The sequence below is a fragment of the Nannobrachium achirus genome (genome assembly GCF_963921795.1).
Source record: "Nannobrachium achirus genome assembly, chromosome: 21".
Classification (NCBI taxonomy): domain Eukaryota; kingdom Metazoa; phylum Chordata; class Actinopteri; order Myctophiformes; family Myctophidae; genus Nannobrachium; species Nannobrachium achirus.
Window position 1 is genome coordinate 39831370 of NC_137828.1, and position 71901 is coordinate 39903270.

At 40.5% G+C, this 71901-nt stretch overlaps 6 protein-coding genes across 6 annotated transcripts in view; 2 read left to right on the forward strand and 4 right to left on the reverse strand.

Moving 5' to 3' along the window:
- Window positions 1–14329: 14329 nt before the first annotated feature.
- On the reverse strand, window positions 14330–18137 carry LOC308306920 (leucine-rich repeat-containing protein 14). The gene is made up of 3 exons (XM_080751975.1): window positions 17637–18137; window positions 16275–17153; window positions 14330–16035 (listed from the first exon to the last, which is right to left on the reverse strand). Exons 1-3 carry the CDS (start codon window positions 17912–17914, stop codon window positions 15468–15470), a joined length of 1725 nt encoding a protein of 574 aa, XP_080608101.1. The 5' UTR covers window positions 17915–18137; the 3' UTR covers window positions 14330–15467.
- Window positions 18138–20853: 2716 nt separating this feature from the next.
- Window positions 20854–34674, reverse strand: maf1b (MAF1 homolog, negative regulator of RNA polymerase III b). The gene is made up of 8 exons (XM_080752030.1): window positions 34130–34674; window positions 33301–33388; window positions 23500–23640; window positions 23107–23269; window positions 22808–22929; window positions 22579–22698; window positions 22383–22475; window positions 20854–22187 (listed from the first exon to the last, which is right to left on the reverse strand). Exons 2-8 carry the CDS (start codon window positions 33381–33383, stop codon window positions 22163–22165), a joined length of 747 nt encoding a protein of 248 aa, XP_080608156.1. The 5' UTR covers window positions 33384–33388; window positions 34130–34674; the 3' UTR covers window positions 20854–22162.
- A 1736-nt stretch (window positions 34675–36410) lies between these two features.
- On the reverse strand, window positions 36411–40060 carry zfand1 (zinc finger, AN1-type domain 1). The gene is made up of 8 exons (XM_080752016.1): window positions 39979–40060; window positions 39223–39265; window positions 39095–39134; window positions 38620–38747; window positions 38062–38153; window positions 37747–37865; window positions 37142–37297; window positions 36411–36669 (listed from the first exon to the last, which is right to left on the reverse strand). Exons 1-8 carry the CDS (start codon window positions 40031–40033, stop codon window positions 36496–36498), a joined length of 807 nt encoding a protein of 268 aa, XP_080608142.1. The 5' UTR covers window positions 40034–40060; the 3' UTR covers window positions 36411–36495.
- A 1293-nt stretch (window positions 40061–41353) lies between these two features.
- On the forward strand, window positions 41354–46602 carry chmp4c (charged multivesicular body protein 4C; the record flags this gene model as incomplete). The annotated part of the gene is made up of 5 exons (XM_080751767.1): window positions 41354–41597; window positions 43681–43858; window positions 45620–45728; window positions 46150–46285; window positions 46541–46602. 5 exons carry the CDS (start codon window positions 41354–41356, stop codon window positions 46600–46602), a joined length of 729 nt encoding a protein of 242 aa, XP_080607893.1.
- Window positions 46603–48200: 1598 nt separating this feature from the next.
- On the forward strand, window positions 48201–52659 carry gimap4 (GTPase IMAP family member 4). Its single transcript, XM_080751530.1, has 3 exons — window positions 48201–48314; window positions 49298–50080; window positions 50619–52659. Exons 1-3 carry the CDS (start codon window positions 48284–48286, stop codon window positions 50621–50623), a joined length of 819 nt encoding a protein of 272 aa, XP_080607656.1. The 5' UTR covers window positions 48201–48283; the 3' UTR covers window positions 50624–52659.
- A 9061-nt stretch (window positions 52660–61720) lies between these two features.
- plxdc2b (plexin domain containing 2b) overlaps window positions 61721–71901 on the reverse strand; it is a gene marked incomplete at both ends in the record, with an annotated part of 184098 nt that continues 173917 nt past the window's right edge. Inside the window, 3 exons of the mRNA XM_080751768.1 lie at window positions 61721–61840; window positions 65073–65245; window positions 70944–70982. Of these exons, the coding sequence (XP_080607894.1) occupies window positions 61721–61840; window positions 65073–65245; window positions 70944–70982 (332 nt within the window). The remainder of the gene's footprint in view (window positions 61841–65072; window positions 65246–70943; window positions 70983–71901) is intronic.

The window sequence follows — 71901 nt, forward strand, 5'->3', positions numbered from 1 at the left end:
TGAAACTAGACGATGGGAGCTTGTTGCACAGGACACCTGCACACAATGGCCAGAGAGTCACTGGCATGCAGACTGACCCTGAGAAAAGACACCTGCTCACCATAGGTACACGCCAGCCTAGTTGATGGTTCTCATTGATTGATTGAAAACGTAATCAACTTTATGCAAATAGTACAGAGGTACGATTATGCATTGGTGCTAAAGGGGCTTGTTTCCATTGTCCTTTGTATTCAATTCATCAAGACATTTAAAGACATACAATAATATAAAAGACATCATCAACACTAGTAGCAATAAAAACGTATAGTAAACAGCAGTTGGGGGGGGGGGCATTTCTGGTGTTAAGCTTAGACTTTACTAGGAGGACCCTTTGCAAATTGCAGACAGGTGCTCTGTTATGGTGGTTTTGAAGGAGGGTAAGGAATCACACTTTCTGATGTCTGTTGATTCAACATTTTGGTGGCATAGCAGTAGAACGAATTCAACCCCATGTTTGTGAAATTTTACATTAAAATGTGTAAAAAATAAAAACAAATTAAGGCATAAAGTAAAAGACCTAGGGGGGAAAAAATACTAAGCAAAAGCGTTGTTGAAAAGGTATGTTTTGAGTCATGATTGAAACCCTCTTCTCCTTCTCTCCCTATCAGGTGAAGACAAAACAGTGTTGGTATGGACGGTGTGTCCTTACTCTGAGGAGTGCCTCAGTCTACATCTTAGCCTGGACTGTGGCCAGCCTCTACTCCACCTGGCAGCGCTGGGGCCCCGGCTGGCCCTTGCCTCCCAGGACCCCCACAGTGCCACCACATACAGCCTGATGCAATACAGCCTGCTCAGCCGGAGTCGTACTGACCACCCGCCAGGCGGAGGCCATTCGGGCCGCTTTATAGGTGACATAAACAGCAAGATTGAGCGTTTTGGTTTTGTCTTTCTCGTTTTTTATCACTTATCAGACGTAACAGATCAACAATAGACACAAGACATAACATAACAAGAAGACAAACAAGCACCAGGCTATAATGCATAATAAATATGGTTCAACATTAATGAATTAAACCTCATTATGATGATTAGTGGTATCACAATTCAAATGTTGGACACATGTTGGATGCAGAGCAGAGCAGTCATACAATACAGCAGAGTCAAGATACCCGTAAATTGGCCGTAATAGGAACCAGGATGTACTCCGCTTGTTAAACTGTCTTGTCTTTGTTATAACGCTGCCTCACCAGTATCAGTGATACAAACTAATCAAGCCATCTTGTGAAACAAGGAACGGTGGAAGTCTTCCACTCTGTAAAAGAATATTCTGTTTAAGAATCTGTTGAACAGAGTACAGTAAAGGGAGTGATGCCTCAGAGCAACCAAACAAGGCAGTTAGTGTGTCGGGTTCAGTCTGAAATAAGACAGATGATGGCAATTAAATTGACGCTAATGGGATGAGTACCTTTTGCAAATTGGGTGTCCGGTGTCTGCTGCGGTGTGTGTCATTGTTTATTTACATGTGTGCACGTGTGTGTGTGTGTGTGTGTGTGTGTGTGTGTGTGTGTGTGTGTGTGTGTGTGTGTGTGTGTGTGTGTGTGTGTGTGTGTGTGTGTGTGTGTGTGTGTGTGTGTGTGTGTGTGTGTGTGTGTGTGTGTGTGTGTGTGTGTGTGTGTGTTCCTTACGGAGGCCTGTGTGTGTGCCCTGAGTTTGGAGTGTTTGCGTCTGCCAGTGTGGACAGGACGGTGCGTATTTGGAGTCAGGAGATTCGCCTCATCAGGTTTGATTTGCGTTACAGTAGTGAAACTATTAACCTAAACGTTTTCAGTGTGCAGCATTTAGGTACTGTTAGGGCTGTCACGATTAGGACATTTTACATGACGATTAATTGTCACTCAAATAATTGCGATTAACGATTTAATTGTGTTTTTGTCGACAATCACATTTCTGTTTGGCTTTTAGGCTTTGAAGTTGCACATGGTAGATATGACACATAACCTAAATATACAAAGAAATTACTGACATATTTGAATTTGTACTTAAAAAAGAACATTGATAGTGGAAATAGCCGATCTACAAGCTCACAACGCGTCGCAATGCGACACGTTGTGAGCTTGTAGATCTGCTATTTCCACTATTTTTTTTTACTTTAAAAAAATATATGAACATTTTTCAACATGGAAACAATTATGACGATTATGAAAAAGAATCGCGATTATGTCAAATAATTGCGATTAGACGATTATGTAATAATTGTGACAGCTCTAGGTACTGTACTCTAGTAAAATTGTGTTTTTACTTTACTGGAGTATTTCAAATTTTCTGTTCTTTTACTTCTACTCCACTACATCTCAGTGGCAAATATTATACTTTTATTACAATTACAATTATTTGAACACTTTAGTTACTTAGTTACTTGGTACATTTTTATTATTATTACAAAACATGCATTACTCACTTCAGTCCTATACACTTTGGCCGATCTACAACTTGCTATTTTCAAAATATTTTTGATACGTTTTATACATTTGAAAACTTGTGAAATGGGATATTCTGCGTAATGACTACTTTTACTTTTGGTACATTAAGTATATTTTACTACTTTTGTACTTTTACTCAAATGTTTTGAATTATTTCTACGTTGCAGTATTGATACTTATACTTAAATGACAACTTTAGATTTTTTACAACAAGGGTTCATATTTTAAAATGTAATTATAGAAAAGAAAACATGAGATGTACCACAATCTTTCATGGGCAGATGTGACTTATGGGGACTAGTAGCATTACTATGAATAGTAATAAAGAAATCGTCGGCTTATTGTGTCTAAAAGGACATATTTAGCCACTTGTACGCTTGCCCCCACCCACTGAAATCAAAATCGCTAAAACGTTAGAAAGCAGTAAATGGAAACATTTTAACACTCATCTTTTTTTCTTTTCTCTAATTATAATCTAAAATAATAACCCTTGTTGGAAAAAAAATAAAAAGTTGTCCTTTAAGTTAAAAAAAATAATAATTGAGTACTTTTTTCACCACTGGTTATGTTATGTTATGTTCTCTAGGACCCTTCAGCTAAGTGCAGAGCCTGAGTGCATAGCTTACAGTGGTGACGGAGGAGACTTGCTCCTGGGCATCAGAGGGAACTTGTACAGGATCAGCTATGCCACATTCCTACCACATGACTACCATATAAAGGTAATACACACTGTGCTAGTTAGCTGAATGGATGACATATTGGTTTGCTAGCTGATGGATAGATGGATGGATGGATGGATGGATGGACGGATGGATGGATGGATGGATGGATGGAAGATGACGTGTGGGGCGCCAATGGCCTAGTACCACATGCAAGTTGCTGGTTTGATTCCCAAGCCCAGACTACCTTTGCTGTGTGTCATTCCCGTCTCTCTCTCTCTCTCTCTCTCTGTTTCCTGTCACACTCTACTATATACTTTGTATGCAGCATTTCTTCCTTGGCCTAGTGGGAATGTGCATGCAAAATTTCACGGAAATCGCACTCTGTGTTCATGATTTGAGGCATTGTATTCAAAAGGTAGCGCTCTTGCAAACTTTGGAAGCCAATCTTAGCCAATCAGGATGGAATATGAAAAATCTGAAAGACCTGTTTCGTTTAATGGCTATAGAGATACTGTGTGCGATTTGCGTGATTTTTGGACAAAATCTGTAGGAGTACTGTCTAAAATAAATTGTTTTGCACAAACCTGTCTCCTGGTGGTGCTGTAACAGGCCCATGCGAAAGATTGGGGGCAGAGGTTCTGCTCTGGCACCCAGGGAGTGTATGGTTTCACTACCATCGTGCCAAACTGCCAACGGTGCCGGAGATTACTGTAGCTGTCCACAAACAGTAGGACGGACGGACACGCGGGCAGGGGCGAAATCATAGTCTCGACCATGCCTTTCGGCCTGGCGGAGACAATAGTATAATAATAATATAATAAAATAAGATATGAAAAGAAAAATATAATGTTTGTGTATTTGAAAGGGAACGGATTACCCCATGTTTTCAGATATTGTCAGGGCAAGGCGGCACATTCCTCCACTGAATGAGCTTCCCACCCACGTTTTACTATGTTCACAGTATCTCTGCACGCTGGCATCAGAGCCTGTTCCTGACATCAGTCAGGATAAAGCCATGTCCAGAAAACACAGGTAATCCATTTGAACCACTTTAACCCTGGTGCCACCAATTACTTACTTACTTAATTACTTAACTACTTAACTACTTAATTACTTACTTACTTATTCATTGACATACTTATTTACTTATTCATTTGTTTGTTGGTGACATTGACACAGTGTGAGGTACATAGTTAGGTTATTGTCAGAACATTTTGAATAGGGCTTAAGTCAGAAAGATTACTATGTATAATGACTATATAGAATAATATGTGATAAAGACAAAACCATGAGCTGTGACCAGGGACGTGCAGAGAATGTTTGAGAGGCAGGGGCTGAAATTTCTAAAAGGGCCTTTTGGTGAAAATAGCAGACCTCGAAGCTCACAACGCGTCGGCGTTGTGAGCTTGGAGGTCTGCTATTTAGTAAAAACTGCATTCATGGTCAGGAGAGAGCACTTTTTACAGAGGGATAAAAGGCTCCTTTGATGTCTATGTGTGCACGTGCCTGGCTGTGACCATGATCTTTACAAAAACCGCTCTGCTAGCAGGGCCACGACAGAGGAAAATGGGAAGAACATCACAGGTGTGGCCAGGGATTCACTACAGGGCGTTGATCCACATGTATGGAGACAGGTACAGTGTGCCGATTGGACGAAATGGCCGAAATGTATAGGCTGAAGTGGTTAATGTATGTTTGTTTTGTTCTTATAATCAAAATTTACAAAGTAAAGTAAGTAAAGTTTTCAAATAATTATAGTGTAGTAAAAAGAGATGAGATGTAGTGGAGTAGAGATGTAGTGGAGTATAAGTAAAGGCCCTTTTCCACTGGCAGCGATAACGATGACGATAACGATTTAAAAAAGTGGGTTTTCAATTGAAGTGGATCGGCAGCATCCACTCAACACCGATACAGACAACGATAGCCGACAACTACATCGTTAGGATCAACAACGATGTGGTTAAGATCACAGTGATATGGAACTGGGTCTCTGACAAACAGCTCGAGGTGCGCTCTGCGCGAGCGGCTGTTAATTGGCGCCTCTTCACATTGATGTCCGATAACTTTATCGGACATCAATGTGAAGGCATAATTATCGCTGTGATATATTATGGCTATCATCATCGTTATCGCTGCCGGTGGAAAAGGGCCTTAAAAGTTGGAATAATTGAAAATCGGAAATACTCAAATAAAGTAAATAAATACCTCAAAATTGTACTTAAGAACATGTACTTTGTTACTTTACACCACTGGTGTGTCAGTCTGTCTTATATTTCCAGTATATTTGTACACTTATTAAACAGTACAGTGTGTCAGTCTGTCTTATATTTCCAGTATATTTGTACACTTATTAAACAGTACAGTGCAAGAGAAACAGACACATACAGTATATTTGTACACTTATTAAACAGTACAGTGCAAGAGAAACAGACACATACAGTATATTTGTACACTTATTAAACAGTACAGTGCAAGAGAAACAGTATATTTGTACACTTATTAAACAGTACAGTGCAAGAGAAACAGACACATACAGTATATTTGTACACTTATTAAACAGTACAGTGCAAGAGAAACAGACACATACAGTATATTTGTACACTTATTAAACAGTACAGTGCAAGAGAAACAGTATATTTGTACACTTATTAAACAGTACAGTGCAAGAGAAACAGACACATACAGTATATTTGTACACTTATTAAACAGTACAGTGCAAGAGAAACAGTATATTTGTACACTTATTAAACAGTACAGTGCAAGAGAAACAGACACATACAGTATATTTGTACACTTATTAAACAGTACAGTGCAAGAGAAACAGTATATTTGTACACTTATTAAACAGTACAGTGCAAGAGAAACAGACACATACAGTATATTTGTACACTTATTAAACAGTACAGTGCAAGAGAAACAGACACATACAGTATATTTGTACACTTATTAAACAGTACAGTGCAAGAGAAACAGACACATACAGTATATTTGTACACTTATTAAACAGTACAGTGCAAGAGAAACAGTATATTTGTACACTTATTAAACAGTACAGTGCAAGAGAAACAGACACATACAGTATATTTGTACACTTATTAAACAGTACAGTGCAAGAGAAACAGTATATTTGTACACTTATTAAACAGTACAGTGCAAGAGAAACAGTATATTTGTACACTTATTAAACAGTACAGTGCAAGAGAAACAGTATATTTGTACACTTATTAAACAGTACAGTGCAAGAGAAACAGTATATTTGTACACTTATTAAACAGTACAGTGCAAGAGAAACAGTATATTTGTACACTTATTAAACAGTACAGTGCAAGAGAAACAGTATATTTGTACACTTATTAAACAGTACAGTGCAAGAGAAACAGTATATTTGTACACTTATTAAACAGTACAGTGCAAGAGAAACAGACACATACAGTATATTTGTACACTTATTAAACAGTACAGTGCAAGAGAAACAGACACATACAGTATATTTGTACACTTATTAAACAGTACAGTGCAAGAGAAACAGTATATTTGTACACTTATTAAACAGTACAGTGCAAGAGAAACAGACACATACAGTATATTTGTACACTTATTAAACAGTACAGTGCAAGAGAAACAGTATATTTGTACACTTATTAAACAGTACAGTGCAAGAGAAACAGACACATACAGTATATTTGTACACTTATTAAACAGTACAGTGCAAGAGAAACAGTATATTTGTACACTTATTAAACAGTACAGTGCAAGAGAAACAGACACATACAGTATATTTGTACACTTATTAAACAGTACAGTGCAAGAGAAACAGACACATACAGTATATTTGTACACTTATTAAACAGTACAGTGCAAGAGAAACAGACACATACAGTATATTTGTACACTTATTAAACAGTACAGTGCAAGAGAAACAGTATATTTGTACACTTATTAAACAGTACAGTGCAAGAGAAACAGACACATACAGTATATTTGTACACTTATTAAACAGTACAGTGCAAGAGAAACAGTATATTTGTACACTTATTAAACAGTACAGTGCAAGAGAAACAGTATATTTGTACACTTATTAAACAGTACAGTGCAAGAGAAACAGTATATTTGTACACTTATTAAACAGTACAGTGCAAGAGAAACAGTATATTTGTACACTTATTAAACAGTACAGTGCAAGAGAAACAGTATATTTGTACACTTATTAAACAGTACAGTGCAAGAGAAACAGTATATTTGTACACTTATTAAACAGTACAGTGCAAGAGAAACAGTATATTTGTACACTTATTAAACAGTACAGTGCAAGAGAAACAGTATATTTGTACACTTATTAAACAGTACAGTGCAAGAGAAACAGACACATACAAAAGTGAATCTCCTCTCCACCTCCAAACCCAGGACTACGAGGCCCTGCTGGCACGGAACAAAGACCTGGCTTCCCTTCTGCAAGGAACGGTACAATGCAAGGGAAGAAAACCGGCCTCCACGCAGAAAACTCAGAAAGAGGCTTTCGATCGCTATATGAAAATGATTTATGGTACACCTCCAAAGATTACGGTAAGTTAAACCACACACACACACACACACACACACACACACACACACACACACACACACACACACACACACACACACACACACGCACGCACGCACGCACACACACACACACACACACACAAATACAGTATGATCACCAACAGACACACAACTGTTGCAGTTTGTTCCCATCTGCATGCAGTTTACAGGTAACCGGAAGGCTCACCCCAAAACACGCTCGCCCCCATTTTGTTCCCGCCGACCGCACACATGGGGTGGTTCTTGTTTTGTTTTACTGAGGATAAGGTTAGAAGAAGTAATACATTTATGGCTTGGCATAGATTTACTGAGGTTAAGGTTAGGAATAAGGTTAGGTTTTGGCACCGTTTTACTGAGGTTAAGGTTAGGAATAAGGTTAGGTAAACTTCAGGCATAGTTTTACAGAGGTTATGTTTAGGAATACCAGGTAGAGACCGTCCAGAAGTCGCCGGATTTGCGCCCGGGACGACTGTGTTTTGGGCCGAGCAATTCAATTTACATCTCACAGAAGTAGATCACTAATGAATTATATACTTTCATTTAAGATTGAAGACCAGAAAGCTGTCCCGTTTCGTCCTAAACAACCACGACAAGAACAACCCTGTTCCACTTCAATATTGGCACAAGGCTTCTTCTCTGATCCTAAACCGGCCAAGTGTGAGGATTCAGATACTAAGAACAGCCAGGTAAAGACTCACTGTATGCATTAGATTGTGAGATTGGGGTTGATTTTGGATTGCTGGAGTTCAGTGGTGTAAAGTAACTAAATATATGAACTCAAGTACTGTTAACAGAGAATCTAGTGTGATGGACACATCATCAGTGTTGTTTCCTGGAGTCACTGGGTGTTTTGGGTCTTGCAACAGACCCGACCGAGGCTGTCCAAGTAAGTGGCATGGGGGCTTAGGGTGGCAGGTGAGCTGTTAACAGCGGGGGGGCCTGGCTCCTCCTGCGTCTAACCAGAAGTGACTTCTGTGCGTTGTGCTATTTTTGCCTCTGGCCAGTCAAACATCTCATTCTGCCTTTTTAAACCCTTCTGATTCTTGATTTTGAGGTTGAGTCAGAAAATGTGAAATTGCTTCATATTGTCCTCAGCATAATACAGAACAATTTGTGCCTGTAAAAAGCTAAGCTCGCATTAAGCAAGTCCACTGTCTTGAAGGAATACTCCACCAATATGGAGGATAGGGCATATGGACAAGTACAGTAAAGCTACTATTGTGTGCTTGAACTTCATACAATAAATAGACGTGTAGATAAAGTTGAAAGATCACAGAATATCTTATAGTAAACTTTCTCTCTTGTTACAGAGAAACCAGCACAAGCCATCTCCAGCCCAGTGCAACACAAAAGGATGCAAACCCAACTCAGGAGTTGCAGCAGAGCTGTGGCCTGAAGATGCTGGGGCTGAACAAACCATCCCTAAGGAACCCTACAGACTGAAGGATCACAGGGGGTGGGATGCTGAGGAGGTGAGAATCTGTGTGCATGTATATATATTAGGGCTGGGATGCGATTAAAAAATTAATCGAATTAATTACAGGCTTTGTAATTAATTCATCGCAATTAATCACAATTAATCGCATATTAATATTTTACCTGAGAAGCATTTTTTTTTTTTTTTTTCAAGTAAAACACATTTTGTTGTACGAGTGAATCAACAAGTGAGTTTTTTAAATCTAAATTTCTCATCCACTGGGCCAAGCAAAGCGCTCTGATCGGCTACTTCTCCCTTTGCGTTTGTTGTCTCTTTTTGGTTGGTGCAACGCTATGATCGGTATGCCCGAAACTGAAGGAAGGTTCCGTGGTACAAAGACTAAGTGCGATTAAAATGCGTTATTCTTTTTAATCGCATCAATCTTCTGTAATTAATTAATCGCAATTAATCAGTTAAAAGTCCCAGCCCTAATATATATATATATATATATATATATATATTCATAGAAATGTATATTCATGAAGCCTTTCATTCGTTGAGACTTTTGTGTTTTTTGTCGCATTCCTAAGTCAATACTTTGATGACCGGCAGAGTCTCCTGTAGGAGACTGGAGGAGTCTCCCACCGGAGAAATTAGCATCGTTCCGCCAGTCATCAACTTATTGGATTAGGAATGCGACAATAACTAAAAAACTCCATGAATTCAAGGCTTCATGGGGTGTGTAATTGATAGGAAGTATTTTTGGGGAGATATTCTCTTTTAAAGTGGTTTTGATGTCCTATATATATACACAGAGCAAACAAGAGGAAAAGGAGGTTAAGGCTGTGAAATATCTGGATAATACAGAATCATTAGTGGCTCTCCTAGTAGAAGAAGACGAACTCCTTCCTCAGGTGAGACAGTGAACATAGAACATCTGCGCCATAATGAATAGTTGTGCTGTGGTGACAACACATCATTCGACATGACAGCTTTTATGTCTGAGTTACTTTTAGCTGTTGTCTCCTAGAACTCTTCTCCAAGAACGCCTCATAAGGCCCTTTCTCAAAGAACACCTCCTGAGACCCTTTCTCCAAGAACGCCTCATAAGGCCCTTTCTCAAAGAACACCTCCTGAGACCCTTTCTTCAAGAATGTCTCCTAAGACCCTTTCTCAGAGAATGCCGGCCAACCCCACAACCCCTACTACTCCATCTCTTTCTACATCAACACCCCTTCCGCCCCAGACATCTACGCCTGACATTCCGGGGTTCCTCGAGCAGTTTGCGGGGGAGCGCTGGTTCAAGGACATCTATCCAGATCATAGGGTACATAATGCAAGTTATTCTTCAAAGCTTCCCCCTGTGTACAAAGTGACATGCACCGCATTGTATATTCCCACTGAGCTCTGGTTCAAGGTTAGCCTCGTAAACCACCCCCCAATCAAATGCAAATGCAATTTCCAGTGGTTTACGAGGCTAGTTCAAGGTTCAAGGTGTGTGCGTACGTGCGTGCGTGCGTGCGTACGTGCGTCCGTGCGCGCACGCTTGTTTGTTTGTTTGTGTATATAATATAGTAAATTATCAGTGGTGTAAAGAAGTTTAAGGGCTTAAGAACACTTTTACTTTATTGGAGTATTTTCAATAATTCTACTTCACTACATCTCAGACGCAAATATTATACCTTTTACTCCACTATAATTATTTGACAACTTTAGTTACTTTGCAGATTTTAATTATTATTACAAACAATTGAACAAATTAACCACTTCAGCTCTAAACATTTCGGCCATTTGAAAATAGACGATCAACAAGCTCACAATGCGTCGCGATGCGACACATTGTAAGCTTGTAGAGCTGCTGTTTTCAAAAGACTTTTATATGTTTTATATTTATGGATCGGCACTTTTGACCCACAAGGTGGCAGCCTCAAGGAAGAAACCCACAATACAAAGGGAATACATAATTTCTCATAACAACCACACCAGGGGGTCTAATGAAATACTGTCAAACTCCAAGAAACATGAAAACCAGAAAAAATACAAAACTATGGCACCACCTCTTTAAGAAAAAGAAATGTAGTGCTTTTTTCACCACTGTATATTATGTATAATACATGCACCCATGTGTGCAGTGTTTTCCATGCATGCTATCTCCAGAGGACTTCTCCGTGCACCTGCTGGACTGCCTAAACAACTGCACCACTACTACGTCCAAGTTGAAGATCCTGGCGGCACTGCAGACACTGCACAAACAGGGACTTCTACAGAACACGGACCACGTGTTCAAAGGCCTCATCGACTCTGTGTCTAAATATGTGAGGCCTGACATGGTAATGATCCATGCCCAAGCTTTCCTCTTTGATATTTGATCTGCTTATTGTAAGTCGCTTTGGATTAAAAGCGTCTGCTAAATGCCTAAACTGTAAACTGTATTTCATCACTGTCGGGCAGAAACCTTGTATCTCCGAGTTTCAAATTTGTACGTTTTTTTTCGTAAAGTAAAGCCCTGCTTCATCATACAGACTGTCGCACAAGACTAGTGAAAATAGCCGATTTACAATCACACAACGCCTCGCGATGCGAGGCGTTGTGTGCTTGTTGATCGGCTGTTTTCACTAGTTTTAATAATTTTTAAAAGATAAATACAAAACAAACGTTTTTTTTGGACGTACAAGGTTTCCTCCCGACAACGATTTGAAGCATTAGATCCAGAAGTTGTGTCCAAATCTTCAGCTGATTGTGTGTGTGTGTGTGTGTGTGTGTGTGTGTGTGTGTGTGTGTGTGTGTGTGTGTGTGTGCGTGTGTGTGTGTGCGCGTGCGTGCGTGCATGCGTGTGTGTGCGCGTGTGAGTGCACGCCTGTGTGTGTTTCAGGAGCATGAGGAACGAATCCTGATAAGTGAAATGTTAAAATTCCTAGTATGTCTGAAATCTGACAGCCATGACCTGATGACGATGCTTCTCTCTCTACTGGCCTATAAAGATGTGTCTCTCCAGTAAGATGCAGTACTACACTACTGTAAATGGAAATGAATGGACCATAATTTACTATATTTCATTGTTGTCGGGTGTGGAAACCTTGTATGTCCAAAACCGTTTTGTAATAATCATTTTAAAAATCATTTAAAATAGTGAAAATAACTGATCTACTAGATCTGCTATTTTCACTACTTTTGTGCGACACTCTTGTATGATGAAGTAGGACTTTAATTTAGAAAGAATTAAGAGATACAAGGTTTCTGCCTGACAGTGATGTGGCCATTTTACTCTCATTGTTCACTCGGAAACTCCCACCTCACATTTGGCGAGAGAGTAACGTGGCCCCCAGGTGAAAATGTTCAAATACACATGGAGCAATATCAGGTTATGAATCCAAATATATTTATTTACAATACTGCCTTCCTGTGTGTGTGTGTGTGTGTGCGTGCGTGTGTGCGTGCGTGCGTGCGTGCGTGCGTGCGTGCGTGCGTGCACAGAAAAAATGCGCTGGGCTTGCTAAAGGAGATGGGAGTAGAGGAGGCCGAGGAGTGGCTGTGTCCAGAGCTGGAGAGCTGGGAATCTGAGACACGGGAGCACCCTGACACCTGGAAGAGTCTGCAGGACAGAGCTGGCAACTGGCTGGAGTGTTGGACCACAAAATATAACGTAAATGAAGTGTGTGGTGCAGGTCTGCAGATTGAGTTTCTTATGTTTTCTTTTTTTTTTCAAGAAAAAGAAAATGGTTTTAAATTCCCCTTTGCCATTAATTCAAAGTATATTTAAACATGACAAAAGTGCAGAGCAGGCGCTTGAAAAATGAGTGTCCGTCTTCATGAATCATCTCTCCACTGTGCATGTCCTTTTCTCTGACCCCAACACCTCTAAATATGAGTGGTGATGATTGGCGTGGCAATGTGTTGGGTCTCGCCTAAACCGTTTTCCTTCTCTCTCTCCTTTCACTTTTTATACCTCCAGAAACATAGCAGATGTCTTTTCCTCCAGAGCAGCGCAGAGAACCCTTTCACCGTCACGATGGTGGACAAATTGAATTACTTCTGCTCAGTCCAGAAAGAGAAACCTGTGAAGCCCCAGTATGTTATACCCGAAGGGCGCAAAGATGCAGTGCTTCTCCTCACGTCTTACTGGTACTTTGAAGTGTATACTCTGTTACAGTAAATACAATAATAGATCATATATAAGCTGTTATGATGGTAGTCATTGTCGAAATCCTACTTCATGTATTTATCTTGGACTGTGTGGTATAATGACACAATTCTTTCTTCAATGTTGGTAAAACTATATTCATGTTTTAAAACAAAACTAAGTTAGTAACTAGACCATTCTATGATCCAACATATAACTATTGGGGACATTTGGAGTTAGGGAGTTTAAGCAGAGAAAATAAAATGGTGTTGTTCAATACTTAGATCTGTAGGCTTTAATCTGTTCCTCTAATGCTTACTGGACATCTTTGTGTGCCATAGCTCTCAGCCAGTCCACCGTCTAGGAGAGAATTATTGCATGGCTCGGACACGAAAGCCAGGTAGTACATTTCATAATTCATCTGGATAGAAACAAGCCTACTTTGAGGAATAAATTCACGTTTTCTAACCCACAGTGGATTTTTGTCCCACAGGTATGATCCTGCCCCCTGTGTCACAGCGGCCATTCCTCATGGGCTCTACGCATGTCATCACCTTGCCATTACCTCGGATCAGTCTCAGCCCCTTCTCCATCCACCTACAATACCCAAAGGCCATAACACAACGACACTTCATTCTCAAAAGCTCTTATGTTGAGTACTACAGATGACTATGACAGATTCTTTTTTTTTTGTATGTGTACTTTGAAGGATGCAAACACATCTAGGGTGCAAAATGTGACAAAACCCAGAAGACACATTACCTATTTCTATTATTCCTTAAAAAGAAAGAAAGTTGGCTTTTAAAAGCCCATTTCTTGAGTTAGGCATTAAGCAGATGCTCCTATCCAGAACTTACAAAGTGCAAGGTCAGAGTGAACAGCATGAACCCTAACAACAGAATAATTAAATATAGAATAAAGAATACGTGCAATTAGCTTACGCAGTACAATACAAATCACAAGAACATGTCTCTTCATTGACTGACATCTGGTCTGGCAGTCTCATTTAACTCACAATTCACATGGCTGATCAATTTCAACGCACAAGCTACAAACACACAATAAAGCAAGTTTGACATGTTTGGATGTGTTTATTGGATGTATTCCTGCACACTTGTGGTGGAATGGTGGTTTGTACACTCAGTGATTCTTTGGAAGTCATATAGTCCAAAACACAAAATAAAAGTAATCATTAAATCAGGCATTTTTAAGCTATATACATTATATGCCTGCCTGTAGAAAAGGGATTCCTAAAGGCCATAAAAAGAAAGGTGGAAACTGGAAAGCCACTTGAATGCATGTTTAATTGCTTGGATAATGTACAATTAAGTAGAAATTTAGTGTGCTTCTAAAATGTGCACTATTTGAACAATTAAATATTGTAGTTGTGCACCTTCTCTTTAGACATACAGTATATGATAAAGATTAAAATTACAAATGGATAAAACAAAAAGAATAGCAGAATACCAAGGGTAGTGCTTTTTTAAACTACGAAGGGTAGTGCTTTTTTTTGTGACAACACAATGCAAAAGTGTTCTTGATTTAATTACCTGTAGGTGTACTTTTCATAACATTTTCCTTTTAAAGGAATAGTTGATTTAGCAAGAATAGTACTCTTAATAATGCTAACAGTCATAACATGAAGTTGCTTGTTGACATTATGCAATATTTCAACATGTTTTTCACAAGCATGATCTATGGCATGGTGGTGAGGCCAGACATACAGCAGATATCTGTGGAAGTGCCTTTCATTGACAACTACTGGTGACGGCTATGAAGGCACATGGGTGGACAGGCGGTAACTGTACACCTGGTGAGCTTGATGATGTGTGGCTATCCCAACTATGTTTCTACTCTGCTTACATAACAGGGAGCTAATTTGCCCCTAACTTATGGCACAAAATCAATGCCTGGTATGTTACAACTGCATTCATAGTTTACAGTTAAGAAATAGCAATGATAGTATTAAGGCTTTAAGCACGGTTTAAAGTAGCTACTGAATATTGTTTGCGGATTTACTCCCGATTACTCCAAGAAAAGAGACATGCAATTAACCCCCTAAAAATTATTAGAAAATAAGCTGATATTATACTTTAGTACTTTTAAAAGCCCTTAAATTCTCACAGGTTGATGTCTTATGTTGATATTTTGATTGTCAGATTGCTCATTGCTTCAGTATTTGATAGTGAGGTTTAGAGCTTATCAGAGCTTTCCCCCTGAACTCTGTACTAGTCCACCAAGTCTTTGTCATAGTTAAGCAGGTCGCAGGTCAAAAAGATGTCCGAGCGGCCGCTCTCTGTGAGCACCCTGTTTAGTTTGGCGCTGGTGTTGTTGACATCCATCAACTCATCCAGAGGCCAATCTAGCAGCTGTGAGCTGGAAGGCAAGTCTGGTAATCCTGGCTGGTAGTCTTCCAGGGGGTTGGGGTAGAGAAGCTGGCGGAGGGAAGGCATTCTTGAGGCCGTCCTCACCAGATCCAGGAGGCCGGCCAAAGAGAGTGGGTTGAGGGCCAAGCCCAGGCTCTTCAGAGACCGGCAGCAGCTTAGAGACGGCAGCAGGGTCCCCAGCAAACTGTCAGTGAGGCCACAGCCGCTCAGAGTGAGGTGCTGCAGGGTGCCAGAGGCCTGGGAGAGCAGGCGGCGCATCGAGGGCAGGGTGCTATCGTCCAGGTGGTTTTCACTGAGGTCCAGCTGCTGCAGCATGGAGGCGTGCTGGCTGCAGGACAGATAGGCCAGGTCAGCCGGCGTCAGTCTCAAATAGGGCAGCTCCAGTATCTCCAGAGGCTGAGACAGAGAGCTGGAACCAAACAGGAGAGAACATTGGTCTAGTATTGAACACATCCATAAGGCAAGTCCGATGATAAGTTCACTTTTGTAACTTATTTCAAGAGTTAGGAAACAAAAATCCATATCTTGATAAGAGGACATATTTACTGTACTTGATCAATCTATATCTAATTCTCTGGAAACAGTACACACTTTGGGTTTAGACCCTCTTTTCCAGATAATCTGACGATACAGAGGCTAGAGCCTTACCTGAGTAGCATGCGTAGGTGTCCAGGGAGGCGCAGTGCAGTGAGGCTAATGTGGCGCAGTTTCTGCAACTGTCCCAGACCCAGTGACATGTCTCTCAGCGCTTCTTCCTGACCAGGCTCGTCTCTACGGAAATCTAGATTACAGTAGTGCATGCGGAGGGAGCTCAGCACGGGGAAGGTGGAGAGCTGGGGCAGCAGCAGAGAGAGACCGGTCACACCCAGGCTGCTGTAGCGGATGTCCACTCCCAACAGGCTCTGGCGAGGCAGGAGATCCAGGAGAGTACTGATGCTAGAAACTGAGAGTTCCTCCACACGGAGGTATCTGCACTGGAGCTTTAGAGGCCCTGTTGTGCTCAGGGCCGCACGCACGCGCTCCCAAGAGCGAGCGTTGACGAACAGATCGGCTCTCACATGCACCAGCACCTCGCTGTCTGGATCTGCGTCTCCGGTCACCGCTCTGCTGCCCGCCGTGCCTTGTGCAGCAACCTGTCTAATCCTCTCCATCTTCCTCCTCACCCCCATTATCAACTCCTCTTCAACTGAAGGCCCTGGTGCTCCTATCTCCTCTCTAACAGCTCTCACGTGGTCCCTGCACTCTATGCTCCCCTCACAGGAACCCTGTCCTGAAAGTCCTCCCAAAACATTTGCCTCTGGCTTCCCATCTTGTCCCCTCTCTCTCTTGACATCTTTTTCTCTTTCCATGGTCAAGACTCTTTTTCTCTCCCGCTCCCCGTCTCTTCCGCGTGCCCTCTGGATTCCGGTTCTGGCCTGAACGACCATGGTGCACAGAGCTACAGTCAGAGACCAGCCGCCCATGGGGTCTCCCATTCCTCCTTCCTCGCCTTGCAGGTCACAGAGGTCCAGCAGCTGCAGAGCACACCTAGAACGTTCAATAGAAGATGTTAAAGTTTAGAGGCCTCAATACATACAGTATAGCACTGCAACATTAAATGATAATGAAGATCAATATCGAATAACGCTAGGCCACACAGTAAAATCCTCAGTGTAAGCATATCGATTTCCAACTATCCAACACTGAGAGTGTACCAGGGTAACCACAGGATAATTTGGTTACATTTGTACACTCAGTATTAAATTAAATCAAGACTTTTGTCACATGTGTTCATAATAAAGCAAATTGCCACAGGCATAGACATTGTGCCTAAAAAGACAAAGATCATACCTACATATAGCTCGGACCAGAGCTAACCTACATACACCATCATAAAATAGAAATATAAATATAAACACATGAAAAATAATAACATTTTTAAATACACAAGTGTTGAAAAATGGCCAATCATACTCGTAATTTGACATGCCCAGGTTGAAAGTAAGTTCAGCGTTGCATTGGTTGGTCTACCTTTTGTCCAACAAGCCTCTGACCACAGAGAGCAACAGAGCCTGGATGCAGAGCCGGTTCGGGGTCCTGTGGCCACGTCTCTTCTTGCCACCGACCCTCAGGGTGCGCTCAGGCCATCGCTGCACCAGCTCGCCCACGGCCAGCGGCCGACAGCTGCGGAAGGCGGCTTCCAGCAGGGCCGCGTACAGCTCCCTGGGCACGCAGTTCAGCCAGGTGGGCGACGAGCTGTGGTCGCTCACCACCTCCTTGGCACAGAGATTCACCAAGGAGAACACCATAGTTGTTTGTTCGCTGCAAAAAGACGTTTAACGGGAGCAAAACACTCTGATGTGACCGACTGGAGTTAAGCTGAATGAGCTTGTAGACAGCTAGTTTTATGAGAGTAATTCGATGACGTCCATTAAACTCCCCCCCAAAAAAGACTTTATAAGACTACCTGATAGCTTGCTATAATGCTGATATTAAGAAACGAATGCTCCCGTGACTGGAAGCATGCTGAATGTTAAATATAAAACGTTGTAGACGTGTCTGTCTGCTCACTGTTGCAGCTATTATTCTGCAGCTCCAGCTTTTCTCTGTTTACGTACATATATCCTACTGTATGTCGCAACCCGATGACGTTCATGAGTCGTCTCTTGTGAGATGGGTTTTATGACTCTTTTAAGTGAGCCGGATCTCAGGGATCAGTTCCTTTCAAAGAGCCGTTCAAAAGACTGACTCATTTTAGTTACTAGTACTTTTAATGTAGATTTTGATCATAATTACAAATCACTTCAACCCTATATAGCCTGCATTTCGGCCATATACATTTTGTCCATTTGAAAATAGCCGACGACGCACATACTGTGAGCTTGTAGATCTGCTATTTTCAAATGATTTTTCTACATTTGTGAAACAGGACATTCTGCATCATGAGTAGGCCTTTGATTGATTGATTGAAGACTTTATTAGAAGTTTGCATAGGAAAAGGTACAGTTTCATGACGGTTTCAATACTTTCTACTTTAAGTACATTTTGATTCCAACACTTTTTTTTGTTTTTTTACTTTTACTCAAGTACATTTAATTCCGAACTTCTACTTGTGGCAGAGTAACCTCGCGTCCTCGCCTACCAGGCTACCAGGCTTAGTGGCAGAGTATTTCTACATTGCAGGAACGGCTCCCATGACCCATCGTTCATTTCAAAGAGCTGTTCAAAAGACTCGATTCGTTCGCGAACGTCCCACCTCTAGAACGAATCGTCTCTTGTATTATTTTTACGTTTTCCTTGCGGTGATGTGCAATTTATTAACGTGGCGTAAAGTAGGCTTACTATTAAATCACAGCCAAGTTATTCATTGCGGATTTGCGGTCCTCAGTTGCTAAAGTGTTCATGCAACAATGCAATGTTCTTAAATGGCAGAAAACACGTTTTGCAAAAGAGCTGGTGGTGGAAACATGCAGTTCAACAGTTCATCTTCATCTGTCAAAATGCTGTCGACACTGCCGAGTTTAGTACCCAAATGAACGACACGCAACACTTGTTATTCCAGTTGCTGTCAGTCGGTAAACTCCAGGTAAACTCTGTCAGTAAACCCAAGGTCGTTTGTATAGTAGACTATAGGCCTAATTGACTGTCCCTGGCTGGCTCTCCATAACATTTAATGCAATCAGGACAGAGCCTAGCCTAGTGTGTGTGAGTGTCTCTCTGGATCCAGAGGATAAACAAATAAGAAGAACAAACACATTTGAATAAATTGAACTGGAACACTCAAATCCAAGCTGCATGATAAATAATCTCTTGTACACAAACCTGCAGGCCAAACTAGACTCAGTTATGTGAACATACAATAGATCTGATTTGATTAAGAAAAATACAAAAGGAAAGTCATTCAGCATTGTATTAGATTTCTCATTCTTTAAATGGGGCTCATGACTTTCCTTTTGTATTTTTCGTAATCAAATCAGATCTATTACATGTTCACATAACTGAGTTTATTATACCCTACATTTAAAAAAAGATTGCCCATGCAAATATTAACAACAGGACTAATGATCAAGTTTATTTCCCGCTCCAAATGTTTTCGGAAAAGGAAGGGTTTTTGAAGACTTTATTAGAAGTTTGCATAGGAAAAGGTACAGTTTCATGACGGTACAGTTCACTGGTACAAGGTCTACTAAAAGTAGATCCATGAAAAGACTAAGCTTATTTCCACAGGAAACCATTTAAGTATAGGTTTAACCTTCCTCCCTCGTCATTATACTGACATCTAGAGGCAATATTTTGCAACAAAATCACAAAGTTTGAATGAACATTAAATGGAGCTGAGCCGGGTCAGTATGATGAAGCTGTTATAACGTGTAATTCGTGAAATCAATAAACAAAAGCAGGATCAGCTTATTGACCAGATATGTTCACCTAAAGGAATTTTACTTGAATGCATTGCATCACATAGACAAAGAAGAAAGTGTAATCAAGTAGGCTGTAATGTGTAATGTATATGTACTACAGTAGTACTACTACAGTACATTTCGCATGACCCGTTTATATTTTTCTAACTTATGAGTTCAGTTGTACATAACCATAAGTCACACGATTGTGATATTCCTTTTTACATGGTTTATTATACCCTACAACTTAAAGGAGCAGTTCACCCCCAAAATTACCTTTTTTTCTATTGATTACTCACGCCATGTAGACTTGAGTTCAATATATTTTTTTTGTATGTCACATTCCTAAGACAAACAATTGATTATAGTAAATTCAACCCCATTGATTCCGGATGGGGACCCAACTGCATTTGGGTCCACATTCGGAATCAATGGGAGTGAACTTATTGTAATCGAATTGTCTTAGGAATTTAACATCAACCAAAAACTATTATTGAACTCATGTCTCCATGGCTTGAGTAATCAATAGAAGAAAAAAAACATTTTGGGGATGAACTACTCCTTTAATGACAAATATTATCCAAGCAAGCTTGTTCATTGTTTTCTTGGCACTATCTGGTCATCTTATTGTTCATAATAATACAGCAAAAGCTGTTGGGCAGTGTCTTCATACCATTATGAGCTTGTACCCAAGCTTAGATGTATTGTAATGTTCATTTGTACTTTTAAAGCCGTTATCTAATTTGGTATATGGTTAGTACAGCTAGCCTCGTAAACCAGCCTCCTCCTGAAAGGTTTAAGAGGCTATAGTACAGCTCAAATCAAACCACACGGTAATTTCATTCAAACAACTTTATTCACATATTCAACATACTGTATTACTCAAGAAAGTAATGGAATTCCAACCTATTTGTATGAAACATAAAAGAGGACTTTCTCAAGTTTCTAAAACTACAATAGCCCCCTATAGAACATCACCCTCCGCTGTATAACTGTTAGCTCTGAGATGAGCTAAAAACAGTTCTAAAGTGGAAGGTGAGGTTCTGTATGGGCTAAAACTACAATAGAATCATTTCAGGGGAAACTTCTGCAGCCACGGTCTTTAAGTTGTACTGTACATTCACTTGCACCTCTCAAAGCCTTTCAATGCAAAATGAAACAAACAGAAATAGACACATAGAATTGTGACAGAAGTTGGAGCTGTAGAGCAATATAGAAATATATGAACAGAATCAAAAGAAAGCACACTGTCTGGAACTGTATAATGTTGTTGGATAGCAAAACAAGGGGGGTATCTACCGTCCGGTATTAGAATGAAAATGATGTCTTAGCTGCAAACTGGGTGCCCATAGTACTTTCCTTGGCAGTGTTCTCCCTTCTGATATTGAGGAGCAATGTGCAGTAATAAGATTCAATAGTACAAGGTTCAGTTACAAATGCAGCATTTAAATTCAAACTCAGTGCTAAAGAGTATTTAGTTGTCACAGTAACATCAACATAAAAGCAACACCCAAAAACAAACAAAACACAAGAAGCAAAAATAATTATATATGAGTCACACTGTCAATCCCATCAACTCACATGACCAGCCCAGCTCCTTCTCGGGTAGGGACGCTACCATGTCGCTCTCCTTGAACTGCATCTCGTTAATGCTGGTGATGAGTAAACTCTTCTTCTTGTTTTCTGGATAATTATGACATCATTTGCAACCAAATCTTACGCTTGCAGTCTGTGTGATCACCTGTCCGTCACAGAACCCACCTCCATTCAACAGTCTCTGATGGAATCTCTTTGGAAGTGCCTCCACCGATTCAAGGCTGGTGCTGAGATGCCCCAATGTGTCACAGGAATGAGAGCAAAGGATCAGTAATCACATTGGCCAAAGGAGCTGGCTGGATCCTGCTTACAAAAAGTTACCCAGGGGTATTTCCAAATGTCCTTCACTTATGGTACTTTTCTATATTATGTCCAACTGAAAAACATGCATGTCTCTATAGGAAAAAATGTCTTTGTGAGACAATGGCTTTGGATCAGGCAGCAAAAAACTGAGAAAAAAAAAACTAAACAAAAACAGACATGAGTAGATCAAAGAACAGAAATTGGATATGTAGAGGCCTAGAAGACTATCTTTGGCCTTGGAGTTTCTTCTGGGGAGCTTCACACACAAAGAGCTCTGGGGAACCTGCACATGGGGAAGACAAGAACAAAATTATTTATTTTGAAGCAGTAACTACATCTTCCATACCAATATGAGTAAACTTGACTTGAGATTTCAGCTGTAGGGCCACATAATTGGGCCAATACGGCCATGATGGAGCACATCAGTGCATTTAAAAAGAGGTGTACGGTGAGCTGTGTGGGATGGCTCTATTCTTACCTGTCCTCTGTGAACCCATCCATCTCCTCTTCATCATCCAGCTCCATGTCCAGCTCATTGTCGAGGCAGCCGTGGCCGTACCCGCTCATGACACTGCAAGGAGACCTCATTTAAAACATATGCATAGAGTACACGCTGATAAGAACGTATTATTCAAATCCAAAGTAAGATAAAAGGCCGTAATGTGGCTGCTAACCTGACAGAGCGACATGTGAAGAACACAATCCTCTTCAGCTTCTTGTTGTAGAAGAAGTAGTTGAACGACCAAAGGCTGCCCTCTTCGCCGAAGGGGTCAGAGTCCAGGTCAGGGTTGTAGCTGTGGGCAGACATGGACACATCCGTATTTCAAACCAGTAACACAGCAGTATTAATGCAAAAATGAATAGCTACGACATTCCCCTTGTACAAACAGACGGCAGACACACCTATAAATGTCACAGCCCTGTAGGGCGATCTCCTGGTCGATTGCGTTCCACAGCTCCGGCCCCAGCGAGTTGAACTCCTCTCCGACAGCTGAAAATAAGCTGCTGTTCACTGCATTGGCCACCTGAGGGAGAGGTAGACAACACAACACAGTCACATGTGTGTCCAGTTTGGAGGAATGCCCTTGTCAGGGTAGTAACCCGAGTCAGTCCCCAAGTGAGAGTGCCTCACAAATACAACTTTCAGAAAATTCCAAGGGATCCCTCATTTGTCTTTTTATTTTTGTTAGGATAGCACTGACCCAGTTGATGCTTGGCTCCCGGCTGAACTCGTGGGCACGCGCCGCGCTGAAATCGTAGTCGGGCCTGAATGACTCGTTGAGCGTCGTGATGAGGTAGAATAAAGTCTTCCTGCAACACTTGTCACTCAAAGGGTTCTCCCCATCCTCACTGCTCTTCGCCAGCCTGGATAAATAGGAACAAGGAGTGTAATAAGAGATGGAGAGAGAATGAAAGGAAAACCTTTGTGACGTAACAGTCTCAATCTTTTTTCTTCTTATTTTTCAGTGTTTACATCACATAGAAGGATGCCATATACTATTTTCCTATTACCTACGGTGAGATTAATGACCGAGGTACAACTGCTACATGTCAAACAATATAGTACACGTACTGTGGGCTGCAGTACTACTCACTGTGAAGGGCTGGTGGCTGAGGGGCAACTGGCAGACTGAGGTGGAGATAGGGCCTCCAAGACATGGGGCTCCCCCTCCTGGCAGAACTGCTTAAACATGTGTTTGTCATCCCCTGCCATCTTACAAGAGTAGCTTTCAATCCTACAAAGACACATAGTGATGTTGTATTACTATATCATTATATCCATTATTCTACGTAGGGACACAATTCCTTTACACACAAATAACACTTGTTTATTTATTTCCAAAGTATATTACGTTTGACCGAACTTGATAAACTTGAGCAAATTTAAAAGTGACCTTGCGAAATGTTCAGTGTGCCTTATTTCTTTTGTCAATCAGGACAGCTGTAATCTACTTGACAAACAGAAGGCTGATGATGTAACATGCCAATGTTACAATGTTCCCCTAAGGTGCTGTAAAAGTGTTTCTGGGTCAGATTCCACTGTAGGCAGAGATAGGAACAGGGCTGACTGGTGTGTGTTTACTTTCCCCCCACCGTATCCAACACAGTTATGCAAGAGCAAAGTTTGTGAAACTTAAGAATGGCCTGTCTCAGAGCCTCAGATAGCCTGGCTAGTCTAATAATAGGGGCAATGGTTTGGCTGAGGGTATACAAAGCATTGTGAGTTTGTAGATAAGCAATGCATTGTGAGCGATGTACAGTGAATCTGCCATCGTCTGCAATGTATTTTCAATGTGTAACACGATGCACATCCAAGTAGAAATCAGGCTTTTAAGCTTGGGAACTGCTGCGGTCATGACGGCTGCTGTACTAATCCACTAAGCAGCCTAAACACCAGCAGCTTGGCAGCTACAGCAGCACTCAGCTGTGATATGGGGGTGTGTATACATGTGTGTGTGTGAGAGTGTCTACTCCTATAATGATCTCCATTACAGTCTTCAAATAGCCACAAAGACATGTTAGAGGACACCGTGTGGTGCGTCAGAGCAGGTCACAGCCAGTATAGAAGCATAATCGATGTCCTAAAACACTACACTGAGGCTAGGCTGCTACCAATTGCCGTTTATGCGAGTATTACCGATAAACCTGAAACACACCACGAATGGTGAAAACAGCAGGGGTTGTGTGTGGTGGGCCTGGTGGCAGTCTGTAACTTAGTGTGTATATATTTTTGGCTGTAGACAGCCTGATTTGTAGCCAGTCAAGTTCAAGTTAGTCAGCATATAGTTGAGTAGAATAAGGGATGTGAAATTGCTGCTGTGACCCCCACTGTTGTCAGCCGGTAGTCTATTTGGGTCCATTTTAGCCTTCCCTCCCCCAAATAACAGAACCTACATTTAAGGCCCGTGCAGACTGGGCAGATCCCGGGGGCGATCAGATTTCGGGATGAATTTTATGACCCCCCCCCGGGAAAATCGTTCGGTCGGCTCCGGACTCTGTCTTGGGTTTGAACGGAACCCCGACACGATTGGATTATGTTAATGGCCTTTTTATGACCTCGGGAGCTCTTCCGAGAATATCAAACTTGCTTGATATTCTCTGGCCATCGGGTAGAAATCCTTTACAATTATTGTCGTCTGAATGAGACCACGGGATTACTTCAGATTATATCAAGCCAGCTCCTCTCCTTTTTTTGCTGTGCAGAGTGTAGGCTATTCTATCACCTCACAAAAAAGCCTTTCCCCACGACAACACGGGTACCCCCATACGGCGGTTTCATTTTACGCCCTCAAGAAGATTAATAGGGTCCATTTGGTTACCATCTCCATCATTAAGCTGGGGATCACCTGGAACACCCTCATTGACCATTGGTGGTCCCCGGACCACTATTTGAAGCACCAGCTATGATCAGATCACCTCACGAAAAGCCTTTCCCCACGACAACACATGGGGATATATATTATATTTTTGCCAGACCCATGAAATGGGTAGGCCTACATAAGCAAATGTCGGTCCGGGTTTTCTATATAAAGGGTATATATGATGATGACATGATGATGACATGCCTACAAAAGGCATGATGTCATAAATGATGATGACAGACAGGGGGTCTGGCACAACCAGGTTGACCTGGTCTAGTTTTTTATACATTTATAAAAGATAATAATATATTGGGCTATCATCTGGCGTTCTTTTTTCTTTATTTTTTTTGCTGCGCAGATTTGGCTAGGGCAGCGTACGCCTATGCTATTCTATCACCTCACAAAAAAGCCTTTCCCCACGAAAACACGTGGGGATATAATATCTTTTATTATTTATATTATATTTATATAAGATAGGCTAATAATATATTTGGCTTGGAGTTGGCTGTCAAATCATCTTTTACGGCGTCACAACGGCAAGCTTTGGTTTGACAGTTGAGTTCGCCTTGGCAGTAGGCTATTATTCCATATGATATGGTCCATATGTTTCTTCCCTTTTTAATTAATTTTATTATGTTATAACGATGTAGCCTACGGCTGAAATAAACTGTGCGTCCGAGCGAGCGCACTGCCGCACTCCCTTGGTTTGTATTGTCCCGTTCAGTGCTGTGCGCGCATCGAGTGTGCATGTGCTTTCTTTCTCCTCAAATAAATGCTGGATCACAGAGGTAACATCCAGAGCTTATCCATCACAATGCTTTCGCATCAAACAAAGTAATCACTCAAACCTATCATGTGTGACCAAGTTTAACAACTTATTGACGAAGAAGGTAGACAACCTCTCTTGCGTTGTCGCGTGCACTCTCCCTCTCTTTTTTCTTTTTGAGAGAGCGACACACACACACACACACACACACACACACACACACACACACACACACACACACACACACACACACACACACACACACACACACACACACACACACACACACACACACACACACACACACACACACACACACACACACACACACACACACACGGCATCCAAGTGTCTCTCCGCTCTCAAAAGTGGTCATTAATAAGCTGCTAATCATTGTGAATGCTTGCATGTGTGCGCATCTGTTCAATATAGGAAATTGCCCATTACATCAAAGTGAGCCTTTCTCCGCACTCAATAAGCCAAAAAAAAAGAGGTTAAACTTGAACTCTGTCGGACTGTGACTGTCCCACCTTCAACCAACACTGTCAGAGTTGCACTTGTAGGCCTATAGGTCAATTTAGAACCCTTTTAATTAATTAATATATTAGGTTGAGTTGCGTTACATAACATGCAGAGGCTTGTTTGCTCTACTGCCCTTAGCTCTGGTCCATCGCTTTCACCTCCCGCATTGCTCCCGGTGAAGCTCTGACAGACCCGTCGGGAAACGCATGGACTCGAGATTGTCGGCCCCGCCGAGCGCTCAATACTAGTGAAAATAAACAAAACCGTTTCACTACTCACCAAACCAAAGGTCGTTTTGCGCTTTTGAAAGTCTATTCTCCGCGGTGGTGAACCCCTCAGCACCCCACCTACTCTGTAAAATACATTATTTTTGTCATGAAATAAAGTGCATCCAACTCGACCGCCGCTTATTTCCGGGTTGTGAACCATTGTATCTGCGGTGGCCGCTAGGTGGCCTGAGGGGTGTGCGTTTTATTTCATGACAAAAATAATGTATTTTACAGAGTAGGTGGGGTGCTGAGGGGTTCACCACCGCGGAGAATAGACTTTCAACAGCGCAAAACGACCTTTGGTTTGGTGAGTAGTGAAACGGTTTTGTTTATTTTCACTAGTATTGAGCGTTCGGCGGGGCCGACAATCTCGAGTCCATGCGTTTCCCGATGGGTCTGTCAGAGCTTCACCGGGAGCAATGCGGGAGGTGAAAGCGATGGACCAGAGCTATACTGCCCTTAGCCATCAACAGTGATCTCAAGAACAGATACAACTTATCAAGCAACCTCATATGCCCCATTTACCTACTTTTATGACATCAAACATGGAAAAGCCCCAGTGTATTTATTTAAGTAGTCATGTAGGGACTTGTCTGTCTTGTTTACACTGACTGCACTTGCACTACTTCCAATGCTGCTCCTTCCAACTACTTGGGCACAAGTGTTTGTCTGGCAGTGGCAGGACTGTTGATGATGAGCCCATTGAGCTGCTTTCCCAGTCTGGACTTCAAAAATAGAAACACTCAACTTAACTTTAAGCCAGTCACAAACACACTCAGCACTATAGGTGGGCGTGTTTGTGCAATGTGTGCGCACGCGCACACACACACACACACACACACACACACACACACACACACACACACACACACACACACACACACACACACACACACACACACACACACACACACACACACACACACACACACACACACACACACACACACACACACACAGGTAAGGCTTAAACTTGGCCTCTAGAAAAACAACACAGATCATCACCATAGCTTCAAGACCCATCTGTTCCATGTTGATTTAATTTTGGCAGACAGAGGAAGTAAATACCTGGCCCTGCAGATCGTGCAGAGGTCTGGACACTATTTATATAGTATACATCTTACATAATTGTGGGCTCGCCTGGAAGGCGAGCACACGTATGTTATCTTCATTATTGTGGGCTCGCCTATAAGGCGAGCACACTTTAGATATTGTCATTATTTATTTATCTATCAGGCAGGCATATCAAGTATCAAAAAACTTCGGTTCCTTTCTACTCCTACATACTTAGTGAGAAAATGAAAATAAAAACATCAATGTGTTCAGTTTACAGTGGCGAAGTGTGCTATTACTTTTTACAGCAATCGGCCAAATGGTGGCGCTGTAGGAAGCCTTCGAAAGTGCGAACTTTGAACAGGTATAGCTCATGCTGTGTTTGAGGTACAGGCATGAAACCTGTATACACGTATGCGTCTCCTCATGCCGAACAACTTTTAGCCTCTGACTTTTGACCTCTGACCTTTAGATCTCCCACAATTCGGAATTATATGAAAAACAGTAAAAATCTATCTCCTCCTGGGTTTTTTTCGATACGCGCACAAAACGCCGTTCACATGAACTTTGGACCAATACGGTCAAACTAGTCTCGGCGGATTTCTTTTAAAGTGAAATATAATTTTTTAATAATTCAATAAATATTGCAGTTTTATGCAAATTATTCTTCGGCCTCTAAATCATACATGCAAAGTTACACGTTCATGGCATTTGGCAAAGATGTAGAGGGTTAGTCAAGGTATCACTGAAACCAATTTTATTCCAATCGGCCAAAGGGGGGCGCTATACGAAGCGTCTGAAAATTCAAACTTCAAACGGGCATAAGTCATGACTCGTTTCGTTTGAAGACATGCAACTTGTTACACGCGTGCTTTGACTCAAGCGGAAGACATCTGTGTCGTTGTTAAGTAAGCTCCGCCCTTCGATTTTCCGCCACTTTGAGCAGTTTGTAAAACGCGTAAACCCGCTTTTATTCTGGAATTTTCGCGTCACGTGCACAAAACTTTTTTTACGTGAACTTTGGACCGATATCTAAAGATCTGTCAGATCGGATTTCTTTAACATTGAAACATGCTTTTTTAAATAATTCAAACAATATTGCATTTTTATGCAAATTATTCTTCTGCCTCTAAAACATACATGCAAAGTCACATTTTCATGACAAAATAGTGTAGAGGGTTAGTTCAAATATCACTGAAACCAATCTTACCCCAAATGGCCAAAGGGGGGCGCTATATAATTTTGAGCAGTTTGTAAAACGCTTAAACCCGTTTTTATTCTAGGATTTTTTTTGCAATTTGCATGAAACATTCTACACGCAATCTAAGGACCTTTATCTAACATGCCTATGAAGTGCACACAAAAAAATTATAAAATAATAATAATAAATATAGCTGCAAGCAGCGATAAAGTGGCCAAAGCCAAAAACACCTCAAATCATGAACACAGCCTGCAATGTGCGTGAAATCTTGCAAGCACATTCCCAATAGGTCAAGGAACAGATACCACCCTTCTTACATTGGCCTGTTATAGCGCCACCAGCGGGTCAACTTTTGCACAACACATTTTTGGAACAAAATGGACCAATCTTTGACGTCAGTAACGTCAAAGAGAGCACTGCCTGCGATCTTGACATTTTGTACTTTTATAGCCATTGTTTTCCGGCTTGAAGCGAGCCCACAATTGTTTCGAAGGAACAATATTTTTCTAGTGACAATATCTAACCGTCATATCAAGTTCTCCTCAAAACTTCGGTTCCTTTCTACTCCTACATACTTAGTGAGAAAATGAAAATAAAAACATCAATGTGTTCAGCTTACTGTGGCGACGTGTGCTATTACTTTTTACAGCAATCGGCCAAATGGTGGCGCTGTAGGAAGCCTTCGAAAGTGCGAACTTTGAACAGGTATAGCTCATGCTCTGTTATACGTACAGCCATGAAACCTGTATACACGTATGCGTCTCCTCATGCCGAACAATTTTTACGCTCTGACTTTTGACCTCTGATCTTTAGATCCCTCAGAATTTGGAATTATATGAAAAACAGTAAAAATCTATCTCCTCCTGGGATCTTTGCGATACGCGCATGAAACTTTTTTCACATGAACTTTGGACCAATACGGTCAAACTAGTCTCGGCGGATTTCTTTTAAAGTGAAATATATTTTATTAATAATTCAATCAATGTTGCGGTTTTATGCAAATTATTCTTCGGCCTCTAAATCATACATGCAAAGTTACACGTTCATGGCATTTGGCAAAGATGTGGAGGGTTAGTCAAAGTATCACTGAAACCAATTTTATTCCAATCGGCCAAAGGGGGGCGCTATACGAAGCGTTTGAAAATTCAAACTTCAAACGGGCATAAGTCATGACTCGTTTCGTTTGAAGACATGCAACTTGTTACACGCGTGCTTTGACTCGAGCGGAAGACATCTGTGTCGTTGTTAAGTAAGCTCCGCCCCCCGATTTTCCGCCATATTGAGCAGTTTGTAAAACGCGTAAACCCGCTTTTATTCTGGAATTTTCACTCCACGTGCACAAAACTTTTTTTACGTGAACTTTGGACCGATATCTAAAGATCTGTCAGATCGGATTTCTTTAAAATTGAAACATGCTTTTTAAAATAAATTCAATGAATATTGCAGTTTTATGCAAATTATTCTTCTGCCTCTAAATCATACATGCAAAGTAACATGTTCATGGCATTTGGCAAAGATGTAGAGTGTTAGTCCAAATATCACTAAAACCAATCTTACCCCAATTGGCCAAAGGGGGGCGCTATATCATTTTGAGCAGTTTGTGAAACGCTTAAAGTTGTACCATGTAACTTTTTTTATAAAACAAATCTTAAAATTGTCCTAACTGTTAAATCGCTAAAGTTTTAGAACACCCACTCCGTGAATTTCAGCCTGTAAAGCCTTCTCTATATATGTAAACTGCGATCCTTGCCGGGGACCGGATCTCGCGCCAAAATTGCGTCATCACACTACCGGCCAATCACAGCGAGGGTTATACAACTGCCGGCCAATCACAGCGCATCTTGAAGTGGGGTCGCTATGGCAGCCATATTTGTTGTCGCCCGTTTGTACCATCCCTTCTCTAGGTAATTTCGCCTACCAGGCAGGGTGAAGGAATCCGTATCTGGAATTACTGAACGCACAGGAACAAGGGACCCCTCAAAAGATAGATCTCAGCGAGGTGGAGGCAGACGCGGGGGTCTGAAGGTACGAAAAACGGCCGAAAGACGCGGACGCGACCGCGGTTTGCTATAGGGCTAATGACCACTAGTTGGGCATCTTACACAGTATAGCTTTAAACCCGTTAGGATTTATTTTTGCAATTTGCATGAAACATTCTACACACAATCTAAGGACCTTTATCTAAAGTGCACACACAAAAAAAAAAAATAATAATGAATATAGCTGCAAGCAGCGATAAAGTGGCCAAAGCCAAAAACACCTCAAATCATGAACACAGCCTGCAATGTGCGTGAAATCTTGCAAGCACATTCCCAATAGGTCAAGGAGCAGATACCACCCTTCTTACATTGGCCTGTTATAGCGCCACCAGCGGGTCAACTTTTGCACAACACATTTTTAGAACAAAATGGACCAATCTTTGACGTCAGTAACGTCAAAGAGAGCACTGCCTGCGATCTTGACATTTTGTACTTTTATAGCCATTGTTTTCTGGCTTGAAGCGAGCCCACAATTGTTTCGAAGGAACAATATTTTTCTAGTTTATATACTATACTATACTAGTCAGTATCTCCTCAATACTTTGGCGCGCTTCATCTCTTAAACGCTTACACCTTTCAACACCATTCAAATTTTTATGTGTTCAGCTTACTGAGGACAAGTGTGCTTGTATTTTTGGTTTTGAAATGTTTTGTAGTATAAATATAAAAAAATAAAAATGTTTAACTTTAAGCACCCAATGCATTTCCAATGGGTCCCCAGAGTGGAGAGAAGGATAATAGACCCATGTTTATGTTAAGGCGCTGTGGCTGCAGTGTTCACACTTCAGATATGCTATCTATATCATTGCGTTCACACAGGTCTGCTCTCTGATTTGATCCAAATGTCTAAGCTGTGTGATGTATAAAACTATAGTTATAGTTAAAACTATAAATAAATGTCCCTCTCCACTCTACTGATTACACAGCTGTGATCAAGAATCAAGTCCGGGCGATGGGATGTAAATCCCATAGCCATATATCCTAGAGCCCGCAGGGACAGTCAGCCATATTAGTGGTTGTTGTTGGTTGTCAGGGAGATATCAAAACCAATGCATTTCCAAGTCAGATCCACAAACACAATAAAAGCCATGCTCCACTCCTCAGTCTGGAGTGGCCACATAGAAGAACGCCTTGGTTATAGACATAGTGGAGGACATATGTGATCTGGGATTGTTAGCCTACAGTATATGCACTCAATATACTCCACTACAGTTGGAGTCCATTTGACAGTTGCTGGTTCCCAAACACAGAATCAAAAATGTAGATCTAGAACACATATAATATGTACAGTACAGTAAGGTTCAGTAGAGTACAGTAAAAGTACAGTAAGGTTCAGTAGAGTACAGTAAAGTACAGTAAGGTACAGAAAGGTACAGTACAGAAAGGTACAGTAGAGTACAGTACAGTAAGGTACAGTAAAGTACAATACAGTACAGTAAGGTACAGTAGAGTACAGTAAAGTACAATAAAGTACAGTAAAGTAGAATAAAGTACAGTAAGGTACAGTGGAGTACAGTAAAGTACAGTAGAGTACAGTAAAGTACAGTATAGTAAGGTACAGTAGAGTACAGTACAGTAAGGTACAGTACGGTACAGTAGAGTACAGTATAGTATAGTACAGTAAGGTACAGTACAGTAAGGTACAGTAGAGTACAGTACAGTAAGGTACAGTAGAGTACAGTAAAGTACAGTAAGTTACAGTAGAATACAGTAAAGTACAGTACAGTAGAGTACAGTAAAGTACAGTAAGTTACAGTACAGTACAGTACAGTACAGTACAGTACAGTAAGGTGCAGTACAGTATAGTAAGGTACAGTACAATACTGTAAGGTACTGTACCTTACAGTACCTTAAAGTATCCTATTTGTTGGGTTGGAACCGAGCCCACACTGTTTCGAAGGAACAGTATTTCTAGTTATAATTTGGTATTATTGCTTGCCATTATTGTAAAGACCAGTCCACCAATGCAACATGCAACTGCAACCTGCAACTATTAACCCCAATGGCAGTTGCAAGGAGTTGCATTGGAGTGGCCTGCCTTAAAACAGTTTTGTTGAAAGGACTGGGGTTGCAAATAGTTCCATTGGTGAGATCTGGCCTTTAACGATGAGGCACATTCATGGCGTGCAGAGACACCAGATAACATTGGGAAAACATCAAGGCAGATCAGATTCGACCCATTACCTGCCAATGATGCGAGACTCTCCCGTTTCAACACACAGCTGAGAGCTCATGGCCTCGAAGCTGGAGTTCTCCAACAGTTTCATGTTGTCTGGAAAGAAGTGAACAAAATACATGTTAAAACGTAAAACAAAGATTATTATCATGTAGGGAGAGTTAGCATTAATATTAAGGTTTGGTTACAGTTTTGTATAATGTATTTGGCCCAAGCAGCCACTGTGTCGCTGTGAAGTGTCAAATGACAAGATAATCCTGATGGAAACAAACTCAATACGTATCACTCTGACAAAACAACTACACAACATTGAACTTGTTGCTATTAAAGTTAACTGTAGATGTGGGTGCAAGACTATCATAGATGTTATTTTATAGAGTAACATTAAGCAAATGTCAGACTCCTACGATAGCCTTGGATCAAGACTATCATAGATGCATCTAATCAATTTTGACATTTGCATATCTATAATCATAGACACTAAAGTAAAAGTCAGACTCGATCATATACATCCAATAGTCTTGATCCAAGGCCATCTTAACTGTGTTGACACAGTCAGCAACTTACAAAGAGATAGAGAGGTTGCAGTTGCAGAGATAAAACATGGCTATTGGTGCCGCAAAATACTTTTATAAAATAACAATTCATATAATATTACTGGTTTTGTCGCGCGACAGTATAACAGCGCCCCCCTGAGACCAGTTACAGTAAATTTAAAATAAATAAAAATAATTTCCTCTTTCTGTTATCTCTACCGCCCCTCCCCCACACTAGTCGAAGTTGCTGTAATTTGTCTTCCTGGTTCCATTTTACGCCCATTTCACTTCCATAACTTACCAAATAGTAACAATGTCAGCACAAGCGGAAAGTTACGTGTTCTTGACACTCAAGTCGTAGATAACAGTGGATTTTCGACGTCCCCCGCTTTGTTGTTGATCTGCGTTCGTTCGCTGGCTCGCTCGGCTGGCTGCTTATTTATTTATTTATTTTATTTAATGGCTGAGTCCTCTTCTTAATTCCTGGCAGATATTAAGCATCTTTCCAAAGCACTCGGTCGAGAATGATGCGTTCTGGAGACGTTCGTCGTTATAGAAAAACTGCTCTTGCCGATTAAATGCGACGAAATTAAATCCAAAGATCGTTTGAGTCCGTCTGATTCGCTCTGCAGCGGCATCCCTTTTGACCTGGTTTCACAAAACGTCGAGCTGGATCAAGTCGCCTCCACAACGCGACTCGATCATAAAACAGCAGTGGGCAAAAAAATAGCTCGTCTTAATCGAAGCAGGAAAGGAATGGGACAGTTTTCTTTAAAATACTCAGTATTTTCCTGTTAAAATCGTCGGTCGGACCACAACAACTGACAACAATCCCTCCTCCGCTGTTTGTCTGTACAATGGTGAAGCCAAGCCCCCTTTTCAATAATAATTTATCCTTGACTCACAACACGCCTACTCTGCGTGTCACCGTGTGTGATTGGCTGTTAGACCTGTCAACATCGTTAAATCCGATGAAGCGATTGGCTAAAATGTTTATTTTAGCCAACAAAGACTCTTTTTTTATGTGTTTACATTTATTTAGTAATATAACGAAAACATTATCATATTACAGAATCATGTTCGCATGGGGATACAATTACCGGTATATGTATTTATAATACGAGAGCCCGAAGGACTGAAGTTGATTTAGGTTTGTTTTTGTTTTAATTGTTATTTGTATATCTGATTCTTGTGTATTTAATGATCAAATGCAGCTTGTAGTCGGTACACCAGTTCAACATTCTGCTTTATTTTAATGGCTTCATCATGAAGATACTGTTTCAGTCATTGAAAATATCAATTTCTTCATTTGACTCATTTTGTTTTTTTCCACATTTTTGTTGCATATTCATTCATAGTTGTCAGTTGTGCATTCTCCACACCGACGTGTAGACTTTATTGTCCCTACTCCCTAGCCTAGGGTAAATTTCATGCATGCCTGTGGATGGAATGGATATTATTACTGCTGATAAACGTACAATGAAAGCATGCTGCAGTAATGCGTATTTTGAGAAGAATGTGGGTCATATTTGGTCCAACTGGAAAAACTTGCAGTACTGTACTGGAAAAGGAATGGATACCAATACCAACCTTCAGAATTATCTCTGTTTGTATGCATTGCACAACATATCCATTATATAATGTAATTGTTTAATGTTATTCAAATACAGTATCTTTTATTTGTAATGATAGCGGCCCAGTGGCCTAATGGATAAGGCATCAGCCTCCGGAGCTGGGGATTGTGGGTTCAAGTCCCACCTGGGTCGATTCTGGCCAGATTTTGACCATCAACAGTCAGGCTAGCTATCTGCTACTCTTCCTGTACACAGTGTTATCTCACAGAACTGATTGCAAAAATACTGTGTCTGCTTTGACCTAATTCCCATATTGTAAGTGTTACTTTATGTTTACATATCTTAATCATGCTGTAAAGAACACATACACATTATGATATCTGCTAGTTGGTCTTATTTGTATAATACACAGATGAACACTTTATTACACCTTTTACTTTTTTATATTTGTTTGAATATTTTATAGATTTGCTCTTCTTATTTAAAATGTGAAAATTACACTGATTTATAATGGAAGTGATGACCTGGTTTGGAAAGCCCCAGCTGTACTCCTTCAATTTACCTTTTAATTTGCCCCTTGTGTGGAGATGATACCACTCTGAATAATTGACTGTGTATGGATAAGTATGGATAACTGTATGAATATTGTATTGTGCTATTCGCCCGCCCGTATTTTTGTTTGTATTTTTCTTTTTGTTATTGTTTCTGTTTATCTTTAATTTGTTTTATTGCAGTTTGTATATTATGTATATTATTACTTTTCTGTCACTCATTTTCTTGTGTAAACTCAATAAAAAATTTGATTATAAAAAAATAAAAATAAAAATTGAAATTTGATAGTGTAGTGTAGTGATAGTGTAGTGATAAATAAAACCTTCAGATTATTCAGATTCAATTAGTGGGAAGCTTGCAAAAAAAAAACAAAAAAACCTACACCTATAAACTTGTGATGTTATAACATTAGGTTGGAGTTGAAGGTAATTATTGGAAAATGTATCTTTGGCCAGTTGTTTTTAATAAGAAATGTATTAACACAAATATACAGTATAGCAAACAATAATGCCAATGGTCAAAAAAACATGCATGCAGTGAGTCACTCGGGCACATAGTCGAGCACATTCTCAAGGCATGTGGTTTCATTGTCCAGGTACTCCAAGATCACATTACCCCCAGTGTATAGGGGTGTCTCTGGGTGAGCCAGGAGGGATTGCAGTGTGTCATCCATCCGCAAAGCTTCACCTGTCTGGGGATGGCACAACCGCAGCTTCTAAATATCACCAAGACAACATCCGTAAGGAAGACAGAAGCATGTTGTTACTTGCTAGCTACATACGTGTGTAAGAGAGTACTTCACAAATGTCTTGTCCAATGAAAGGGTTAGAAGTAAAATGTTGCTGACATTTTTTTTGTTCTCTTCTTCTCCTTGATATGCATTATTGTTTTTTATAGCATGTGTTGATGAATTGAATACATAGGACCACAATGGAAACAAGTCCCCAGGTCTTCTGTGTGTTATCCTTTTAGCCTTATGACTGCACCACATGCTGTTTACATTTCTGACTAACAAAGTATTCAATCAATCCTCCCTGGGGACTCGTGGGGAGGAAAGGGAAATATGGTTTGGCCAGGGTAGAAGTGAGGAAACTGGATGCCTCCTTTCTGTACTTTGTAAATGCATAATATTAAAATTAACAAAAGAAAATGTTTTATTTGAATCAGGAATGGTATTGTGATATTACCTTAGCTGCCAGTACATTGTTGTTATTTTTTAGGCTGGCTAGAGTGGCAGCATAATCCACCACCTTTCCCACACTCCACTTGGAACAGAAGAACATGGGTTTGCTGGAGTCGTCAGATTCTTTGGGGAGATGCACCTGAAAATAGGTCCTCTCCGCCTGGAAATCCAAATATATATATATATAAAAAATACATACACAATTCACATAATCACTGATAATCATAAGAACATTCCAGGCACATACAGTATAACAACATTTTGATGCTCGATTAAACAAACACAATTAAAGCAGTACTACGTGCAAGTGCTGACATTTTTACCATTGAGCCAAGAGAGCCTGCCTGCTTTCTCAGGGGATAAATTGAATCTTGACCATCAGGCTAAAATTTGAGTAAGATACTGTCTATGTGAGACATGACCTTTGACAAAATCTAAATGTCTCAATAGAAGAGCAGGGAGACTAAATACAACCACCAATTAAATAAGTTATATTCTATTAACATACTTTACCATAAATATTGGAGAAAATAAAATGTATAAATTAAAAGAAGTTACATAGTAAGTGAGGCTTTAACAACCCAGCTCAATTTTTTTTTTTAAAGTTACCTGTGGCAGTCCCTTGTCTCCCACAGCATGCAGTTTCAATTTCATCAATGCCACCTTTGCTGCAGTTGCACTATTCTTTGCCCCCTTCCGTCCCTTTTTGGTGGGTGCCGTCTTTGACTCTTAAAAATAAGAGGGGGGGACAAAAATATATACATGTAATTGGACTAGTGATACAGACCACAGAGTAGTGATACAAAGCAGAGTGTATTATACTGCTCTCGTGTGATTAAAAAAAGAATGGCATAAGAAACATGTAGTGACATGATGTAGGCAATAGGCATGGCTCAGGCTGAGGTTGTCAAAATTGTCACAGACCCACTATCCTTTGCACTAGCTCTTTGGTGGCAGCCATTCGAGGCTTGGGTGTCTCCAGTTTCTCACACTTGTGATCATCTTGATGCCGATGGCTGTAAAGCAAAAACAAGCAGTGTCAATCACAGGGACAGTATTTTTTGCAGGTCGATCAGTCCGAGTGTATCAAAGGGTGCGTTCGGAAATGCGCGCCGGGTGTGTTAGATAATCACCCGCGTCACGGTTACTGAGGTTAGGGTTAGGTTTAGGCATAGTTTTACTGAGGTTAGGGTTAAGTTAGGTTTAGGGGTTAGGGTTAGGCATAGTTTTACTGAGGTTACTGCACTGACTACACTGAGCACACACCCGGTGCGCATTTCCGAACGCACCCTTTGATACACTCGGACTGAACGACCTGCAAAAAACACTCTCCCATCAATCACAGGGGAAATGGGTTCATTCAAATGGGTTTCACTACAGTTTGTCTCAAATGGTATTCTGTTTCTAGTTCATACAACAATATGTAGACTAGTGTACAAATAAGACTGGCTTAAAGAATAAGAGATGAAAGTGTGAACCTACGCCAAACAGAAATGCTTTTCACACTGTGGGCATATGACTGGTAACAGTTCTTTTCCCTTGCAGTCTTGAAATGAACATGGATAACTTGAACTGCCGCCCGAGGTCTGACACTCCCTTTGCTCCGACACCTGTAGAATTAATATACAATATTAACATTATGTGCAAAAACTATAAGCATAGCCAAAGGCTAATTCACAACGAATGCACTCATCACTGTCAAGTGGAAACCTCACCCATGTCCACAACCATTCCTTAATTTCCTTTGCATTATAGAATAAATAATACAAATCTCACATGTTACATTGCTGATTGCGTTGTGAGCTTATAGCTTGTTAGATCTACTATTTTCATGATTAAGTAGGGCATACACGTAATAACAAATACTAAAAAGCAAAGGTTTCTGCGACAAGAACCTGTACCATATTTGTTGGTTAGATTAAATCACATAGGTTACTGCACAATACAACCAGCCTACCTCTGGACATGAATGGGATGCTCTGCTTCTGTGCTCAAGACTGCAAAAGAGGGTAGTTTGGACATTTAATATACAGTAAAAGGAACACCCAAATATCAAAGTGGATTAATTGGATGCCTTAATCTTACCAGAAAATGCCACTACATGAAGCACATACAAAAGGCAGGAAATCTATCGGAAGAAGGAATATTAGGTCATCCGTCTGACACTAAACATTCAAGGGAAAGCTGAAAATATTTATGCCATTGACATCGATTCAAATGTCATTAAACATTAAACTGAACTTAATGTAATGCTATGCTATGAGAGCTTGTAGATATTTCACTACTAATTCATGGTATTTATTACAAATGTATTTGATTTAGGCTATTGATTTATTATTATATTTCTGCATGAAATTATTGTAAAAATCATTACATTTTGTTTTTAATTCATTAAAATGTCTTATTTTTTGAATGTTTTTATAATTAAAAACAAAATGTAGGAAACAAGAAATTAAGGGACCCATAAAAATGTGCACCGCACGTGACCCACAAATGGGTCCCGACCCACTGATTGGGAAACAGTGCTAGCATTAAAGCCTAGCATTAAGGTAACACACATAAACACTAGCTATAAACATAGCAAGTTCTAAGTGACACTTTTCATTCTAAGCCTCAACGAGCTACCACCCAACAGGAGAGAACATCTAACTACTACTAAGTTATAAGAGTTATAAATAACATAACTCTGTGCTTGGCCAAGGAACTTAGCGTTAGCTTAGCTAGCCAATATTGACAACTAAACGACTGATAAATAGGTGCATTGATCGATTGACTGGCAAACAAAGGCTACAAGTGGATATCCATCAAATTCCATACAACGTCGACACTTATGACACAAACCTTGTTGATAACACGTGTCGATTTGGCAATGACTGCCGATGTCTAATTCAGCCATGATGATTGACTGTGATTCTGGAAAATGTCAACATCAACTTTGACCCATAGAGTCATGTCATGTGACTTTGCCATTCCCCCCCCCCCTCCCCCAGCTCAAAAGAAAGCGTTTTGATTGAAGCATATTTGCGGAAAAGATATATATATATATATATATATATATATATATATATATATATATATATATATATATATATATATATATATATATATATATTAATACTTTTATAGTTTTCTTTTGTGTAACCTCGCCTACCAGGCTTTCAGTTTTGTGTAGCAGATGTAGCATTCTCGCCCCCTAGTGGCGAAAAAAAGAAGGACATCTGGGAACTCAGATTATGATATCAGAGGTTTGTTTGATTGATTGATTGAAGACTTTATTAGAAGTTTGCATAGGAAAAGGTACAGTTTCATGACGGTACAGTTCACTGGTACAAGGTCTACTAAAAGGAGATCCATGAAAAGACTAAGCTTATTTCCACTGGAAACCATTGAAGTATCTCATATAAAAGGTGTAAAGTAGTACACCTTTGAGTTATTTGTAGCCTACTTTACTTGAGTATTTCCAATACTTTTACTTCTACTCCACTACATCGGATCGAAATATTGTACTTTTACTCTCTATATTTCTCTGTATTTTTTTGAAAACTTCTTACTAGTTGGTTACTTTATTTTGAGTATTATTACAAAACATAATACCACTTCAGCCCTAAATACATTTCGACCATTTGAAAATATCCGATCTACAAGATCACAATGCATCGCGATACTACGCATTGTGAGCTTGTAGATCTGCTATTTTTCAACAGATTTTGAAAACTTCAAACAGGGCAATGAGGACATTGTGCATAAGGAGTACTTTCCACTTTTGGTGCTTTAAGTACATTTTGATACCAATACCTTTATATATTTTTACTCCTGTACATGTATTCCGGAATGCAGTAGCCTATTTCTACTTTGCAATAGGCTATTACTTCCCACAATGACATCATAACATTAGCAAATAAAATAGACGTTTTTATTAGTAGTACTTTTTCCTCCACTACAAGATAATGTATTATCATGGGCGTCGGTCTTCCAGGTACGTATAGCGTGACGTCATGCAGGTGGAGTGAACTTTCACTGGCTGCCGTTGCTGACTCTCTTTTGAATGCAAGTAGAAGTCGTTGGGCAGGAAGATCAACTTCATACCGAGTTTACCGGCCGAAGAAGTTTTGACGTGACGGTTAGATTTTAATCGTCTAAAAAGTAGTGTAGGCCTACGCTGTAGACCCGGGCAGTGTGTACCAAATACAATTTTAAAAAAAAGGTTAACATTACAATGTCGAGCAAAATTTCGAAACTTTTCAAGGGGAGCAGCTCCCACAGCTCCAGCTCACATTCACATTCATCCAGTTCTTCGAGGTCCAAACAGCATCGTTCGCGGACGGGACCGACCCCACAGGAGGCCATCCACAGGCTGCGAGAGACGGAGGAGATGCTCGCCAAAAAGCAGGACTTCTTGGAGAAGAAAATAGAACAGGAAATAATGGTGGCCAAGAAAAATGGCATGAAAAACAAACGGGGTAGGCTATTTTTGTCTTTTGCTGTGTGCTAAAGAGAAGTCGCATAATTAGCTATACATACATTTAGTAGTCTACTACGTCGTAGACCCTACTAACGGCGAGGACAATATATTGTCAGATTTATATAAGGCACCCTCATGAAGGAGCAAGGCTTTTTACAATTATTTGAAATCTTTAGTTGCTTTGAAGATTGATTGATTGTTTGAATTCTTTATTTGAAGTCTGCATAGTAAAAGGTACAAACAGGAGGTCACTACAGTTCACTGATACATCAACTAACTTAAAGGATTTACACCACAAGAAAGCTTTTGTTCTAGTTTAAATTGGGGTCCTTTTTACAACTCATTCTCATACAAATGTAATAAAATACATTACTAGATGTCGGTTGGTAATTAAAAAAGTTTAACGGTAAATGATTATTCTAGGTGGGAAGTAACGAAGTACAAATACTTCGTTACTGTAACGAAGTACATTTTTCAGTACTTTGTACTTTACTGAGTAATTATTTTTCTGGTTACTTTTTACTTTTATCCGTTACATTTTAACACAAGTATCTGTACTTTTACTCCGCTACATTTTCAAAACAGGCTCGCTACTTTGGTTTTGTGTTAATGTTGCGCCGATGCGTGGCAGATCAAACAAAATGATTACAGCGCTTGATCATCATTCATAGAGGCTGCGTTGACGCTCTGCTGCTGCCTGGCCAGAGTGAGAGTCATTGTGTCAAGTAGGAAAGCACCGGTCTATTTACTTCCTGCAACTAGACTACCAAATAAAACTAATCATATAGCCTACATAACATAATAGCCTAATACCCTATGCTCTTATTTTGAAATCCACGATTTTCATAGGAAGAGGAAGAAAGGTGGTTTAATTCTACCATCATGCTGTAAACCATTCATCTCGTCACAGCTTTCAAACATCAACAATTAATTCACGTGGATTATAACTAACTATGGATTATAAACACAAGACTTTGGCCATATGCTGCTCCTGTAATGCACACGCGTTGGAAATGCGTTCTTTTTTAACCTCCGAAGCTTAGGTGAGTCAGTGCAATTGCTTTTTATCTCATGCTGGATAAAGTTCTGTATGGAAAAAGTGAAACGTTCTGCAGACTCTGCACAACTGTAGCTTCGGTCATCTTTGCCTCGCAAAAGCCTTTAGCGTGTGTGTGTGTGTGTGTGTGTGTGTGTGTGTGTGTGAGAGAGAGCGCGCGCGCGTGCGTGCCCTCATGCGTGTGCATGCATGCATTTGTTTGAATTGATTGATTGAATACTTGATTAGCAGTTCGCATAGCAAACGCACTCCTGTATGATCCATACAGTCTGTATGGCTTGTTTACATTGGGGTCCTCTGACAGACATGCAAAACATCTTAAAGTATAACAGTCAGAAATCTGTCTGTCTGTCTGTCTGTCTGTCTGTCTGTGGATGTGAGATGTATTATAATTATAATTGAACAATGAAAACGACATTCTTATTAGGAAACCTTATCTGTATTTTAACATCAGTCATAATGGTGTAGGCCTACTTGGTGGTCAATTGGCACTTTAAAAAATGGGTTACAAAATCGTGGGATATACATATATTTTTTATAATAATAATGATTGTTCTTGGAGAGTCAAATATTATCTATAACTGGTACTCAGTCTAAAAAAACACTGCTGCATTTAGATTTCACATCATAGTAGGAAACCAATTCTGGGCCAGTTTTAAGACGTATGTTTGGTGGGGATCTTTTAATTTTAATATCCTTAAAATTCTAGAAATATACGGTAAAAATACTTTTACTTTTACTTTAAAAGTACTTTTCAAAGCACGTACTTTTTACTTTTTACTTGAGTAATTATTTGGAATGAGTACTTTTACTTTTACCAAAGTCGTTTTTTTCACAAGTACTTTTACTTTTACTTAAGTACAGAACGTGAGTACTTTTCCCATCTCTCTACCCAGCTGGCAGCATCACATTGAGTCCAAATTAAAATCAACGCCACCTTGTCATAATATCTGCCCTGTGCAATTTTTGTCTTCAAAGCCTAAAAAGGCAAACAATGTAGTGTAATGTTTGTGTGCCGTTTCAGCTGCCCTGCAGGCCCTGAAGAGGAAGAAGCGCTTTGAGCAGCAGCTCACCCAGATTGATGGGACCCTCTCCACCATTGAGTTCCAGAGAGAAGCGCTGGAGAATTCCAGCACCAACACTGAGGTTCTGAAGAACATGGGCTTCGCTGCCAAGGCTATCAAGGGAGTCCACCAAAATATGTAAGTATGCCAGTGGCAAGTAACCGGAAATATGTTGAAACCAATATTTAGAGCATATCAGACTTATTAACGAATAATTGTTTATTTTTATAATTTGTTATAAAAACTCTGTATTCTGCCACTATGTCTTTTAACCACATCTAGTGTCCCTTTTCTGGGCATGTCATGATAGGCAAAAATAGGCAACGTGTTGTGAGCTTGTGGATCAGCTTGATCAGACAACTGATTTCCTACAATGTTTTGAAAAAATGTTTTAGTCTACTACGTACTAACGGTGAGGACAATAATTCTGGCGCTGGTCCCAAGCTGCTGCCTTTACCTTCACTAGGCTACTACTATTTACAACAATGGAGTTAAAGTGGTACATTCTTTCATCTAGGAATGGTGGTGTAGTGTGTGCAGCATCCGTTTCTTTTCTGTAACTGTGGAGTCCATCCTGATTTATGTTTGTGACTGCTGGACACTGATCAAGTGTATCAGAGAAGATGGCAATCAGGAGAATGACTGTAACGCTCCGGCTTAGGGGAAACCAGAGCACCACATAATATGGTGTGGAACACCGACCTTCCCAGCTCCCAAGAACCGCCGTCCAGACAGTTTACTTTCGACTTTTCAAGTTTTTATTACATTTTCTCGGATTGACAGACCTCCGGGGTGGAGGACAGGGTACAACAAAACCAAAACTAGAACAGAAAATATCTTACCTATCAAGAATAAACAAAAGACAAACGCTTCCCCTCCTTAACTGAAAAACAACTATAAATCAAGAACCGATAAATCAAAAAGAAACCCCAGCCCTCTCCCCTTTAGCTGAGAACAAAAGAGATCGAGAGGTGTTTAACAGCGGCGATCGCTCAGGTGGACTCAAGTGTTGTTCAAGCTCACATACAACTACATATCTGTTCAAGGCTTCACATGCACAAATGGCTAATACAACAGCGAACAGGCAGACAGACGGGTTGGGAGTCAGGCAGGCACGGGTTCGCTGACGCCGGCTCACTGACAGCCTTTTAAAGATGGCGCTGTCCTCTGGGCACCAATCCGGACTGGCTGCGACTGGAACTCCCCTCCTATAATAATCCAATCAGGCTCCACACTCTCATATACGCACTCTAGCACACACAGACCCATGCAGCCACAGAGAGGAGAGAAACCTATCCACGAGCATAACGCACAATCCCACCTTCAATATCATAACAATGACACTAGCCAGTCACTGCCATTGACACTAGTAACTCCCTGCCAGCAAGCCCTTGTTGGGAACCAACATAAGGGCATCAATTAAAAGGACATCCCACACTTACTTACGTGGATGTGCTACAGAACGCACAAACGAGCTGGCCAGATGTTTGGAGAATCGAGATGATTGACATTTTTATTGACAAAACGCATACAGTATATATGGAACATGCTGTACTGCTTTTTCTCTACTAAAATGGAAACCGTAACAAAAAACAAACAAACATGTTTTTTGATTGGTTGAATACTTTATTAACAGTTTGTTTGCCTATTTTTTGATTGGTTGAATACTTTATTAACAGTTTGTTTGCCTATTCTACAGAGGTAAGGTTTGCAAAGATTGTTAAAAGGATAACACAAAAAGCCCTGGGGACTTGTTTCCATTGTGGTCCTGTGGGTACTACAATATGGAACATGCTACAAGTTACTCAACTAATTCCTGGTTATGATACCGTGTGATACCATATGGTCAACCGTCTGTGACACATTTATTATATTATTACCACTCACTCTCTTTCTCAGGGACCTTGATAAGATAGACTCCCTCATGCAGGATATCACAGAGCAACAGGACGTGGCTCAGGAGATCTGTGATGCAATCTCCCGACCTTTCGGGGACACATTTGATGAGGTAATAACTTTTTTTTAATAGGCCTATAAAAAAAAAAAATATATATATATATATATATATATATATATATATATTTTTTTTTTATTTTATTTTTTTTTTATTTATGCCTTTGTTGATAGGACAGTAGACTGACAGGACATGGGGAGTGACATGCAGCAAAGGTTGTCGGGATTGGGATCGCTGTCAAGCTGGCATTGCAGCCTATGACAGAATTAAATATCAAATCTATTTTGGCTCTTTTTTTTTAATTTATTTTTGTAAATCCATTTGTTACTACAGAAGATGTTAATATGGCACAGTTCGCTAGGGTCATCTCCCCTTTTTACTATGGCACTGTACTGATCTATAATATAGAATAGAATGCATCTGAGAAAGTCATGATATTAACTTGTGACTTTTTGCTTATTATTTTTCTTTTTAGGATGAGCTGTTGGCAGAGCTAGCAGAATTGGAACAGGAGGAGTTTAAGGAGAGCATGAAGAACAGGGGCAAGCTGCCCAGTGCGCACTCCTCTAAACTCCCATCCACACCATCCACACGGCCAAGTCAGCGTGCTTGTAAGTATCACAACATTTCACTTTTCGCTTTTTCCTTTTTTTTTTTAAGGTTAACCAATTTCATCCATATTCTGGAGGGAACATTAGCCAAAAATAGCAGATCTACAAACTAGATATCTGAGAAATGTCTTGTTACTTTTGCCGTAAATGTCAACAAATTTGACAGCCATGGTCATACCAACTTGCAACCTTTCCTACAGTACAATAACGACATATCAATTGTATAGTGCCTAATGGCGCCTCCTCCATTTGCAGCATCCAAGAAGAAGGTTGAAGATGACGATGACATGCAAATGCTCGCTGCCTGGGCAACTTAAGTCCTTAATGTGAACTGATCCAGACTGATACAGCACACATTTTGTATTATTAGCTGTTTTGATGGGGAATATGAAGTACTTTTTCTTTTCTTTCTTTCTTTTTAATGTCTTTTATGTCTTTCTTTATGCACACATGCTGTCATGTGTCTTGTTTTGTTTTAGAGAATGCATGAAGGATTCAATAAATGGCTCTAGGCTTGTATGTTACTCTGTTCTTGTTTGTTTCATCATCCTCAAGCTATGAAGACATGGAGGATAGTTTAAGATTTATTTTATGATTGATGTTTCAAGGCAATTCATGTTTAACATATGTCAGAACTGTAAATAAAAATCATATTTTAGCCTTTTAGTCTGATCTGTTTATTCCTTTCGGTTTTAAATCTTGGTATGTGAGTACTGATATGCAGAGATGTCATCTAGAGTAGAGGTTTCCAGGTTAACTACAAGTCTTGTTCTCAACAAATCTGCTCTGCCTGTCAACAAAACAGGGAATCAGTACTGAAGCTTGCAGAGAGGGTTTTCGGGGGTTAATTTGATAAATCTTCAGCAGTACTTGGAATCTACTTGGGCTGTTAATTGTTTCCTGGTAGGCTATATGTTAAACACCTGGGAAAGAGGGAGTCTCATGTGTTAATTTTTCCTAGCTGTAGTCTACTGGCTTATTGTCGGTAACACGCGGGAGTCTGTCCCCGTTACAATGTGCATATAAAAAATTACTTCTGGGGACTCGGATTACAATGCGCTAGATCTCTGGGAGATGGATTGCTGAGGTGGAGTGCCACACCTACCATCAGCTCCCAGTACTTGCCGCATCCGAGCCGTGCTAGTCATAAAATGTACAAACAATGTTAAACAACCCATTTGATTGAATACTTTATTAGAAGTTTGCATAGGAAAAGGTACAGGACAGTACAGTTCACTGATACAACAAGGTCAACTAAAAGGATAAAGACCACAGGAATGTCTTTAGGCTTGTCCCTTTGTACTCAATTCATAAAACATTAAATGATAAAAAGGAAATATATATATATATTTTTACAGTAAAAAGGTAAGGATAGGCTTTGGCTTTGTCTTTTTTTTTTTTTTTTTTTTACCAGTTTCGAGTTGCATCCGCCTGTAAGTGACATTTCAGAGTGGTTTTAAATTGAGGGTAGGGATTTAAACTCCTTTAAGGCTGCCGGTAGGGCATTCCACATTTTTGTGGCATAGCAGGAGAACGAATTTAACCCTTTGTTTGAGCCAAATCTGTGTTGGACGTGATTTGTGCAGCTGCCTCTGGTGTTGTGTACAATGTACATCCTTGATGTTTTGGAAGTATTTTGTCAGTATGGCTATAGTAGTGGTGTATCTTACTGTCAGCTCCCATGAGCCATCCCACACTTTCTAACATCCCACAAACTGTCACTAGTCACTATCTGTCAATCTGTGTGGGTGTAAACACACACTTTACTGTAAGCTGTGGACTGTACTGTACTGTACTGTACTGTACTGCCACTGATAAGAAACGAGTCAGAGGGAGTTTTATTTTGAAGTCCTTGACCGGACGTCATATTTCCCTAAGTGACTCACTTAACTTTAGAAACTAGAGCTGAACTAGAGGCGGAAGTCCTTGTTGTTTCTTGCCTCGTCTCGGCCTTAGAGAGTAGGCTACTACTTGATCTTAACTTGTATAAACTCAAGAATGGAGACGAAGACGCCGGCAGAAGCAACAGGTGAGTCCTCAAACACATTCTTAGTTACATTTATTTAACCAGTAATCATCACCAGTGTGGCGAAACGGGGAGAGCACGGGATTTTACTTTTTAAGGAGGAGTCGGGTTGTACAGCGTAATGTAATCCTGGGAATGTGACACGTTTCATACGCCAGTCCAGTGTCACTGGGTTACGTTTACAAGGCCAAAATGTCAAACAGAAGAATAACTTAAGTCTTACAACTATCTTAAACTATTCTGAACGTAAACGTCCAGAATCTCACCTTGATCTGACTTTGACTGGACGCTGTATGTAACGTGATCCTTGTTTATTATCAACAGACATAACCTGCTGAAGCTGAACGGTTCTGTCTGAACCTTGTTTTATGTGGATATGCAGTTTGGGACAGACAGGAAATCAATGAATAGAACAAACATTATTATTATGTCTTTTGGGTAGATTTATTACGAGCGGAGGTCGAGCTACAGTAACACACAGTCACACACCCCTCTCTGTCACATACCCTATATGGTAACAGGAAAGGTGGGCACTAGGGAAAAGTGTGCACTTTGGTGTGGAGAAAAGTGGGCACTAGGGAAATCTGGGATTAGGAAGAGTGGGCACTAGGGAAATCTGGGATTAGGAAAAGTGGACAACTTTTTTTGTGGAGAAGAGTGGGCACTAGAGAAATGTGGGCACCTGGTAGAGTGGGCACTTTGTTGTGGAGAAGAGTGGGCACTTTGGGGTGGAGAGGAGTGGTCACTAGGGAAAGTGTTTTTGAACTTGGTTGGTATGTGATATTTAACTCACTGTTCTTTAAACCATAAAACAAAACACAAGGACAAGGTCAAAAGTACAATGTATGAGTTTATTTGTCAAAAGTACCGTTCATTATAACAGAGAAGACAATAGTGGTATAAAGTTGACACATTTGTAAAGCCCCCACCCATATTATGAAATACTACATTCACAGTCACATTACTACCCTGACTCACCACCACAGGGACGACAGGAAATGGCATCCCCGCCCTGGAGAAGGAGAAGCGGGAGGCGGCCGCCGCCGCCAACCGTCTGTCCGAGCTTCGGCTGGTGCTGCTGGGCTGGAGGTGGCCAGGGAAGAGCCTGACCGGCAACACCATCCTGGGCCGCGAGGAGTTCCGCCTGGAGCGAGCGGCTGAGTTCTCTGTGATGAGGGAGACCGAGGTGGTGGGGAGACGCGTGATCGTGGTGGACACGCCGGGCTGGTTCACCTCCCAGGACACGCCGGCCAGCTATCAGCAGGAGATCGTGAAAGGTCCCTCCATGTGTGCTCCAGGGCCCCATGCCTTTTTACTGGTCATCCCAGTGGGCATGTTCTCGGATGTCGACCGCACTCGCATCGAAGAGCATGTAGGCCTTTTCGGGGAGAGCGTGTGGAGGCACACGATCGTGGTGTTCACGTGGGCAGAGGTGTTGAGAAACATTTCCATCGAAAGGTACATCCGCAGGGAGGGCAAGGACCTGCAGTGGGTGCTGGAGAAGTGTAAAAAGAGATACTTTGTCATTAATAATTGTATCTTCGGGGAGCATCCCCAGCTGGGGAGGTTGATGGAGAAAGTGGAGAAGGTGGTGGCGGAGGAAGGCCTCTTCAACCCAGAGGAGGCAGAGCGACAGAAGAGAACCCTGGATCAGAATCCGAACCCTGCAGCTCAGAACCAAGCCAGAGAGGGGCGGGAGCTTGGAGCGCGGCCCAAACAGAACTCTTCTGCCGCACTGGCCCAAGCCATGGTGGCGGACCCTCCTGTCAGTGAGTGACATATTGATCTCAACTCACAGAGTTCAAGTGTGATTGATTGCTTACATCAGAACACGTTCAGTCTATATTAGTATGATAAGAGGTATTTGCACTTTTAGGCTGTTGATCATGATCATTGGTGGAAAGTAACTAAGTTCTCTAGTATTGTACTTAAGTAAAATGTTGAGCTATATTTACTTTACTGAAGTATTTCCAATTTCTACTTTTACCTCAACACCACTTACTTGTCTACATTGTGGTATTGATACTACTTACATCAAGTAAAGATCTAAGTACTTATTCCGTCACTGATCATGATTTAAACTGTAGCAAGAGATGAATGTTATGTAAGGGATAACGTCTGGCTCAGTGGTCGTTATCGAGAAATAGGCTGATGCCACCGACACAAAGCGGAGGTGGCTATCAGCCTGATGTTCTTGTCTGAATGTCAGTCTGTTATACAGTATGTCCATGACCTGTCCCTGAAGAATTGCTATCATATCCATTGCAGATGAAGTCCCTTTAACAACAGATCTGTTTTTGATTTCAGATTAACTTGGCACCCAAGCTGGCTAATGATGGATCCTGCAAGCTGCCACTTGGGGGGACACAGTAAATGATCTGCTTCTTACCTGATTGTAAACATGCTGATTTCACATCCTCTTGAAGCATGGCCCACTGAATATACAAAGTATGACGGTTTATCCCATTTAGACCCAAGACTGATTTTAAAAATGCCTTCTAAATCCCAACCTAAGGTTTCAGAAATCTTATATATTTTTTTAATTCAAAAAATTGAAAATAATTCCTGTTGCTATATACAACATCTAAAATTACACAGACACTTGCCCTGTTTTAAAGTTATGCCAACGTACCGGTATAGGATTTCCTGGTCTAAATGGGTCATTTTTGTGGAGAAAGCATATTTTGGATTTGTTAGTGTGGGCACTGGACAGTCATTATTTTTGCAGTATCATACTGGTTTGGTGTGACTGACCTTTTTTTTTGCAGTATCACTCCATTTTTAAGTTAAAGATTTTGATTTCAACAGACCGTGGGGCCTACATTTTCATAAATGTCTGTGTGATTTTAATAGACCAAGACGGCTATTAGTTGGTGATGGTAATGGAATGAGACAGACTTAATTGGTTCTGTAACAAGGAAGAACATGCTGTTACTCAGGACAAATTGCAAACCCGTGATGAACAGTTTCTTGTCTTTGCTGACAGACACCCATGGAACATCTGCACTACTAAATTGTTACTGTAGCGTTCAGGGGAAGATTCCCATTTATTGTGACCAAACTTTTTTTTTGCTTCCCTTTACTCCATTTTAAGTGTATAGTTCTAATGATAACGACAAGTGGGCACCAAGGAGGATTGGGCACCTCAGTGTTAAATTGTATTTCCTCCAAAAAAATTATATTCTGAAAATGTAAAGTTAAGTATACATGATTAGAACATGCTTAAACATTCGAAATTAAGGTCTAATATTTCTACAATTGTCATTTTGGGGCATAAACTAGAAGCTGAAGGATGAAATTAAGTCTGATAATGATGTATATGTTCACATCATGTATACTTTACTAAACCGTTTTCAAAATATTAAGATTTTTAACATTTCTTTCCTTTTCTTGCAACAGTGCTTACTTGAAAGCCATGCTTTTCTCGACCATGAATGTCTTTTACTGCGCTGACAGTATGTGAGTGTGTATGTATATGGAGTTGGAGATATGCTGTGAGACCCCAAACATGCTTACTCAGTTATTCGTTATGTGAAGATCCTATGACGTCTATCACATCTGACATCATACATACAATCCCTTTCATGCCCATACATGGAGATCCCTGTCTGAACCAGCCACACAGATTTGGGCTGTCTTCCTCCATATATGGGCATTCCCATATGAAGTCCTGTTAGATATGGGCTTAATATTGTTGACATCAGGGATCTCCATATACAGGTATGGGCATAAAAGCGATTCTGTTAGAGTGGTTCCCATGACATCAAAACATACAATACATTTTATTTCCACACATGGAGATCCCTGTCTGAACCAGCCACAACACTGTGCTGTCACCTGTTTATGCCCTTATATGGAGATCCCTGCTCTGAGTATCTGACTGTGATGTCGCCTTTGATGTCACAGTGATGTGTCAGGAGAACCACAGTATCAGGCGTTATCCCTGCTCTGAGCCTGTGATGTCACAGTGATGTGTCAGGGGAACCACATTGTCAGGTGTGACAGACAGATACGTGGACAAGATGTGCCGGTTTCCATAGTTAACTACGACCTACGGTCGCAATAATATGTGTGTGTGTGTGTGTGTGTGTGTGTGTGTGTTTTTCTGTGTACAGAATTACTGTATGTATACTCTTATCTGACAATCATAACATGCACTATATCGGTCTTGAAATGTGGCCAGATACTGACTTCTTGAAATTGTACTGACGTCTGGCGTAAAGCCAGGTTTGGCCTTTATTTTTGAAAATTGTGTGTATGTGTGTACACATTGCATCTAATTTTATCCTTCATGCTGCATGTACCAGCATGACGTGAAACAAGTTACTTTAAAATAATTGATATGGGAGAGAGGGTGTGACAACTCGAAATTTTAACCCCATGTCCTGTTGTAGCCTTGCTACAACTCTTGTTTTCCTACAGAAATGTTCGTTATCAAGAAAATAATTTCTATATTTTAACAAGCACTGGTCTTGTCTTTTTTCTATTTCATCAAAATAAATGTCTATTTTTTATTAAAGTCTAGAGCTAGTTCTTTAAGTTTTTAACAAACAGCGACTCGGACTCAGGATCATAGTATTTTCTGTTGGCAAGATACAGATCCATCTCGAAAAATGTGAATATTGTGTAAAAGTAATTTTTCTTGAAACTTTAATTCTTGAAACTTTCATATATTATAGATACAGTGGACATTCTGTGAATTATTCCAAACCTTTTTTGTTAAATTTTTTTTTTTTTTTATAGCATAGGCCTACAGCTCATATGATATTTCAAAATATTACAATATTACACAAGACCACTCAAAACAAGGATTTATAATAGAGAAATGTCAACCTTCTGAAGTCAGAGCTTCTTGAATTCCAGTGGGAAGTTTCTGCAGTCAGTTATGATTTGGGGTGCTAGGGCATCTGCAATGCTTTTTTACACAATATTCTAATTTTCTGAGATGGATCTGTAGAGTTGCCCATTATTTGTTACCCCTTTCGTACTGCCTTCATTAGAATCATTGCTAAACACCTGTGAATGAAGTAAGGAAGGGGCCCAATATCTTTCCAATATTGAGCCTCACCCTCAACTTTGACAGTGTTAGTTGTACCACTAGATGGCAGTAAGATATCACATTTCATTACAGAGATAACATGCATAAACAACTTGATGACTGCATGGTAGTGACCTTGCCAACAACAGACTCATATTTCCCAAGTTCACCATGAGATCTGACACAAAGGTGTCCAACTATCACATCAACATAATGACAAAATACGTGTAAGTGGTAATAATTGTGACCCCTTTAATTGTGATATTTGCCAAACATTTACACACAATTGGAATTCACACTCAGACCCTCTGCATTTAATAATAATACATTTTATTTGTAACACACTTTACATTTGAAACAAATCTCAAAGTGCTAAATTAAAAGGAAAACTGGAAGAATTAAAATAGACTATAGACATTTACCCACCTAAAACTAGACATTTACCCACAATAGCTATTAGGAGCAGTGTATTACTATGTGTAGCAGTAGGGGAGAAAAAGTAAAATTATTTGCCTCTTGAGATTTAGTGGAGTAGAAGTTAAAGTATAGTTTTAAAAAAGAATGTTGAAAGTGTACTTACGTACAGTACTTGAGTACACCACTACCCATTATATCGACAGGTTCAGGTACTGACCTAGCCTTTGTTTTTTCTCCTTGACTTTGCAGTCTCCTTCTAGTCTCTTTCTTGTCCATGGCCTGCTGAGGTCTGCTCCATTCCTCTTTTGAAACTTGTTTACTGCTGTCTTCCCTCCATACTGCTGACAGCTCTATCTGTGCATGTGGAATCTGCAGAGAAGCTATTTTACTACTGTCGCCTCAACCCCCACCAACATAAAGATTCCAATAAACCAGGGGTGGGCTTTGTGGGCCCACCCCTTTGCCTGGCAGTGTTTTACATCACTGCCCTCATTGTGGATGGATGCAGTTGATGTAAAGAAGAAAAGGATGTTCTTTTGAGGCAGAGAGTCCAGTTGTGGTAGAGGAAATCAGTGATGGAAGAAGGGCAAAATCTCAATATTCCGAGGTCCTGTTGTTTCGAAGTCCCAGTAGTCCGGCTAGGGTTAAGGCTTAGGGTTAGCATTCACCAGGTTAACATTCTCCAGCGTCGGCAGGTTAGCCTCGGCCTACTGGGACATCGAAACAATGGCACCTCGGAATAGTATCGATACTGCAATGTAGATTATATTCTGTTGCAAGTAGAAGAACCGTATTCAAAATGTACTTGAGTAAAAAGTGTCGGCATCAACATAAAGTACCAAAAGTAGTAGCTACTCATTGTGCAGAATGTCCCAAGTTCAAAATGTATACATTTACTTTTGAAAATAGCAGATCTACAAGCTCACAATGTGTCGCGAGTGTGTTTTGGGCATTGGGATTTTTACATCCACACTATTTATTTAAACATCAAGTGATCCTTTACACTGAACTGGTTTGTAAGAAATGATTGCAAGATTTACTTAATGGCTGTTGAAGCGGACCAAAGAACCCTGTTGAGTGCTTTCTCTCTGTGTGTACATATGTAATGCAGACATATTTAATTAAAGTTTCCATTGAGCTCAGCAGCAACACTAACAGGTACATGGCACCCAGCGTGTGTGTGTGTGTGTGTGTGTGTGTGTGTGTGTGTGTGTGTGTGTGTGTGTGTGTGTGTGTGTGTGTGTGTGTGTGTGTGTGTGTGTGTGTGTGTGTGTGTGTGTGTGTGTGTGTGCGCCCGTGTGCAGGGGTGTCACACCAAATTCTGGGCCCTGGGTACAAGGATTCACTGTGGGCCCCCCATGAATGTTCTTCACCCATTTAGACTGCGAACGCATTATTATGCATTATTTTGTGCTTTTTTGACAAATAGCAGATCTACAAGCTCACAGCGCGGCACTGAGCTTGTAGATCTGCTATTTTTGAAAAATCGTGAAAATGTGTGCAAGTCTTTGAACATTTCAATTCCTTCTAAGGTTTTTTAAAAAAGTTCATTTAACATTTATTTGATATGATATTCTCTGAATAGATGATGCACAGCATACACAGCCACTGTGGTCATCTATTGTGCCATAGTAGTGCTTGCAGCCATGTTGGGGGCTGGTCAGAATTATTGGCCAATGGTGTTTCTACCTCCCCTCCTTCTCCTGCTTCTCCTGTCATGTTCTTCTTTTTGTAGTTTATTTTGTATTTTATTTGTATTCATTTATTTTCAAAAAGAAATTAAATTAGTTTTTACATTGTGCTAAATCCAATGTCTTGTTTTTTGCGGTGGTCAGAACGTGAAGGCATAACGTTATTTTTTTACAGTGTAGGCCTACTTTGTGCTTCCTTGCAGAGCTGCTGCTCTGCTGTACTGTCTTCTATAGTTTGGATCAACGGATTTGCAATCTTTTCTTTCTTGCACGTGATAGGGGAGCATTTAGCAAACACGGAGCACATTGGACATGCATGCAGCTCGTTTTGTGTTAGTAATGACAGCAGTCAGAACGTGGGAGGTGGCAGCTTGAAAACAAACTTTTAGGGCACTCTCTAGCTCGGGCACAGAATGGGGAGACATGTCCGTCCATGCAGTAAGCTTGAGTAACTGTTAACAGTGAATATATGAAAGCCGACGTCTCATTATCAAAACTAGCACAGCACACAGGTGCATCCAATGACAGTTTGACATTAACATGCACATTGTCGTGAAATACAGACAGACTTTAGAACGCCTCTGCCTAGACAACATGTTGGCTGCGGTCAAGGCAGCGTATCGTGTGTGGTGTCATCGTGCATGCAGGCATTGATAGCGGAATCCTAAGGACTTTGGCTAACGATTCCAAGGAATCAATCCACTTCTCCCCCAGGCATACTGTAGGTACATCAGCGCTAAAATATCAAAGTGAAATTCATAGCTTGCTCACTATGTAGACCCAGCTCCCAGACCCAACTTTGAGTGTGTGTGTGTGTGTGTGTGTGTGTGTGTGTGCGTGCGTGCGTGCGCGCGCGCGTGTATGTACATGCGTGCGTGTGTGTGAACTTAGCAGCATTTCACTGAAGCTGTGAAACAAGGGGATGTGGCTAAATACGTGAATAGCATTGAAGTGCGTGACATGGTGAGAAAGATTACAGCAACACTACAGCAATATAATAAACGCATGCATGCGTGTGCACACACACACACACACACGTTTATATATTCATAAAATAAGTTAAAGGGGAATACCACTCATTACTCATTAATATACCTTAGAGTTGGAAATAAGAAAAAAGTCCCCCCCGGTGTTGCCTAGAACTGGAGGATTGATTGTGGAGTCAAGTAATGAGTGACACCATGAAAGTGTACTCTTTGGCTTGATGAGTACACCTTCATGATGTCACTGATCACATGACCCCACAACCAATCCTCCAGTTCTAGGCAACACCGAATGGGGGGACTTTTTTCTTATTTCCACACAACTCTGAGGTATATCAATTACATAGTTCAATGTGAGTGGTACACCCCTTTAACAGGTAACCCCCTTTAAAAACCTAGCAGGGACAAGGAAAGTGCAATGTGGAATGTGCAGTATTTGGGGGGGGGGGGCAAGTAGAATCCAGTGTGAAGTATATGATATGGGTCAATGACATTCATGAAAAAAAAAAGACATAGTTACTTTTTTGTGGACCTATAACCTATACCAAATAATGCTACTTGTATAGCCAGGCTACCCAGGGTACTGGATATAACATTTCTATGCTCACCCTTTGTCAGCCTCCTGATTGGTCCCTGACCCGGCCAACCAGAAAAATCATTCACTTTTGCTACCAGGGGCGGAGTTATGCAGTGGGACAAAGTCCTTTCATTGCGGTGCGGTGATATATTCGATCGGGTACATATATTTTAAATGGGCAGAATTACAATTAAAATACATTTTATGTTGAGGACGAGCCTATAGTTCCACAACTTCCTGTTCAGCGCAAGTCAGCCTGCTCTCTCTCCCTCTGTTTCGGAGGATTTTTCTAATTAAAACATTTATTTACGTGGGAAAACCCCCGTTTTGCAATGTGACTAACTACTGTACTTTTTTGTTCCTTTTTTTTAAATAATATCACTTAGATGTTTTTCTTTTGGTACTTTAAATTACAATAATGGAAGTGAATGGAAAAAAAAGTCTTCCCTGGCTTTTTTGTCCCACCTAGTAACAGAGCGACATGGGGTGGGACTTGACAAAGGCACTTCTGTCTAATCTTCGTTGAGCTTGAGCCAGCCATAGTCAGCACAATAATCAGTCAAGTCAGTAAGTCCCGGACCCCAATTTGAGAACCAGTGGGTTAAAGGAAAGCAATCATGTTCTTTTTTTTGAGCGGTGGTCACAACGCTCCTATACGTGGCCGTGTGTGTGGGTCTGTCTGTCTGTCTGTATGTCTCCGTGTCCGTAGCCTGGCACTGCAGTAACCTTTTCTGACCACACATGTTAAGGGAGGGGCGCTGTTGCACACACACACACACACACACACACACACACACACACACACACACACACACACACACACACACACACACACCACCGCTCAGTTCACACGAGTGTGATTTTTTTCTTTTCTTTTTCTTTTTCCCAAGTTAATAGTATGGCTGGTACACACATCAATGCACAGCAGGATATACACATACTCCTTCTAGCTCCCTCTTCCTCTAGCATGGAGGTCATGCCTTGTTCCCTTGGAACTTTAGGGTTAGTGTGAGGTTTAGTTTTGAGGGAACAGTAGAGCTAAGGAACAGTAGGTTGACTCAAGTAAGAAGCACCACAACAAGCCAATTGGGGCATAGGGAAATAAACGCATATGGCATTGTTTAAACAACATTCTTTATTATTTCAAATGTAATCAAAATGACAGTAGTTACATAAAGTACAGACAGCTATGGTACTGTGATTCTCATCGTGTCGTAAGGAGTCGTGATAAGGTCAGAGCGAAACTAGGTCACAGTTAAAAGAAAGTCAAATTCTTCTCACGTTAAATTATAAACTCTAAATGTACCTCTAGGATCAATCATTGTTTATTTCAATGTGCGAATCAGAGAAAATGGAACAGCACACCACAGTTAACCCATCTCAACAACAGCAAAACATTGCTTTTCCTCACCCAGAAAGAAAAGTGTTGAGAGAGCGGAGTAAAGCAATCAATCAAGTCCAGTGAAGCAATTCATTACTGCACTTTTCGTTACAAGCCCCTTTGATTTTTGATATTTCTTTCACGCTCAAATTGTCAAGACTTTGCAGATAGGCCAACGAATCCAACAGTCCACCCCCACCTGTTTTTGACAGTGAAAAGAAAAGAGAAAAAACATTTGCAGTTTCAAGTAGCAGTGTATGTACACCCAGCAGTTGGTATATGTGCTTGCAAAGAACAGTTCGTCATCGGAAACAAAAATAAAAATCTGACATATAGAAAGATAAAAAATAAATCCAGCTGCATGGAAAGTCAAACACATTGCTCTCATGCAGAGGATCTGGAAGTCTATCTTGTATGTATTCTGCGGTAGAGTCTGGAGATTGAACCTTAGAAAAAAATTGAAATTGTCAATGACCATAATAACATGTCAGCGATTTTACTCTTAATTAATGGCCCCCGAGTATGACGTAAGAGCAAAATGGCAGCCATGTGAATATGTTCAATCAGGGTAGTGCTGGGTGTACCTATAGTCGATGAGTCATTTCATCCTCCACTATTAAATGTATTTCTGGGTTGACTGTTTGTATGTGACAGTGCAACTGGAGGATGCAGTGTTATTGTCTGCCATTAAGAGTCAAAGATATTGAAACTGCTACATTCTGGTACAGTTGAACTGCAGAGTTGGGATATAATGTGTACAAGGGGGTGCTCAGTCTGCGAAGGTGGAGATACATACAGTAGTTTAAAATACAGATAACTGAGATGTTGAGATTAGTCTTTGGTCTCAATACAAGGGCAAACAAAAGGGTTTAATGGGGAATCCAGACAAGTGTGATTGTTATTTGTTTGTTATGTACTATCTATGTAAAACTGTATTGGTTTAATATTGCACTTTTGACTTTATTTTTCAGGAGAATTCAGGACACCACGAATGTTTCTTAAATTGTTCTGTTGTCACTGGTGTCAAACACTTATTTTTGTTTGCATGGGAATATTATTTACCAACAGAAATTCAATTTGACTTAATCAGCTCAAAAGCCTGATTAGCAATTACAATGACTGCAAACACATTCACATTGGAGTAAGAAAAGCAGAGGGAAGAAAAGGCCACTCATAAAAAATAAAAAGACGTTTCCAATATCATACAGGTACAGTATGCTTTGTTTGTCATCAGTACCTGAATCTGCAAATGTTTTGGCAATGAAGGGTCCTTTATATATACATTATTAAAACGGTGTTAAAATGGCATCGGATGAGCCAATCACCATACTGGCTGCAGGTCGTATTGAAATAAGAAACCACACTGTTTGTCCAAAATAAAGTCAAGGAAATCTGTGGCCTGCACTAGTGGTTCTCAACCTTTTCAGGCCGTGACCCTCCAAAATAATAATATTCCCGACCAACAGGTTGAGAACCACTGGCCTACACAAGCTGTGTCTAATAAGTGAGAATTAAGTACACAGAGCCAGCTCAAACATCATACCCTGCAAGCAGGTAGGATTCCAATCACTAAAGGAAACACACACACTCACACTCATACAGATACGCACACACGCACGTGTATGTACACGCATGCATGTACACATGCACATTGTGCACACACAAAAAAAGAGAAAATCACTAACTCATATTAGTGCACACATACAACCAAGCATACAGCACTCACAAGCGCCTGTCTTGTAATTTTGCATTAGTACCACATGTTGAAAGACAAAAAAAAAAGCATGGAAAAAAAAATAACTTGTGCAAACTCTAGTCAAGGGCAAAATGGCACGGAAATGTAAAAAATAAAAGAAAATAAATGGACAATGGCATCAATAGCACAAGCAACCAGTCAATTGACCGATCGAACAAATAGAAGATTAGAAGAATGTAGAATGTGCCCATCACCCCTTCCAAGGAATAGCAATATATTCCTATAAAATAAAAAAAAATAAAAAACATTCTGATTCATTGTCAGATGGAGAAAAGAAATATCAAGGAAACCAACCTAAAGTCATCATGAACTTCATGAACTATACACTGATGTTGCATGATGTCCTGTGGGACAGCGTCAGGAGTTCATATCACATACCACATATCCCTGGTGGAGTCAGAAAGCCCTATTTCATACTTAGCACTGAAACTAGCCAATATAGAAGCTCAGAACGTGTCTTAAAACAGTGTGAGCTTGTTAGTCTCGCAAAGCCAGACAAATATTCCACAATCTCTGAATGCTATATAGAGTCTGGAACTACACCTCCCGAAATGCGAGACAGGAAGCTGTAGCTGTCATTTCCTTTCAAGAAAATATATCTTAAATATCACATCTGTTTTATAGCTTGATCATTTTCAGAGCTTCCGTGCTCTGCATGACGGAAGCATTTGAAAAATGAGGGAGGCAACAGCCTGCCCATGTGAGACTATGAGCTTGTAAATGCGCAATTTTCGGTGTCAGACAACGCTCAACCGTGTATAAATCTAAATGATACAGACCCCCCCCCCCCCCCTAAAAAAAAGCAAACCATGAGCAAAAACATGATGGATATATATAAAGGCCTATATAACCCCACCAACGATGAAGGTGAAATCTCTGTTCACATACTTTATTATTTCAGAAAATATATATCGTATAACTCATCCTGCTGTCACCTCAAGTACACCAGTATAATTCTAGGCAGTCAGCTTGTAGAACCGCTCCATATTATAGCAACATGGAGGTAGTCTTACATACTCTTTTAATAACTGGGTTTGGTGACCGCGAGGCTGTTTTTGTGCTCCGTCCCATCATGACGAGTCAGTCACTCAGCCAACAGGAGCTCTCTTAGAAGAACCTTTGCAATGATCTGACCAGGGTTCCGTTTTTGTGTGTTTTTCTTTCTTTTTGGGTTGTGTTCCTATGGCACAGCAGCTCCTCCAGCATCGATCTCCCTGTGTTCGGCCGGCTCTCCCAGATGGGATCGTATCAGATCTCAGGCCGGTCCTGGTACAAAGTCTCAAAGTCTATATGTCACTGAAGGACACGAGCAGAGGTCAACTCTGACAACATCCACATCTCATTAGTCTCTCTCTCTCTCTCTCTCTCTCTCTCTCTCTCTCTGTACAGTGAGTTTTCCCCCCACTGGTAAAGCGGCAGCAGGCATCAGGTCCTGGGAGGTCAGTTGTCCGGTGAGAGGAGGAGGTGATGTCGGAGGAGGAGGCGGGTGGCTATGGCGGGGGGTTTTGTTGCGGGTTGGGGGCGGGCGGGCGGGCGGGGGAGGGGACGTTGAGGCCCCCTCCTCTCTCAGCACTGCTCGGACTCGATGAATCCCTCTTTCTCCTGGCCCACCGGCTCCACCTCCGCGTAGGCCGGGTGACCCGACCCCCGGCGGAACTTCATGGTCGGCCACCTGCTGGGACGCCTCTGGAACAGGAGGGAGAGCAGAGGACATGGTGTGAGGTCATATAGGCAAGGGGACGAGCAGGTTAAGGACATGGCCGAAGGTCAAAGTGCTGAAGGGCATCTTTGCCTCTAAGCAAATACGCATATTAGCAGTATTGCTCACAGAGCTTATAGAGCAGCTATTTTGGGTTCACCACAAGCCCAACCAAAAATAAAAAATATTCTTGCAAGGACCAGGAAATGTGTCCCCACATTGTCTATTTCTCAAATTCAACTATATACTTGTGGGGACACATAGCCATGAATAGTATGGTAATACAAGCCCCCAACTTTTATTACTATCAATTGTATCCAATCAGGATGGAGAGCTCACACAGGATACAGATTAAACAAGTGGAATTGGAAGTGATGACACAAAGAAATGAGCAGACAAAATTGGAACTGGAACACTGATAAATGAGTACTCTCTCCTGATTGGCTGGAATGTTTCAACCCACCTGAAAATATTTGTTTATTAAAGAGCTGGAGAGACAGGGGGACCCCTGTTACCGAATATTACAAACTATAGTCTAAGCCCTTTGATAGTTTTCTCAACCAAATGGTAGAGCACATTTTAAGTCCATATTTCTCATTGAAAACAATGCTGAAATTAACTCAACCTCATTCAGCCATTTCTACCATTTGGTTGAGGTGTTTCATGGCCAATAATATCCACCTGAGGGTGCAGTGACTTCACACACCATGCTTTCCAAGTCATGTGACACAGAGGAAATCTGACACAAGAAAAACACTCCTGACAGCTTGGCTCTCTCCTGCAGTAATTTCAAAGCTAGAAGGATTCTCTTTACATAATATCATCTCAGAGATGTTACTGACATGCATATGTAACAAAATGCAATAAAAATAAATCTAATAATGGTCAAATATTTTTTTGAAAACATGCTTTACCAAACGGTAGATGTGTCCGTTGATGGTAAAGGTAGTGCAAGTAAAACTAAAGTATTAAAAACATACTATTTACTATGAATAATTACAACTTCTACTCATTCATTGTTGTTATTATGAAACATTGAATGTTTTGTCATTATAATATATGCTGAAATAGTTCTAAAAGTACGATTTTATTCTTGTTTAAAAAATATGCTCTACCAAATGGTTGAGATGTCTGTTAGTGGTAAAAGAGTAGTGTCCAATCAACATACACAGTACACCTGTTCACCTATTCAACCCTAATTATCAAAGTTCAACATATTATCTAAAGTTCATCATCTGATATTTGTTTTGTCACTAATATGTCAAAAATAAGAAACAATATTTTTCAATTTGCCATTATCCAATCTTCAGATATATGCCCCCAAAATACATGAAAATGTGGCATTTTTGCGCATATAATGCATAATTTGCATATTTAAAAAATAAAGTTTCAGAAAACTTGTAATACATTTTTTGTTTGTTTTAATGTAAGTAATCAACTGGAGAAGTTTCATTGTTCTAGCTAGTATCAGTTAAAGTGTTTTCCATCAAACGCACCCTTAACAATAACGTACATCTCTACCGTTTGGTAGAGGCTTACAGTTTAAAAACTGGTGGGTGTATTGTAAAAAAAACAATTGATTGTTGTTATTAATGCCTAAAGGGAATAGAAAATGCAAAGAAATAATTTTTTGACAGCTTCTTTCTTGGTGGGAACTTCAAAGGGCTAAAGCAGGGGTTCCCAAACTTTTTTGGCTCAGGGCACCCCTATAAATATTATTTTCATCCGATCATATTCATAATTGTCACTCCCAACACCTTAAATTGATGCCATATTTTAGCGATTATGTTACGAGGAAAACATTGAGATAATAGTCATTTTGGTTAGAACTGACTGAAAATAACATTGTACTTCAATTTAAAATAATACTAAATATTGTTTTAAGTGTCCAAATAAATTCCAAATATTATCAAATGATCTCGCGGCACCCCTAGACTGCCGCCACAGCACCCCAGGGTGCCCGTCACCCACTTTGAAAACCCCTGGTCTAAAGCATAGCATACCATACACGTAATTTAGATATTTTAAACGTTTTTACTGAATAGGTGCTTGGTCTACCTATGTTTTTCTTAGATTACTATTTCTATGCATTAGATATATTGATGTTGATGTATTGAAACCTTGCTATTGTAAATCGCTCTGGATTAAGAGCGTCTGCTAAATGCCTAAATTGTATAGCAATGATTACTAAAGCAACAATTATCAGAATATAGTGATTTTACAAAAGAAAAAAGAAAATGTATTCCCTGGCAGGAAGAATGTGCCTCTGAGTGATACTGAGTGTATAATGCTGATAATGAAGAAGTCTTAAAGGTTTTCAGTTGTTTGAACCTAACAGAACCCATTCATCTTCAGGGCCAGGCTGTTGACATCAACAAAGCCTACGCTACCGTGTCGTGCATTGTGTTATGTCACTCCTCCTATGAAACTTAGCTTGCATATTTATGAGTCAGGACTGTCTGAGGTGAAATAAAGTGGCGTCTGTATTTTGTTTCTGCCGGGAGCGTGTTGATATTTCGACATAACATTTGTTCTACGTCCCAGTATTTCGACGCGGGTGAATGTTAACCTGGTGAATGTTAACCTCTATGCCTAAACCTAACCCAAACCCAAACCTCAGTAACCCTGACGCTGGTAAGTAACCTGCCGACACCCATAGTCGAAATAATGGGACGTAGAAATAGCGAGATTTCAACGTTTCTGCCATCCATGTCGTCTGTCATCTATCATCCAGTGAAATCTGTTTTCTTATTTAGTGTGGAATAATGAGCATCTGCTTTGTGGCACAAATTGACCTTGCATTGCGTAAAAAGTGGCTTAAAAACTGGCATCCTCAGTCAAACTACAGTAACACTCCTTGGCCTAATCGCAAGTATTCAAGATAATAGCAATTATTTTGTATAATCGTCATAATTGTTTCCATGTTGAAAAATTACAGCGTGTCACAAAGTGGCACGACAGCTATTTCTAGATTAGCTATTTAAAAATGTAAGTATAAAATGATTAAATATGTCATTAATTTATTTGTAGGCTATTTGTCATATCTGACCTTTGATTCTTTTTGTTCACGAAGCCTAAAAGGCAAACAGAAATGAATTTTGTATTCATATGTTCCACTGTTCAATGCCAAACACACAATTAAATCATTAATCGACAATTATATGTATGACAATTTATCATCAGCTTAAATTGTGTAATCGTGACCCCCCCCCAACTCACCTCGATGAGGAAGAGGCTGGCTGCGGAGGTGGGGTGGTGGTAGACATAGACGGTGAGCAGAACGCCAGCGACCATGATGAGCATCACCAGCAGGATGCCCAGGATCAGGCCTGTGTGCAGAGGGTGTGAGGCTGAGCCTGTGGTCCTCTCTGCAACGCTGTCCGCTGGCATGGCTGGAGGGACAGAGCGAGAGAGAGAGCATGTAAAAAGCCTTTACATGCAGGGCAGTGAGAGGCAGCCACGCAAACACACAGGCACACACATGACGTGCAGGGGTCATCAACATTTCCGTACACGGACAGGTGTGTCCGGGGCAAGACTTGGGGTTTTGTCCGTGGAATATTCTAGATTATCTGTTTTAAACACCATTATAATTTTCTTATTTTCATCATAAGTCCCAATTAATGAATGTCAGGTTTTCTTCAGAATATGTATGACACCAATTTACTACGACACTATGGCATATTAGGAGTCCAGTAGTAGGCCTACTAGTGGTTCTTAAATGTTTTTCTTTTTTTGCAAGGACCCCCATAACACTGAGTGACAAATGGAACCAAATACACTCTGTACTCAGTGTTACAGACCTGTCATGGTCATTCAGGGTAATTTCTTTATGTGTTTCTGGTAATATTATTATTGTCTATTTTTTTTTCTTCTTTTTTTTACAAAATGTCCAGCACAAGCCAGCATTGCGATGACCCCAGCACATGTGTATCAGTGGTGGAAAAAGTACTAAATGTAGTAATGCACAAGTAAAAGTACGGAATTACAAATTCACTTGCGTAAAAGAACAAAGGTATTGTATAAAAATATACTTTCACAAGTTTACAAGTCGCATTGAGAGCTTGTAGATCGTCTATTTTAAAAAGGCTGAAATGTATAGGGCTGATCTGTGTTTCGTATGAAAATCTACAAAATAGTAACTAAAGTTTTCAAATAATTGTAGAGGAGTAAAAGTATAATATTTGCCACCATGGTAACAGCCCCATGCTGAAACAATGCCCAAATAATGTCTGTCTGACATGATGAAACAGACTGGCCTGGACACGGACACTTGGTAAAAACTATTTTTATTTAAATCAACAAACTAATACATTGTGCAAAGTTACCGCCGAAGTCAGTAAGCGTTGGGAGAACTACGACAGTGTCTTATATAATATTTTGCATTTGTGCATGTGTCGAGTCGCTAGAGACCATTTTGCCGACCATCCAAACTGACTGTATGACAAAGTCGGCAAGACTATCCTGCCGTTGTCCCATGTCACAATGCAGAAGTCACGGCAGGAGTCTCTTAATGTAAGGCTAGAGATCTCCATATAATGTATGGGCATGAAAGGGACACAGACAGACAGACAGACAGACAGACAGACAGATACAACGAGTATTGCACAACTGGACATCTATGGTGACAACAGTATTCTGCCCAACGGGCACCGGTCTGGGTTCTCCAACATTACTTCTGAGACAACTAAATTCAATCCCTCATATACTGTGCACACCCCCAGGCACAGGACTAGTTGTACTTAAATACTTACTTGAGTAAATGTATACTTAGTTACTTTATACACACACACACACACACACACACACACACACACACACACACACACACACACACACACACACACGCACACACACACACACACACACACACACACACACAGATAACAATACTATCATTAATCCAAGTTCTTTATTGCAATTCCTCTGATGGCCATTAGAGGACACTCATTGGTCATCAAGTATTCACTCAAAGCTATGCCATAAACAAGTCTGGAACTGGACATCAGAATTGAATTTTGGCAAATTGTCACCTCACTGGAAGCAGACTCTTCTACAATATTATTCTATAATATTAACGATTTCCATGTTCAATGTAAGCAACCCTCAATTAGTAACGTGTGATTGAAACTAGTCAAGCTTGGGTCCATTTTGAATAGGAACAAAGCAACATGTCCTTTAAATGACAGGCAGAGGGGATATCATTGCAGGAGAAAGAACATTTTGCAGGAGAAAGAACATTTCGGGAGTCAGGTTCTTTTGAGCTGGCTCTTTAGCAGAGGGAGGGTGTCTTCAATCATGCAATTGCATGATGTGGGGCTGTTTAGCAATTCATGGGAAGTCAGACTCCTCACTCCCTCCCCTCCAGCAAAGAGATAATCCCAAATCAAGGTTAGCAGTGAATGGTCTTGACGGCGGAAGGAGGAAACAGATATATGAGTGCTGCTGATACACGCGGCACTGTGCTATCAGAGCTCACAGCTTGGGTCACTGCGGTCCAGAGACCGATAAGGCCGTGTAATGACTGCATAATACTGGCTGCCCTACAGAGAGCCTTGGAAAGAATCGCCGTTATCATTAAAGCACCTTGTTGCTTTGGGGTCATAGAAATGTTATGTGATCTGAACAGGCTTATTCTGTATTCGTTTACACGAGACCACACTGTCGCCACAGGGTACTGAGCAGTTTTCTCCCCATGCGTACACGACACGTGCCAACACAACTTTCTTGCAATAGCAACACAATTTGCTCCAGTATAATACGTCACATGGAAGCAAAACATATCTGAAAACATTTATTCCACATTTAGTCACAATCATTATAATTGCCTAATTGCAATTATTTGAGATAAACGCAATACTTTGTGGGATAATCATCCTAATAATTTCCATGTTAAAAATCTTCAGATATTTTCAAACAAAAATAAATAAATAGTGGAGATAGCAGATCTACAAGCACAAAACGCGTCACGACGTGACAAGTTTTGAGCTTGTAGATCGACAATGCCCACTTTTCATGTTTTTTGTCTAAAGTCTAAAGTTACTGAATTATGCAAGTTATTTGTCAAATCTTCCCTGCATGTGAACCTTTTGTTTACGAACCCTAAAAAAAATTACGACGTATGTATTTATTTGAGCTGCAATTAATCGTCAAGTAAATGTAATAGTTGTGACAATAAGCAACTACACTACAGGAAAAAAGTTAAAAACACAACCCGCAACAACCAATATTTAAAAGCAACTTTACAGGAAAACACTCTGGGCTCCTCCTCCCTGTAGCTGCCACTGCACCCACCAGACAACCAGCCTGCCTCTCCCCTGGCTCTCTCTCTGCTGTATTGATCTCCGGCATACAGAATAACAAGGGTGGTTCAGAGTGCTAATCAAACCTGTCCACTGTGTGTGTGTGTGTGTGTGTGTGTGTGTGTGTGTGTGTGTGTGTGTGTGTGTGTGTGTGTGTGTGTGTGTGTGTGTGTGTGTGTGTGTGTGTGTGCAATCATTGTTGATATCTGGTCTATACATCATACTAGTAAGACTCCTCAGGGCGACAATTCTTGGCCATCTGGCCAGTGATGTATATCGGACCAGTTACCCATATATGGAGATCCATGTACTGTATAGTACATCCCTTTTATGCCCATACATGGAGATCCCTATCTGAACCAGCCACACATATATATATATCCTTGTACCCAGGGCCAAGAATTTGGTGCAACACCCCTGGCAGGCTGTTAGTCTGAGGTGTTAGCAGGTCAGCAGCATGGGGCAGCGCTATTGAGCCCGGAGAGACAGAGAGCCAAGGACAAATCAAAAGCGTATATAGAAGCCAGAGGGCTGGCTGGCAGACACAGTTCTGCTCAGACCCCTGACTGACAGTTTCATCTGGACTCATCTGCAGAGGTGTGTGTGTGTGTGTGTGTGTGTGGGGAGGGGGGGGTTACTGTAGCTGGAGGGAGATTTAGCAAGGGGATGGTGAATGGTACATTTAATCCATTTGGACAGTGGAGACATGGGTGTGGATGCATCCAAATAGTATTCACATTGGGTCATGGTGAGCGTTTGAAACATGCCAGCAGCCTCAAGTCATTCTCACTGCATGAATTGTGAATTGTCAATGGGTTCTCTCCAGTTGTGGAAGAAGTACTTGTTACAAGTACAAGTCTGGTATTCAAAATTTATCTTTAGTAAGAGTACAAAGTTGATGACAAGTATTGTCATCAAGAACAAAAAGTAAAAGTACCGTATGCAGAATGTCCCATTTCACACCTTTTCAAAATGTATGAAAAACCTTTTTGAGAATAGCACAGCAGCAGGCTATTTTCATATATCCGAAGTAAATATAAAAATATAAAAGTATAGAAAAGCTGAAATAATCCAGTAAAGCAAATATTCATTCAAATTAAGTACAGTACTTGAGTAAATGTACTTTGTTACTTTACACCACTGGATCCAAGTCATGATGACAACAGTCACACTACATGAGTTCTGGATTGTGGATGGGTTCCTTCTGTCCATAGCACAATAATGTCAAAGTATAAGGGCAAACCGGTAGCCCAAGTCGCTAGGGTGCATACTGCCACTGGGGCGCAAAATACTCGGATCAGTGAGTCCCCAGTTCGATGCCCGGTTGGCTGGACCATTTGCTGTATGTCATTCACATACTCTCTCCACTATCAAATAAAGACTTTACAGATGCCCCGAAATAACTTTAAAGAACCATAACTTCAGAGTAGGGACACAATAGAATACAATTTCAATAGGAAATGGCCTGGTGTCCATTAGCTTGTTTCATTTCATTTCATTTAATTAATAATACCAGAGGAGATTAAGCCAAGACTAATGGAACGTCAGACAGCAAATATGTGGACCGATTCATAATTCTGTCTCCTCTTAGGCAGTTGCCTAAGCACATCGTCTCTGTCGGGTGGAAACCATGTGTCCAAAACTGTTACTTTTCAAATATAAAAATACCGGTAAACGTGTCGCCTAGTGCCAACGTTTCGAGCTTGCAGATCTGCTACTTTTGATACTTTTGTGTAACACTGTAGTATGATCAACTAAGGGCGTTAATTTAAAAAGAAGAAAAAAAAGAGCACAAAGCTCTATAATATGGTGATAATAGGTTTCAGCAGCGACAGCAACAACATTATGCTGTAGCTAGAGTAGAATGTCCCAAAAGGAATAGAGAATACGAGGAGACCAATTGACAGGAGACCAACACACTTTCAAAGGAAGATGTAATGTGGCCTGCAATGTATTCTGATCAGAAACGTTCCCTTACTGTACCTGTACTCTGAAACCTTTTTTCCCCCCACACTGATAGATTGTTATAGTGCAGGGAGGTGTAAATGGTCTGCAGCATTTCTATAAATGGTCTACATTTCTGCACAATTATCCAAAGCACTTTACAATGTGTGTTACATTCACACACCGAGCAGAGGCAACCATGCGAGGCACCAGCCTGCTCACCGGGAGCAGTTAGGGGTTCAGTGTCTTGCTCAAGGACTCTTCGACACAAAGCCATGGAGGAGCAAAGGGTCCAAACAGGAACCTTCAGTTTCTCAGATGACCACTCATGTGGTGAGTTTTTAGTGAGCCCGCCTGGGAAGCCAGAGGCCTTGGTTATCGTAGGTTCAATTCCAGGCCACATTGTGTCCATGTGTGTCCCTGAGCAAGACTCTTAATTGCTCCCAAAGCACCGTAGAATGGCGCTAGCTGCTCCTAGTAGTTATAGGATGGGTAAATACAAATGACAAATTTCACTTATGTGCAAATATACAGTGACAAAAGAAACACTCCAAGGAGTGGGGACTACCGTATTCTATTCTATTCTATCCTTCTGAGCCACTACCAGGTAAGGTAAGATACTAAGCAGCTTCAAGATCAATTGCCCCAACTGTTGGAAGATGAGGATCTGAAGTATCCCCATTGTATAGAAGTACACAGCTGAAGGCAGCAGAAGAAAATTTCAGCCGTGAAAACCAATAAAAGAAATTGTTCAAGAGAGCAAATTCAAATGTACATGTTGCAGCAAACCAGCCACAGTAACTGCTATGGTTCAACTGTACATCAGAGCAGTGAAGAAGCCTACCTCCGTTGTCTTTGAGGTGCAGCGCAATCTTGGTGTCGTCTGTGAAGAAAGAGAAATACAGATAGAGAAAAATCAGTGGTGGGAAAAGTTCTCACATTTTTGACTATGTGAAAGTTTCAATATTGCAATATAGAAATACTCTGTTATGTAGGCTAAGTTAAAGTCCAAAATTCAAAATATACTCATTATGCAGAATGCCCAATTCCAAGTTTTCAAATAGCAGACCTAGAAGCTCACAATATGTGCAAATCTACAAAGTAACTAGTAACTGAAGTTTTCAATTATTGTAGTAAATAATAATAATTGAGTAAAAGCACAATATTTGCCTTTGAGATGTAGTGGAGTAGAAGTAAAAGTACTGAAAACTGGTAATACTCCAGTAAAGTAAAAAATACATTATACTCAAGTACTGTACAGTACTTGAGTTACTTTACACCACTGAGAAACATGAGAGAGTTATAGAAAAGAGAATGTCAAAGCAAAATAATATCTCATTAAGATTGTGTGTTTGGCTTGCGAAACACAGAGCTTGCCAAAATCAGCAACTCCCCAAAGAGGGAGTAAAATATTCAATATTATAACCGCAAGCTTGTCTCATTAAAGGATTATCTTTCAAAATGAACTGTACATGGTTGATTAAAAATGTATGTTCTGAATATATGCATTATTCAACATGTAAAAGATCAGTCTGGGGTTAACTATAGCTATGAAATATGTAAATGTTGCATGACCCACTTCTCCAAGGGGAGTAATGTATCTAAACACACCATAGATTCATATTATGCAAATTTGCCACATGCAAAATGAGAAATGTAATTAGCGGTAGATCTGTAATTGCAAATGCTAGTCTCCCTACTTAAGTTTACTAGCCCTTACCCGTTCAAAGATATGAGCTCCGAAATGATGTGCAGTGTGTGGGTTATGGGATGTGCACTGTGCACACAGTATATGAGGGATG

What these genes read in the sequence shown, in the direction of transcription:
- LOC308306920 (XM_080751975.1), bottom strand. Translation starts at nt 17,914, where the DNA reads ATGGTGTTCTCCTTGGTGAATCTCTGTGCCAAGGAGGTGGTGAGCGAC. An exon ending in AGAGGCTTGTTGGACAAAAG is followed by an intron (nt 17,154 to 17,636) that starts GTAGACCAACCA and finishes TGAACGTTCTAG; the next exon opens with GTGTGCTCTGCAGCTGCTGG. An exon ending in CACCTACGCATGCTACTCAG is followed by an intron (nt 16,036 to 16,274) that starts GTAAGGCTCTAG and finishes GTTTGGTTCCAG; the next exon opens with CTCTCTGTCTCAGCCTCTGG.
- maf1b (XM_080752030.1), bottom strand. Translation starts at nt 33,383, where the DNA reads ATGAAACTGTTGGAGAACTCCAGCTTCGAGGCCATGAGCTCTCAGCTG. An exon ending in GGGAGCCAAGCATCAACTGG is followed by an intron (nt 22,930 to 23,106) that starts GTCAGTGCTATC and finishes CCTCTCCCTCAG; the next exon opens with GTGGCCAATGCAGTGAACAG. An exon ending in TTCACATGTCGCTCTGTCAG is followed by an intron (nt 22,476 to 22,578) that starts GTTAGCAGCCAC and finishes GTCTCCTTGCAG; the next exon opens with TGTCATGAGCGGGTACGGCC.
- zfand1 (XM_080752016.1), bottom strand. Translation starts at nt 40,033, where the DNA reads ATGGCTGAATTAGACATCGGCAGTCATTGCCAAATCGACACGTGTTAT. An exon ending in CGACACGTGTTATCAACAAG is followed by an intron (nt 39,266 to 39,978) that starts GTTTGTGTCATA and finishes TTCTTCCGATAG; the next exon opens with ATTTCCTGCCTTTTGTATGT. An exon ending in ACAATGTACTGGCAGCTAAG is followed by an intron (nt 36,670 to 37,141) that starts GTAATATCACAA and finishes GGTGATATTTAG; the next exon opens with AAGCTGCGGTTGTGCCATCC.
- gimap4 (XM_080751530.1), top strand. Translation starts at nt 48,284, where the DNA reads ATGGAGACGAAGACGCCGGCAGAAGCAACAG. An exon ending in GACGCCGGCAGAAGCAACAG is followed by an intron (nt 48,315 to 49,297) that starts GTGAGTCCTCAA and finishes TCACCACCACAG; the next exon opens with GGACGACAGGAAATGGCATC.